Genomic DNA, 62,949 nt, shown 5'->3' on the forward strand with positions numbered 1-62,949 from the left:
AAAAAAAAAAAAAAAACTCTACACCAAAATAGATTTGAAAAACTTTCAGTTATGTTTGCAAGTATTTAATTATGATACATTTAAGCTTAGATATCTTACCAATTATTTATATCATATATATATTTTATTTAAATACTTTTTTGGTGCACTATCACATTCTATTATTCTCTTATAACGCCTAACTATAGACATGTCACATGATCGTAAACACTCAACATTATTTTTATTTAAAACCCATAATTATATTCTCAAAGTTTATGACGTGTCACGTTGGCGTCTGAGAAGCCTCCCCACCGAAAGCACTTTGAAATAAAAAAGGGTGGAGAACGCACTGCGTTAGGGAAGTTCAACGAGTCATATGATTTCAACGACATACAGATAAAGTTGTTAAAAAATATCTTATTTGTTTCTGTGGCGTCTATGACAAAAGAAAATCAACGGATATGATAGAAGTTCTCAACCTTTTTCGAAAAGTGTATGCCGTATTCACTTATTAAAAGTTAGAAAGTTAAAATTTTTTATTTAGGAAATAGTGTTGAAGTTGGAATGAGTTAAGTTGTACCGAGTATTTTCATTTTAAATGTTGTTTATTTTAACTTTTAATGGAGTTAGGCCAGGCTAAAATTTTAGAATATTATTGAAGCTGGTTAAAATAAATCAAAGTGGCAATCTTTATCAATGCCACATGGTCAATGCTCGTTATGCATCACTTTCATTTAGGGTTGTCAATATTTGACATGACGTGAAAACCCGACTCAAATCTGACCCAAAATTTTGGGTTAGGATCAACCCGTTTCGTAAATGGGTTGGGTTCGAGTTCTAGGATTCGACCCGTTTGAAAAACAGGTTAGCTCTTGGTCAACCCGCTAACATGAAATTTACTCGGGCTGACCAGAAAACCAGCCTTAAATAAAATATATATATGAGATTTTGGACAATCTTTCCTAGCATGGCCGAGCGCTTTACAATGATCACTAAAGGATGGAAAATCATCCATCAAAACTGATTGAAAATAGCCTAATTTCTTAGGACCCACCCATATCTTATCAGGATATCGCTTAGTGATATCAAGCTCCACCAGGATTCGGGTAATCGACGGCCGAGACCTACAACCATGGCATTATCAACACAAAGTGGACGACCAAAAATATAACCCAAGCCATGGAGGATACGAGAAGAAAAAAATGAGGCGTAAGGTTAGGAAAAGAGGCCCAGACAAGGACAATAGGAGATTCCTCAGAGATATCCACAAAAGGAGACCATTTGGTAAGTTTCATAAAGCAATTTCTATTAAAGTAGGAACCATGAGGAAAAACACGATGGTAATCAAAATCACTACGTAATTTGATGAACACATGATGGGAATCCAACAAAGTGATGGAAAACTCACCAGTCAGTTTTAAGTTAAAGAAAAATTGCCTAATGCAATCTAACGATGGCCCCAGATTAGGGAAATAGCCAACCAAAGAAAAAGAAAAAGGAGCCGCAAGAGCCAAAACCTCTTTCTCGGAAATCAATAGAGAGGGAAAACCTCGAAAAGATGATTGCTTAAGATCTAAAAAAGACTTTAAAGAAGAAACCTTAAGGGCATCAATGAACGAAGGAGAGTTGGATTTGCGATCGACAAAACCCGGATCATCGAGCTTAACCGCCATTAGGGCAATGAAACGAAAAGGAAAGACAAAACTAGAAAAGAGAAGAGAAAACAACACACATAAAGAAGAAAGGAACACTTCCCTGATCGAAGCGGGGTGACAGCAAGCAGCGAAAGCGCCCCTAAGCGAGGGGAGCGCTAAGGGGAAAAAAACCCTAGCGAACGGGAGAGCTAAACAGGCGAGTAGTGACGTTATATATATATATAATACTTAGATATTATTATTTACATAATATTACATTTCATTGAGAAGATGATGAAACCCTCAACAACGAGGAGGAAATCATGATGAGATCTACAATGCACTACTTTCGTTGACTCCTTTGATTCATATAGCTCCAATTATAATGGCATCACCTTGCCTTCAGCTTTCCCTAACACCCTCATTGTCTCATTCTATGCCAGTAAATTTAGCAACCCCTCGTTCCCTTGATGACACCCCACCTTCCCTTATCATCACCCTCTCTTTGGAAACCCTTATCTATCTCTAGTGCAAGGAAAAGAAGTCGCAACGGGATCTCACTTGTCAAACCCATTTTAACCCCCCTCCCCTACAATCAATCTGAAGCATAACAAAGAAGCAGAATATAAATAAACAAATCTCTCATTAACTCCCATCCTGAAATACATCTATCATGATCAAGTGAGTAGAGAATAGCCTATCTAGACTGTGCCAGCCCATCAATTTTTCAAGTTTTAAGATCCTATCTAAATATTTCAATCTTGGAAGCATATTTAAACATATGGAATGAAATACAAAGCTTACTAAACATCAAATAATATTTACATACAAAAAAAAGGTTGTGAAAATCGAATTGGACAATGAACCGTAAGGAGAATTTCACAGTTCGACTGGTCAAATTGGATGATGTAATAAATAATAATATTATTAAAAATTAATAAAATTAATATAATAATATGACAATCTAACATTGAGTTTAACAAATATTAAAATTAATTTCACCACATTTGATTGATTTTAACAAAACATAAATGCAATTTCAGCACATACAAAACCTAAATTCAGTAAATCTAAATATCAATTTCAGCTATTAGAAATATAGTTTTAGCAAAATAAAACATGATTTTAGCAAACATGAAAATTGATTTTAGCAAAACACAAATGCAATTTCAGCAATAAACAATATTTTCCAAATATTCTCTAAGCAAGCATGAAAGATAGATTGAAGAAATTAAAAATAAATTTACTTGCACAAATTAACTTAAACACACGATTTAAAATAACCAAATTGATGCTTAGAGTAAACTTAACTAAACTGAGCCGAACCATCTCGACCCATACATCATTATATTGATATGAAAAAACAACAGATTTGTTATTTGTAAAATATAATATTTGAAAAAAAAAATGAAACACTTGAACTTCATCAAATATGTAAAATGAAAGACCCAGCAGCGACAAATAGCAAGGTGCAGTCTTTCTCAGGCATATTGAGGTCAAGCAGAGGCATAGATGAGGCAAATGCGACGGATAAATTAACAAGTGCACACATGGGAGGATTGATGTGGCTCTTTTTTTGGGTAGAAGAGGTGCAGATGATAGGAGGAGGAAGATAAGATGAAGCAATGAGAGCACGCATACCTATTCGGCTATTCAGCAAAAGAATGGGCGGAAGAAACAACAGAAGAATTCATAAACATTGTTGGGAGGAGCTTTATCAGTCTGAGGCTTTTAGCCGCTCGTACAAGCTCGCCAACAAAGTAGGAATTCCACGCGGAGAGGAAGGAATGGGAGCGGGCCGCAGGAGCTTCGTTCAGAATTTGAATGAAACGAGGGATTACAGGATTGCAAAGGAATTTAGTTTTTTTTTTTAAGGAATCTGGACCTCATGATCATAATTTAATGGATTAGATTTACTTGTTTAAACTAGATGGTTTTAGAAAATTAACGCTAGTTCTTTGGTTTGCCTATTCGGTTAGAGCGATTTTTGGATAGATTAGTGCAAATCTGATTTTACACCAAAAAAAAAGGCTAATCGGTTCACAGTTCAACCGGTTGAGCCAGCCGGTCCGGTATGATTTTAATAACCTTACCTAAAAGGCTAAAAGTTTATTTGTACATCTTCCTACTTTGACCTCTATGTAAACTACACAAAATTGCAATCAATCTCATGTCTAGAATCCTATTGGCTCATTCCCCTTACCCTAAATACAACTACCGTTAATGAGTTAAAGCTTAATGAAATACACAGACATACTATAAAAAATAAGAAATATAACATCTACACTCAATTTGCAAAAATCTTAGAATTTTTATAAGAATTATGTATTGTGATGAATTAATGCATAATAATGGTGCACTATCACATTCTATTACTCTCTTATAATATCTAACTATAGACATGTGACACATGTCACATGATCATAATTAACACTCAACATTATTTTTATTTAAAACCCATAATTATATTCTCAAAGTTTATGACGACGTGGGCGTCTGAGAAGCCTCCCCACCGAAAGCACTTCGAAATAAAAAAAAGGGTGGAGAACGCACTGCGTTAGGGAAGTTCAACGAGTCATATGATTTCAACGAGATACAGATAAAGCTGTTCAAAAATATCTTATTTGTTTCTGTGGCGTCTATGACAGAAGAAAATCAACGGATATGATTGAAGTTCTCAACCTTTTTCGAAAAGTTTATGCCGTACGTATTCACTTATTAAAAGTTAGAAAGTTAGAAAATTTTTATTTAGGAAATAGAGTTGAAGTTGGAATGAGTTAAGCTGTACTGAGTATTTTCATATTTATTTTTATTTATTTTATTTTTTTTAATCGAGTTAAACTTCAGCGTAAGAATTAGAATCTTAGAAATCATTATTTAATCAAGAATAATATTCAACGTGGAGTACTTCAGCAAATACATATATCAAATTGGAGTCAAAGTCAACTCAATTGGACTTATCTAGTGTTTAGTTGAGCCTAATGACTTCATTAGCTTTACAACATATTTTGAGTTTCAAATCGAAGTATATTAAGAGAGAGAAAGAGAGAGACACTTCAGGAAAACCATTGCCTACAGTCAGAGTTTCCGGCGGAAAAATATACACCGGAAATTGTGGCGTGCGAACCGACGGTCTTTTTGACGACGGTGGTATTTTTTGCGTATATTACGCCGGTAAATATCCGACGCATTATCCACCGTAAAAGACGTCGTAATCTATGAAAATCTTATGATCGATAATGCGGCGTATTTTCCGTCGGTAATTTTCGGCGTACTCATCGACAAATATTACGTCTGTATATTTTATGTATTGATTTCCAGCGCATTTGTAGGCCAGAATTTTTGGCGTACAATATGTCAGTTATCTTCATCATATGCTTTTTCGGCGTACATAGCGACGGTTTATCCGCTGGCACTACCGGTGTAAATTTACGTCGGAAATTCCGACGAATATAACGCCAGAATAAGACAGAAGGAAACGACGCAACCACAATCTTTTTTTCGCCGGTTTTGCATACGAAAGGTCGCCGGAAAAGTAATATTTACATCGGAAGTGTTTCTCCGACGCTCGAATTACTGTCAAATGGAAATTCGACGGAAATTCAAAGGAAACATCCTTTTTCCTTATCAGCTGCCAACGACTGTCACATGGTCATTGCTTGTTATGCATCACTTCCATTTAGGAGTGTCAATATTTGAAATGACCCAGAAACCCGACTCGAACCCGACCCAAAAATTTCATGTTAGGGTCAACCCGTTTCACAAACATGTCAGATTTGGGTTCTAGGATTCGACCCGTTTTATTTTTCAAACAGGTCAGGCCCAGTTCAACTTGCTAACCCAAAATTGACCTAGATTGACCTTGAAACCAGCCTCACATCAAGTCTGCGAGCGATCCACATCAACTCGCATCAAGTCCGGCGTCTGCTCTCCCATACTCAACTCCCACATCGCTTCAACTCCGCCATCCACGTGTCGTCCACCATCCGCGAAATGAGCCGTAGGTGATGATTCTAGCATTCTTCATTTAAGGAATGTTGATATTGATCAGCAATTGGTTTCAATTATGGACATTGATGGACAATAAATAGTAGTGATGATAATAGTGTCTATAGCAATGACCTAGGTTGATTTGAGATATTTAAAACTGTAGAATTTTTAAGTTAAAAAAAAAAAAACAATACTAGATTTTTTAATTGGCCCTATTGTTCATCTAATATTTTTGTTGAACATTTTAGTAACTTGATGGAATTAAAGTTGAGCATATGTACTCATTTAGATTATAAGCATGAAAATTATATGAAATATTTGTCCCTCCAAATAGATTTGAAAAACTTTCAGTTATGTTTGCAAGTATTTAATTATGATTTATTTAAGCTTAGATATCTTACCAATTATTTATATCATAGATATTTATTTAAATAATTTTTTGGTGCACTATCACATTTTATTATTCTCTCATAATACCTAACTAATAGGGGTGTCAATTCGGGTCAATGGGTCAGGTTCGGGTCGAATCCCGAACTGACTCGGCACTATTGGGGTCAACTCAAACCCGACTCGGTTTTAAAAACGGGTCAGCTTTTCGGACCCGAACCCGAACCGATTCAGGTCTAGGTCAACCCGACCTGACACGAATGACCCGGGGTTGACCCAAAATTACTAGTTTTCGGGTAAAAAATTGGGCCAATCTTAAATTTTCGGGTCAAAACGGGTTAACCTCGGGTTTTCAAGTCAAATACGAGCTTTCGTGTCAATTTCGGGTCAATCAACCCGAACCCGACCCGATTTTTAAAATGGATTAATTTGTTGAACATGAACCCGACCCATTCGGGTCCGGATTGATCCGAACCCGGATTTTTCCAGATCAGATTCGGATTGAGTTTCGGGCCGTGTCAAAAATTGACACCCCTACTAACTATAGACATGTCACATGATCATAAGCACTACGTTAAGAAGTTCAACGAGTCATATGATTTCAAAGGCATATACATACGATAAAGTAATTCAAAAATATCTTATTTGTTTCTGTGGCGTCGATGACAAAATAAAATCAACGGGCAGAAGTTCTCACCTTTTTTCGAAAAGTGGGGCCATGTAACTTTAAAAGAAAAATATGCCGTATTCATTCATTAAAAAATAGAAATTTGATAAATTAATATGAAATATAAATGTCTTAAATAAATAAATATTTGTTAAATAAAATGAAAATTACATTAAAACACATAAAATGAAAATTACATTAGAACACAATATTAATGTTGTATCTTACAAAAATTAATTATGTAAAAAATATTTTAAATTCTAAAATATAATGGGTTTATACATTATTAATTATGAATTATTAATAATAAGAATGTACACTTAAATAATATTTAATCAATAATAATATTCAACGTGGAGTACTTCAGCAAATACATATATCAAATTGGAGTCAAAGTCAACTCAATAGGACTATAGCTAGTGTTTAGTTGAGCCTAATGACTTCATTAGCTTTACAACATATTTTGAGTTTTAAATCCAAGTCTATTAAGTGAGAGAGAGAGAGAGAGAGAGAGAGAGAGAGAGATAGAGAGAGATTAAAGTGGCAATCTTTATCAGCCGCCATCCACTACCACATGGTGAAAAAACCTATCTTCTCGCGGAGAGAGAAGACGAAGGAACGGCGATGGATGCCAAGATAATGAGTTTTTTCGATTATGTTAGTTCTTTTTTCAGCGGTGGCGATAACATCCCATGGTGAGATCGTGATATTATTGCGAGAATGTGACGAGGACATCAACAGATGCTACCGACATGTTTATCGACGAAGTAATCGCATATCTAAGGTCACGATTCAGCGACTCTACTTTTGATTCATTTTTCATGATATGTTATTTAGTTATTTGTCATTTTTCGTTTTTACCCCTTTGAGGAGTTGTCTTGTTATTGTAACCCATAGGACAATTTCGTACTTTTTCTTTTCATGAGTGGAGACCTATATATAGTGGTCTCATATGTTGTAATTGCTTTGATGGATGATTAATGAAATTTTCTTCATGTTAAAAAAAAAAAACCACTACCACATGGTCATTGCTCGTTATGCATTACTTCCATTGTATTACTCCACCTTGTTGTTAATACAACGTTGCCACCGGCCCACCACTGTCTCATTAAACCACCACAACCAATATCATACTCGTAAGCAACCATCGCTCATTGATATCGTCCTACCACTATCATCGACTCACCAGCACCACCTAGACTTAGTCACAATTGCAAAAATCAATTTATGCAATATTTAATAAAAAGAAAAATATATTTAAGATCATAATATGACTTTATTTTATTTTGAAATAAAAAAAATAAAAATAGAAAGTGATCCTAATTAGCCTTTGAATTAAAATTACAATGCAACAGGTCAAAAATTTTGATACTCTATTTGGCATAGCTAAGATAACACAAATTAACTGCAATTAAACGAATTATAAATTTCTTAATGAGAGGGCTGTCACTATACTCAATTATAGATACATAGATGAAAAGCAACTGAAAAAAATAAAAAAATTATATGAGAATCCAAAACAAGTACTAAAAGAGCAAATGCAACTTAACCTACCATTGTTTGCAAGCAAAGACAACTCATACGGGTGGGCCTATCTATGGTTGATGGAGTCACATTATATAATCAAGAAATTGGGCCCCATTCACATTTGGTGAGAATTCGTCACTCGATAGTGCTCCACCCTCCACTTTGATGATCTTCCCTAACATAAAAATCAAATGGTATCATAATCCACGAGTATCACGAGTCTCTCACTGTGGAATTATATGAATCTAAATCAATGATTAAACCCTTACTTTCAGAATAAAAATCTTCGACCAGCCTTCGCCGAACATCCTGGAAAAGTAATAATTTGAGTAAAATATTTTTCGAAGATTATCACTCCGTAGACATCAACTTTGTTATCTCCATGAGCCTTTTGTATAAATAGGATTTTTAGGTCAAATTCTTCAACACCAGGATCAATAATTTTGATATGTATGTACTATTTTCATTGAAGGGGGTTTCTTTGATTTATTTATAGATAGTAAAAGGGAGAAGTTGTCCGACAAAATTTTTTATGAATGTTCGTTTATGATTGTATTTAGTTTGCCCCGAATTTTAACTTGCTACACATATAACTAATTTATCAATCTATGACAAAAGAAATATATTACCTAATAACAACTACACTCAAGATGTTTACATGAATTTACTTTCAAAGTTATAACAAAGAGTAAAATCTTTTATAGATAGCACCAATCAATTGCATGCTCAAAAAATTATGATGATTGGGGCATTTTCTTTTATCTTTAAATAGAATGAAAATCATACACACTAAAAAAAAGAGTTAAGAGTAGCTTATAATATAAAGATTATTTTTTATATAGAAATTTTATGAAATAGAAAAATCTTTAAGCATAATATAATTAAGATAGTTTTATTAATGTAAATAAATAATTATAAATAATGCTTTTCCCTACTACTTGAGAAGGCATTATGATAGCATGGTAGATTTATAGTACGAATGATTTATTTTATGATGGTCATTGAAAGAGTCATAAAATGTATGAGATATCTCCTATGATGGTGGGCATTTATTTTAGTTTTTCTCAGAATACTAAGAGGATTGAGTGATCTGTATGATGTACAATGAACATCAGTCCTTTTTATGCCTTATTAGATCATTAATGAGGAATGTCAAAGCATGGGCGACATAAATTGATCATCTTAGTCAATACCCTTATTTGAGTAGCGAATCAGTGGCAATGATTATTAATGTCAAATATTAAAACAGAACATTAGTCGTCGGCATCCAGGGATGGAACCACATTGAACTAAGGGTGAGAAATCATCTATCCTCATAATTGAGTTTTGTTTATAATGAATGTTAATTTTGAAATCCACCCCCTTATTAAAAAAAATGTTGCCCTCACTTAATGTTTTTGCCCTCATCCAGACCCGATCCAATTCATGCAGGCCCAACCACTTTTTGTTTATCATGTATACTATTTCTCCTATCTCATCCATGCTTGTTGGATTGTTGCTTGGACTCGGCCTCCCCTCCGACCTACTAAAATCCCCCATCACTTGCGCTTCTCTAGACATCTGCAAAGTAAAGCTGATTCCGCCCCTATGGGCATCAACTAATTATTGATGAACTTTAAAGACTAGGTCATGTAGAGCAATTGATTCTAGCATTCTTCTTTCAAGGAATGTTAATATTGATCAACAATTGGTGTCTTCTATGTACATTGTGGACAATAAATAGTGGTGATGATAATAGTATCTATAGTTAATGATCTAAGTTGAGTTGAGAGGTTTAAAAATGTGGAATTTTTAAGTTAAAAAAATAAAAAAAATCAACACACCAAAATAGATTTGAAAAACTTTCAGTTATGTTTGCAAGTATTTAATTATGATACATTTAAGCTTAGATATCTTACCAATTATTTATATCATATATATATTTTATTTAAATACTTTTTTGGTGCACTATCACATTCTATTATTCTCTTATAACGCCTAACTATAGACATGTCACATGATCGTAAACACTCAACATTATTTTTATTTAAAACCCATAATTACATTCTCAAAGTTTATGACGACGTGGGCGTCTGAGAAGCCTCCCCACCGAAAGCACTTTGAAATAAAAAAAGGTGGAGAACGCACTGCGTTAAGAAGTTCAACGAGTCATATGATTTCAACGAGATACAGATAAAGTTGTTAAAAAATATCTTATTTGTTTCTGTGGCGTCTATGACAAAAGAAAATCAACGGATATGATGGAAGTTCTCACCTTTTTTCGAAAAGTGTATGCCGTATTCACTTATTAAAAGTTAGAAAGTTAGAAATTTTTTATTTAGGAAATAGTGTTGAAGTTGGAATGAGTTATGTTGTACCGAGTATTTTCATTTTAAATGTTGTTTATTTTAACTTTTAATGGAGTTAGACAAGGCAAAATTTTAGAATATTATTGAAGTTGGTTAAAATAAATCAAAGTGGCAATCTTTATCAATGCCACATGGTCAATGCTCGTTATGCATCACTTTCATTTAGGGGTGTCAATATTTGACATGACGTGAAAACCCGACTCAAATCTGACCCAAAATTTTTGGGTTAGGATCAACCCGTTTCGTAAATGGATTGGGTTCGAGTTCTAGGATTCGACCTGTTTGAAAAACAGGTTGGCTCTTGGTCAACCTGCTAACCTGAAATTGACCCGGGCTGACCAAGAAACCCGCCTTGCATCAAGTCTGTGAGCCGTCCACGTCAACTCGCATCAAGTTGGTGGCAACACTTGCATCAACTCTCGTGTTGCATCATGTCTCATGTTGCGTCAGCTCGATCGTCCGTGAGCTGTCCACCGTCAGTGAGTCGTCCGCTGTCCACGAAATGAGCCGTAGGTTGACGCAACTTGCAGATATCCAAAGGTTGACCTGCCATCCGCCGCCATCTCTACCTAGCCGTTTGCCGAACCGACATTCGGTATCCAGAGGTTTCCACAACCGAGCCGTTTTCCATCCACCGTCTCTGCCACTGCCTCCGCCATCGTCGTCGTTTATATATAGCCTCTACCATCACTGCCGTCGCCATCCGCTCCAGCCCACCGCCACCTCCGCCATCTGCTCTGGCCCATCGTCGGCAGAGGTTGAAGACAAGCCCCCGTGAGCCGGGTTGGCAAGTTGTGTCGGGCTAACCTGGGTCAGAAGTGGGTTGGGTTCGGGTCAGAAAAAAGTAACCCATTTACAAAACTGGATAGGGTTCAGAATGGGTCATTTTGTATCGGGTCAGTTCCAGATTTGATCCAAACCTGATCCGTGACCTAATTTTGACAGCCCTACTTCCATTGTATCACTCCATTGTATCATTAATACAAGATTGCCATCACTGCCTTCTTAAACCACCACAACCAATGCCATGCTCGTAAACAACCATCGCTCATTGTTATCGTCCTACCACTACCATCGACTCTCTAGCACCACTTAGACTTAGCCACAATTACAAAAATAAAGTTATGCAATATTTAATAAAAAATAATATATATTTAAGATCAAATATAACTTTATTTTATTAAAAAAGAAAGTGATTCTAATTAGCCTTTAAATTAAAATTATAATGCAATAGGCCAAAAATTTTAATCCTCCATTTGGGTTAGCTAAGATAACACTAATTAACTCCAATAAAATGAATTATAAATTTCTTAATGAGAGGCAAGTCTCTATACTCAATTTTTTAAAATTCCTCCAAAAAGAATGTGTTGGGGAAAATTTATATACAAAATATACTAATATAAAACACATTGCATTCAAAATTATTAGATTTAAATTGATATTAGTGGATTTATAATATCACCTATAATATTAATCCATAAATCTAAAAAATTATTAGAAGATCCTAACAATTTTTTTTTCTAAAGTAATAACTCTAAACTTATAGCCACTCAGCCACGATGTCAAAGTTTTAGATACATAGCTGAAAAGCAACCCAAAAAATAAAATAAAAAATATATATATGAGAATCCTAAACAAGTACTAAAAGAACAAACGCAACTTAACCTACCGTTGTTTGCAGGCAAAGTGGGCCCCTTCGTGTTTGGTGCAAATTCCGCACTCGACAGTGCTCCGACCTCCACCTTGATTATCTTCCCCAACATAAAATTCAAATGGTATCCAAATCCATCAGTATCGTGAGTCTCTCACTATGGGATTAGTCAAATCTAAAGCAATGATGAGACCCTTACTTTTGACCACTCGGCCCGCAGAATAAATATCTTCGATCAATCTTCACCGAACACATAACACCGACGGTCCCACGCTTTGATGTACTTGGTCATTTTACATAACTGATAGATAAAAAAATTTCCACGTTGGAATTTTTTTTATGTGGAAAAGTTATAGGCAAAGCCCTTTGATTGTTCTATAGAAAAGAATATTACAAATAAAAGAGAAGTTACATGTAAAAAACAAAAGCTAAAAACTCCAACAAAAAAGGAGAGCCAAAAAAATTATTTCTTAAAGGAAAATAGAAGAACAAAAATAACTAGAGAAGCAAGAGCATTACCATGACACTTAATCAAAAGAGCAAAAAGTAGTAGCTAAAATAAAGTCAGGACTAAGATTAAAGTTAGAATTCAATCAGATTTTATGTTGCTTGCCCTTGAATTCCCCTAGTTGCCCGAAGACCTTCCAAGGGGACTGGCCTGTGAATAGGGAAAACCATCATCGTCCTGGAGATGTCAATATTCCCACCAGATCATAACAAAGATGCTCTAAAAATCATCAGATAATAATGCATCAAGCAAAGCACAAGATAACATCCAACTAACTTCCGCATTGTAACAGTTACATAAGTTTTTCACCTTTCTTCCACTTGGATACATTGAGAAATACTGCATTTTTAATTTTATGACTAATAGAATTAGGACTAACATCAACATTTTCAAACTTCCTATCATCCATTTCCCTTCATAAAGAATAGGCAGAGCATCATATAATAAGATGTATAGATATTTGATATTTGAGACAAAATTCCATAGTATTAATTAGCTCAAAAGTCTGAAGCACATTAGGTCTTAACAGTATATCAATCACTCCAGACACCAGTTCAGCAAGAACAATAAAAAGAAGTTGCTTTAAAAAAAAGGTGAGAAGTGCATGCTTTGTAAAGAAGTGGGACATAGACTGTATGTAGATAAATATTGATGCCCCTTTTAAGAAGAGCATCAGCTATTTTTAAAACTCTCACCAAAGACATCCAGTAGTAAGCAGAAAAATTGAAGGCGTAATGTTTATGCAAAAAAAATTATTTCAAGAACAAGGTAGCCTTATTTTATAAAATTCAGCCACATATATCTTAAAAAAACCCTCCTTATAATTATCACAATACATACAAGATGTGCATGATTCCTTAATTAGAATTTAAGAAATATCATCAGCAAGTAAACCACGAACATGAGCAAGAAAAGACCAGCCCTGTTCATTTAATAAAGCATCAATTCTAGTATTAGGTGAGATAAAATTAGCATGAGTGTGAGTACGAAAGTTTAAAGATAGTAAGCCCATTGCACCAGTGATCCTATAAGAGAGAAATGCATTTATTTGGGACAACCTTAAAGTGAACCTTCCCTTTAACAATGGATGCAATATCACAAATGTTTTTCCAAAAGGGGGAGGAGGTGGAGGGTGAGGAACGTCAATGAGAGATATATTTGAAAAAGTCATTTTGAGAGAGGAGATGAGTTGTTATATATTCTGCTGTTAAGAGAGCAATTGAAACCAAACTAGATTTCTTGAATAGATGGAATGCCCAAACCACCCTGACTTTAAGATTACATGATTTTTCCCAAGAATAAGGTACAATTTCCTAGCCTCAATGCCTCCAATATACAAGAAGTTTGCACTGAGTTTGGAAATATATTTGATAGTAGATTTTGGAAGGATAGAGCTGCTAATCCATTCAGAAATTGAATTCCAAATAATAATTCTTAAATACTGAATTCTACTTGCGAAAGAGAGAGAGATTTAGCTTTCCAACTATAAAGCTTATTAGAGATAGATTCTAGCAAAGGGAAGAAATTAATAAGATTTGCTCTTTGAGAAGTTATAGGAATAGAGGAGAATGTGAGGACAGTTTGGAGGAAGAAAGAGAGATCTTTTATGGAAATTCATTTGTATGCCAGATGAATTAGCAAAGGAGGAAGCAAGGTGATTCAATTTCGTGTAGTTAGCTCAGCTGCCTTTCCAAAAACAAGGTGATCATCAGCAAACAATAAGTGAGACAGCCTATACCCATCCAAATCCAAGGCATCAAAGTGGTCAATAGAGTCAGGACAGTCTATAAGACATGATAATTGATCAATCACAAAAAATAATAAGTAGGGTCATAATGGGTAATTTTTCTTAAGGCCAGCAGAAGTAGAAAAATAGCCCTCAAGAGTACCCTCAAAGTAGATAGAGAACCAAACATCTGTAGCGCTAGCTTTGATCCATCGAATAAAAGTTGAAGGAATGCCTTTCTAAGCCAACCTAGAAAACAAAAATTCTCTTGAAATAGTATCAAATTCCCTTTTGATGTCAAATTTAGCTCACATAAATTTGCGGTTGCCAAATTTTCTAAAATAATAGAGGAGCTGCTTAGTTAGGATAACATTATTAGTGGATATCCTTTGTTGCTAAACTTGCATTGTGGTGCAACTTAACCTTCTTGTTAATTCACAAATTATCTCACCAATATATTGGTTCAACCATCTCCTACTTTCTTTCGAAGCGATGGTGGTGCATTTTGCATTCTATGGTGCCCAATCTAACATTGTGGCACTCCTTGAGTAGCACCTCGATGCGAAACACTCTAGCACTCATATGGGACATTGACTGAAGTGATGCTTGACTAGTGGTATTATGACACTGGTAAAAATTGTAGCACTATGATGCTGGCTATGTGGCACTACAGAATTGGTTCAAGTTTGATAATTTTTCCTTAATTTTCTTCACAATAAGATAAAAATGTAGAGCATAATAATCAAATTAGATACAATTTTGGAATATATACTTTTTTCTTATCAGAGACACTCCATATCGTGGTCATGATTCTTATGGAAGGCATAATAACTCGAGGTGACCTTAATGAGCTCATAACCTTCAAGAGTGTTGTAGTCTTAAAGAACTCTTTATTTTAGATAGCCTCAAGTAGCACTGCCATGGTCACTCTTATTAGAGAATAGGTAAAATAGGTTATACAATGGTGTGTAGCTTCTTTATAACACGAGCGAGCGATATGAGTGGGCTCCTCCACTATTAGAGTAGGTGTTCCTATGATCCTCAATGGCCTTTATTACAGAGGTGCCCTTGGATCCTCAGACTAATGATGATCTCAAAATAGATGGCATCTTTTGTCCCTCCTCTCGTTTGGATAGATTCTTTCACTTTCTTGCCCTTACTATTGCTCTTTTGTATGTATTTTCAAATAAGCAATATGTTGGGGAGGATTTAGCCACCTTGTAACAAGCTTAGATCCACAAAAAATAAAGTGTACAAATTATATTTTCAAAGGTTCATAACACATGATTAAGAAGGATGATGTTTGCACATGACATTGAGTAAGGTGGGCATGAACTAGGAAAACAACACATATGGCAGGGGGGTACAATTTTACGAGGTAGATTGGTAACATAAAGGTTTGCTTATGCATGATGTGGGTGCAAGCATGACGTGGGTGATGGTGGGGTGAGGCAAATGTGACAAGGTAAGAGTGAGCACAAGGTGTTTATGGGTGACTTTATTTTGGTAATACAAAACTCTCTTTTGCTAAAGTTATGTCTTGTCTTGTAATGCATAATATCCAAAAGAATAAAAAAAATTAATTTAAATTAGGTCATGTTAACAAATAGTTTAGCTCATTTGATTAGAATCATTATAGGTATGTACTATAATTAAAATCATCAAAAGACTTTGAATTTGTATTTTTGACTTAAAGCCATTGAAATACTTTTTTCTTCATTTTAGACATTTCTAGTCATTTTATATTTTTTGGTTTTTAAAAGTAAAATAGGTATGTTAGTATAATTTTTAATAGATTAATATTTTTAATAAAAAATTACTTATCCATAAAATAAGTCTTAAATTAAGGGAAAAATATTATTAGATCATTACTACCTTTCAAGATCACAATTTTGATTACACATGAGTAAGAATCTAGATGTAGATTATCAATGGAGTTAAGATTTCTCGTGAAAGTTTCATGTGGGTTTCCTTAGACATACATGAAGCCCTAGAAAAGTAGTAATTTGTTTAAAATCCTTTTCAAAGATTATCAGTCCGTAGACATCAACTTTGTGATCTCCATGAGCCTTTTGTGTAAATAAGATTTTTAAGTCAACTTTTTCAACACCAGGATCAATAATTTTGATATTTATGCACTATTTCCAATGAAGGGATTTCTTTGATGCATTTATAGATGGTAAAAAGGAGAAGTTGTCTGGCAACAATCTTTTATGAATGTTTGTCTATAATTGTAGTTAGTTTGCCCCCAACCTTAACTTGCTACCCATATAACTAATTTATCAACCTATGACAAAAGAAATATATTACCTAAGAAAAACTGCACTCAAGATGTTTACATGAATGTACTTTCAAAGCTATAACAAAGGTTAAAAGCCTCCGATAATGTCAAAATCTTTTATAAATAGCACCAACCAATTGCATGTTCAAAAAATTATGATGATAGGTGAATTTTCTTTCATCTTGGAATCAAATGAAAATCTTATACACTCATAAAAAAAGTTAAGAGTAGCTTATAAGAAAAAGATTATTTCTTATATAGAAAATCTATAAAATAGAAAAATCTTTAAGCATAATATAATTTAGATATTTTTATTAATGTAAGGAAATAATTATAAATTATGATTTTTCCTATTACTTGAGAAGGCATTATCATAGCATGATAGATTTGTAGTACAAATGATATCTTCTATGATGGTCATTGAAAGAGTCATAAAATGTATGAGATATCTCCTATGATGGTGGGCATTCATTTTAGTTTTTCTTAGAATACTAATAGGATTGAGTGATTAATAGGATGGGCTCGGATTGAGTCGAATTTGGTGTCGATGGGTTTGTCTTTCTGAGACGTTCAGTTTGACTATAAGTTTGTTGAAATCGGAACTCATATGGTCTTTGATTTAATTTTGGAAGCTTTCAATTCAATTTTGCTTTGAGATTCGTGCCTGATCAAGATAATTTTTTACTGACATATCAATTACGATAATTAATTCTATAAAAAATAACAAAACTAGATGTTTTGAATTGGCCCTATTGTTCATCAAATATTTTTCTTGAACATTTTAGTAACTTGATGAGATTAAAGTTGAGCAATCTCCGGCTCACTAAGTTAATTTTGCCGAAATACTCACTTAGATTATAAGCATGAAAATTATATAGAATATTTGCCCCTTCAAATAGTTTTCAAAAACTTTCATTTATGTTTGCAAGTATTTAATTATGATACATTAAGCTTAGATATATTACCAATTATTTATATCATAAATATTTTATTTAAATATTTTTTGTGCACTATCCCATTCTATTATTCTCTTATAATACCTAATTATAGACATGTCACATGATCATAAACACTCAACATTATTTTTATTTAAAACCTATAATTATATTCTCAAAGCTTATGACGTGGGCGTCTGAGAAGCCTCCCCACCGAAAGCACTTAAAAAAAAATGAAAAAACAAAAAGGGTTGGAGAACGCACTACGTTAAAGCGGACTGCAGCACATTATAACGGGTATCAAACAACTTAACCGGCCGGCATGGGCCCGGCCCGCCCCGCCCGTTATGGACGCTATTAGTTGCGTGTATAATATCTTCACCATGTGCATTCATATTATTGTTCAATTGGTATCAAATCGCTGAAGCTCTCCGCAGCAGCACAAGGCAAAAGTCGATCGATCTTATACATGCACTAAAAATAGAAGCAAAAATACACAGACAACGACACGTGTTCATGAAAGAGAAATGGTAGGTTGTTCCACTGACAATTTTTTAAATAATAATAATTTGATGGCACTTAAAATATAAAAATAATTTAATAATCTCATGTTATTATGTATTATTAATCAACCTACCATTGTTTGCAAGCAAATGTAACTCATACGGGTGGGGCTATGGCAGATGGAATCGTGTTAGGTAATAAAGAAATCGGGTACCTTCGCTTTTGGAGTGAGTTCCGCACGCGGCGGTGCTCCGACCTCTGCCTTGATGATCTTTCCCACCATAAAAATCAAATGGTCTCCAAATCTGGGGGTATAGCGAGTCTTTCACTATGGAATTAGATGAATCTAAAGCAACGGTGAGACCCTTACTTTTGGCTACTCGGCCTGTGGAATAAATAGAGTCGATCAGTCTTCGACGAACACAGAACACCAACGGTTATATTTGGTAATGTTATATCATTGATAGATAAAAAAATTTTCACGCATGATTTTTTTTTTTTGAAAGAGCTATGGGCAAAGAACTTTCATTGCTCTATAGAAAAGAATTTTACAGGTAAAAGAAAAGTTACATGTAAAAAAAGAAGCTAAAAACTCCAGCATAAAAGGAGCAAGTTCATGAAGAGCCAATAAAAATGCATTCTAAAGGAAAACAGAAGACACAAAAATGCCTAACAAAGTCAGACCATTATAATGAAAGTTAATCAAAAGAGCAACTAGCTTCCGCTTTACAACAGTTCCAAAAAAAATTTCATCATTCTTCCATTTAGATACTCTGAGATATACTACTTTTTAATTTTATGACCAATAAAAGTAGAATTAGCATCAGTATTTTCAAACTTAAAGATTGAGAGGACCCTAACATAAATTAGAGAATTCAAAAAGACTGTAGTGATTCAATTGGGAACTTGATTTCAAAGTCAAATTGCTTCGATTAAGAACTTCAGAAACCAACTATGATTGCTTGCAATCTCTTTTAGTAGTAGACCACATGGAATATTGCTCAGTAATACTGAAGTAAATTTAAAGGAGAAAGAGAAGGATTTTAGTGTGGACCACTTGTGGAGTGGTAATGATGCAACTCAGCCAAAATGATATATCTAGATAAGTCTGACCGAAAATTATAAACTTAGTACTCATGGGAGACAACCAAATTGTGTTATGCGATGTTGGGTATATACTTAGTTTATTTGCAATATTTATTTATGTCCTTGATAATTGTATATGTTATTTTAGTATTGTTAGTGATTTTTGTAGTTCAATTTACATTTAAGTAAAAATTCCTACACTGCTTAACTGTTCGAAATATTTTCTATGGAGCACTTGCACTTTGTGGAGTGGTAGTGATGCAATATATCTTAGAAGAGTCTTCTTAAAAAATTATTGCATCATTCATCATCATAAGTTCAAAAAAATTTTCTTTAATTAAGTTATAATTTTTGCAATTGCAATAATTCTATTAAAATTCAATTTCCATATGATTTAGTTAAAGAAACTTTACTATTTGATATAGACGACATCAGGGGAGTTCGTAGCTCTGATGTATGTAAATTCATGTTTTTTTTAATTCATAATGATATTAAATTAAAATAACATTAATTTATGAAAATCGCAAGTACCCCCTTGCCACTAGGTTTTGGAAGTATGTTTGTAATACTGCGGCCAAAGAAGGAGCTCATTTAAATTCTTGATACATCCCTCCTGCCCCGTTTCACTTTATTGGGATCACTGGTGCAATGATTTAAACATTCATGAAATCCCCTCTCTTCAATCTCTTAACTTATCTTCCATAAACATCATGTGCTCAGGTATTCGGTTTTCTGTTGGTTAAAGCCGCCGGAACAAAGTTCACTTAACACCGGCGGTTCTAGCCGTCGGTAAAGGGCCGGTAGCATTTAACTCCGGCCGTTTAGCTGGCGGTTTCTAAACCGGCGACATCAACTTACATAACAGCCGTTTAGACCGCCGGTAAAAACCGGCGGCCAAACCGCCGTTCTTACCGGCGGGGTGATAATTGCCGGTTCAGACCGCCGGTAATCATTGAATTTTCTGTAGTGGTTGAGGATAGAAGCTGTTGTTTCTGTCATAATAACTTAGAAAGTTCTTCCCACTTATTTTTTGAGTGCGATTATTCTTTATCTGTTATCTCTGGCATCATCCCGTTAATACCATTTATTTTAGACCTACTTTACAACAATTGCTGGAATGGATTCATGATAATTCTGCTTTTAACTCTGACTCTAGAAACTTATTTATTCCTCTCGTGCTGTTTGGTTTACACTTTGTGGCGTGAAAGAAATGAAATGAGGTTTGGTGGACATGCAAATAGCAGTTATACTCTTTGTCACACCATTAAGAAATCAATTTTTTCTAAAATATGCAAATGGAAGAACATGGAAAAAATATTACATCTTCTTTGATGTTTTTGGTGGATCACTCTTCTTGGATTTCTTCTGTGCTGTATTTTTTCAGCCTATCTGTGAATTGCTGTCTCCGCTTTGTGTGAGGCTCTAGCTGTTTGGTTTTTTTGTCATTTGGGGCGAATTATTGCGTCCGGTCACCGGATGTCCGGACATCCAATCCGGTGATGCCATGTCACCCAAATACATTGGATCCCGGTGCATTTTGGTAACGTGACGACACCGGATTGGTGTCCGGACGAATCCGGACACCAGACGCAATAATTTGCCCATCCGGAGGCTGTATTTCTTTTTGTTGGGTTGGTGATTGTTTTCAGTAGAGATGGTTACCGTGAATTATTATTATTATACAATAAGAGTGAGTGAGAAATTTGATAACTTTGCTTCAATTTAAGAAAAAAAATAATAATAATTTCTCTTGAAGTAATAATCATTTTTTCTAAAGTTAAAAAATGCTCTCATTAATTTAAAAATGAGCAGATGACGAAATCTGCAAACCTAGGGGTGTAGGTGGGCGGAGCAACCGAGCTCAACTCGTTTATAGGCTTGTGAGCCGAGCTTATCAATCTCACGAGTCGAGCTCGAGCTCAAACTCGAGCTCGTTTAGTAAACGAGTTCGAGTTCGAGCTTGATGAAGCTTGGCTCATGAGTTTGCGAGACGGCTTAAATAATTATTAATATTTTTATTTTGCAGATTATAGCTTCATTTGAAATAATTTTTTTAGTGCTTTTAAAAATAACTTTTTAATAAAATTTTAATTTTCTTTTATTAAATAAATACTTTAAAAAATAATAAAAAAAACCGTTTCGAACAAAACCTACTTAAACTGCAAACACCAATGCCTTGTTGGCTAGTTTCAATTTTTTCACATTAGCCGCACAAAATATTCAAAAGAGGCCCAAATATTATTTTTTAACTTTATTAAAACGGTCCTAATAACTTCAACTTTTCCAAGTCTGCCACTTTCGGCTGAATCCCATCCCGAAAACAGATAAGATAAAGAAGGAAGAAACTTATTAAAATCCAAATAAAATTGAAGAGAATCTTTACAGGAGCACTTTATGAGAGTGCCGCGTTACCGCTGCTGTTTCGGCCCTTTCCGGTTCCGTTTAGGCCAAAATCGGCACTAACGAGTCGGATCAGCTGCCGTTGTCATCGGCGGCGATGGCGATTCCCCATCGCCGCGCTCTAGATCCAGCTCCGATCCTGAACCACCTCCCCAATAGAGCCGCGGATCGCGCATCAGAAGCCACCGGATTAGCACCATCCGGCTGCCCGCCGATTTCAATGGCTGCACATCCGGCGATTCGAGCCCTGAACTTATCTGCTGCTCTTCTTGACCGCTCGAACTTTCAGCTCCACTCGCTGGAATCTCAATCCTAACATCTCGGAAGCCGGAATCCGATGAGGAAGAACCCATCTCCTCCACCCGCTCGCAGGACGAGCACAGCTCGTTCCCGTTCGAATCCACCGCTGCATCAATGGCATCAACCGCCGGCCCGGCACCGGAAGAAGTGATCGTCGCGGCATCCTTCACCACCTCGACAGCTGCGCGGCAAAGCGGGCAGGTGGAGTGTGAGGAGAACCACATATCGATACAGTCGACATGGAAGAGGTGAGCACACCGGGGAAGGCATCGGATCTTCTCTCCATCTTTGAACTCGTTCAAGCACACAGCACATTCCGCCAATTCATCATCCCGGCCTTCCCCCGCGTAGTCCGAAAACAGCAGAACGGGGAAGGATGCGAGAATCGAGGGGTCGAGGCCTCGATTAACCGCGCAAGGAGGCGGGATCCGCCCCTCTCCAGCAAAGACGAGTGCCCGGCGGCGACGAGCCCGACGTGAGGCTCTGCGTATGACATGCCAGCGGACGTAGAGGTGTAGAAAGAGGATGAGGAGCACGACGGTGAAGAGCACCACAATAGCACAGAGCATGATCTTGCCGCTGAGCGCGTAGCTCCGAAGCGATTTTCCGTCATTAGAGGGAGGATCCATTTCTCCGTAAGTTTCTCAATTTCTTCTCCGCTCTGTTCTATCAGCCTCTGGTAACACTGCACTTTATAAGCTAACGAGATGGTCATGGATACGGGTCGGTGCGTTACTTAACCGGTTGACCGGGTGGTGGACTGAAGTGGGCCATGGCAGCATTGGGTTATCCTTAATCAATGTGAAGAGACGTTAATACGCTTTATTTAACCGCTTTACTTAATAACGACACGAGGGTAGTATGGGAATTGCGTACGCCGTGTAGGACACGCGTCAGTGAACGGCCACGCGTGCCGTGTTTTTATTTATTTTTTAATTAATGAGCATATTCGCCGCGTGGAATTTCCCGTAGACGGACCAAAGGGAAGACTTCTTCGAAGCTCCCGTTGGGGTGTTGTGATTAGGACTCCAATGAGAAGTTATAAATTTAGGGTTTTATGGTTTCGAATGTAAATATGAATTTCATTTAAATGATAAAAAAAGTTAAGAAGTGGGCAAGAATTGTAATAAATGAAAGTTATTCTTATAGTGTATAATCATAAAGATCTTCACATATATTTCATATGTAGTAATCAGGTCATAAAAAAGATACTCGTCCGGGAAATTTTTTAAACTAAGTGTCGTATTAATTATAATTAAATGATTAATCAATGTTTTAAAAAAATTTAAAACTCGTCAAAGTCGACTGTTAAACGGGCGACTTACCCTGTTGAGAACTACCCGTTATGTGTATGAATAATTGGATAATGTAGTACTAGTAAGTGGCACGTTAAACGGGCGACTTACTTTTGTGAATTTAAAAAAAAATGCAACTAAAAAGGATTATGATTAATTATTATATAATATGTTTTAGGAAGAAAAGATGCATTTGCTATATATATATATATATATATATTTATAATATGAGGCTTAATCAATTTTTCATGTTTTTGATATATTTAGAATCCATGTTTACAAATATTAAATCTCAGATCCTTGAATGGTATAATGTTGTTTTTGATACCCTCATTCTTAATTTAATATGCAAAAAGACCTTACACAAAGTTAAAACCTTGTGTGATACAAGTCCTCGACAAAGGGATAGTGGAATCAAATAGGGGGGTTAGAATGGAGTTCTATTAAGCATATATATAATGGATAAAACTCTGGGAATATTATGGAGATAAAATAATTATAGTAAAGTGTATATTTGCTAATTACTCTAATAAGCTTCTCATAGATGAGAAGTTATATATCCTCTAATTCATAATAATAAATTAGAATATGTATATATATGTATATCAAATATTACCAATTTTTTAAAAAATCAAATGTTCTTGGATCATCCAACATTATGCTTTTTAGATCAAACTTCATGTAAGAGTAAATGCAAGAGCATAATAAATTTAATTCCATGATACAAAACAGTAGTTCCATAGTAGCATAATAAGAAATATAAACATCAAAATCTAACTAAAGCAACTAAAAGATACATGATACAAAAAACTAATGCCTTCTTTTATGTCGATGTGGAATCTCATCAGTGTCTGGAGTAAAATGCTGAGGTGCTCGTAGTGGCCTGGTACGTAGATGGCGCTGCTCCTGATCACTAACATCTTGTTAAGTAACTGGGGGTTCTCCCAAGGAGAAAGGTACGAACTGAGGTGTGGAGGTGACGTCAAACTCAGTTGTGAAGTGGCTCTGAGAGGGACCAAGATCAGGATAGGAGGACGGCCCAGCATCATATGGATCTGCAGTTGGAACGGGTGGACTAAACACCTGAGTATCTGCCTCGTCAAAATAATGAGCATCGTCAATGTATATCTGTTGTCGTAATCTTTGGCACATATCTCCAACAATATTCACATCCACCTGTAAAGGTGTCCCCTCAGTACCTCTGAAGTATGGTTGCAATCTCCTCTCCATGCTCACAAAGAAATCTCACTGCAAGGATAAGTAATTCAGTTGAAGTTTATCATATAATTAAATTTAAATAACTTAAACTTACCAATGTGACGTTCAGCTGGTGATCTTGGATAGTATGTACTCGGATGATCCATTGGGGGCTTTAGCATGTATAGTGTAGCCCAAGAATGAAACCATGCTAAGTACTGCTTCACCTTATAATCATAGTCCAACTCAGGAATCTCTCCAGTAATAATGTATGCTCTCCTGCTTTCCCATAGTGCAATACTTTCCTGGTGATACAATGCCCAATCAGTATCTGCCTTACCACGTCCATCAACTATGACTTAACCCTTTCAAGTAAGTCGTCTGTTAAACGGGCGACTTTGGCGAGTTTTAAATTTTTTTTAAAGCGTTGGTTAATCGCTTAATTATAATTAATACGATACTTGGTTTAAAAAATTGCCCTACTCGTCCTCAAGTGGGTTTCCTTTGAAGCACTCATTTAGAATTGTCAAAGGAACTCATATAAGGAGATAACAAACTCTACTCGCTTGAGCCTACTAAGGAGTTTGCCATGCACGAGGAAAATTAGAGATACCACGTCAAAACTCTACTCGCTTGAGCCTACTAAGAAGTGCCATGCACTCATTTAGAATTGTCTCAGGAAAAAGAGCAAAAATTGCAAAGTTGAGAACCAGAGCCTAGTGCCAGAACTATCAACACCGTAGCGTCTTCAATGCCCCGACGTCAAAATAGGATATTGCAGTGACGGAGACTGGATGTGATGCCCCAAGATCAAACTTGGAAAAATCATCCTGGACGATCCTGAGAGGAAAATCCAAATCAGAGAGGAACAGTAAGGGAACGAGGTCTCACACTGGAGAAGTTTTCATTTAATTCAGTACCCCGGCGAAACAAAGAACAGTGTTGCAATGCTACTCAGTGCCACAGTGTTGCAAATGAGCATTGCAATACGAGAGCCTTGGAAAAAATTGCAAATAATTCAACTGTGGAGTGCCAACCTCAAAAACGCCGCAATGAAGATGACATAAGCAAAGCACCACAACAATCATCATTTTTAACGTCGCGACAAAGTATTTAGAGAAAAGAAGAGTCATGCCAGATAAGTCAACAATCACGTCAAATCTGCCGAATGCCATAGTATAGCATATTTATCAGCACTAAGACGCTAGTTTATATTGTAATGCTACAGTGCCACCCTGTCGAGCGCTGCGGCTTCTGAGTATGTTTATGTTAAGTATAAATATTTTTTTTTTCTTTTATGAGAGAGGAACCAAAGGATAGTGAGTTAAATGCAGTGGAGTGACTGTTTATCCTTATAGAGAGCAAACTATACATATGAGTGAAAAGGATTGTGGAGAGTGAAGGCATAAGTGGATGGATAATCACTGTGGGAAGCGTCCATTTGCATAATCTATTTAGGATTCTTTATATGGGTACTATTTTCTTCGTCTTTTCTATTTATACTCTTTTCTTGAGCAAGTAATGGAAAATATTATGTTCAATTTTATTTTTATAATAGCTAAACTCTAGTTTTGGATTGATGTTATGATAATCAATGTATATCCTAATGCAAACTCTTAAAGATGAATGTGAATTATTTTTTACAATATCTCACGTGCTTAATTTAATTTATGCCCATGTATAAATTAAAAATTTAGTGTGATACATTGCTTCGATGGAGGAATATTGTAACAATTAGGAGTATTGAAATAGAACGATTTCATACTTAGATATATGACGAGTAAGATTCTATGATCTATGAAAATATAATAATTGTAGAGATGTCATAAATTTTTCTTTACACCTTTATAAGTTTGACAGAGATCTTAGGGAGCATAAGCTTTAATTCTCAACTATTATAGATGAATCTGCTTAGGAGAACATAGATTCATTCACCATCATTAATCTAAATTATCTTTATTATTTGTTATCTTCACTATTTTATGCATTTTTAAGTAGTTCTAGCAATTAACCCTTGGTTCATAAGGTAGGATAAATTTCGTAGTTTAAGTAGGTAGTACTAGAGAAAATTGTGATTTCTCATGGGTTCGACACATGCACTTACATTAGTTCAGAGCATTTAGCCTAAGAACTTGTAGTGGCAAGCAGTTTTATTATCATATATAATTTATCCACATGTAAGGTATTAAGTCTCTCATATATAAAGTAGAGTCCCTACCAAGCAACATCTCACTCGTATTTTCCTTAAGGCAGCTTTAGATCTTCTACACAAGTCATTAGTATTGCCATGCCACTTGCCAGGGCTAACTAGTAGAATCATTTGAAGCCTACTCTCCACAATTGAGGCTAAACAAAAGAGAGCTCACACATTGATTTTATCATCCTCAAGCCTATTAGGAGGCAACACTGTTGTTCTCATTTTTTTTAATGAGGTCTAAACTCTCTTTATCAACATCTTTTAGTTCTTAGATGTTTTAACTTTGGTGTAAACCTAACCTATACAGACTTTAGAAAGAGGTATAGAGTTTTCAACCTAGACTAAACCAAAGGGGCTTAGGAACCTCTTTAACCATTTTCATGATATGAGATAAGAGAAAAATTGCTAAGTCCATATTGTATATTTTATAATATTTATCCTTTTGATACTTTTACTTTTGTGTAGGAAATATGTTAAAAAATCATAAAAATTGAACCAACATCGCAACACTATAGAATCAGTGTTTTCAACACCATAGCTTACCCTAGCATCATAGTGTTGCAGCGAAGAGCCCGCAAAAAAATCTTTTGGAGAGCTTAACACCAAGCGTTATCTATGAAGAGCTGTAGCACCATATGGAGCATCGTAGTGCCAAATCATCCAATTTCATGATGGGAGATAGTTAGACTGATGAATGAATGGTATCAATGGTGATCCAAGACATCAGTCTAGCACCGCCACAGCGCCACCAATCTTGAATCATGGCACACGTTCAATTATTTTTAAAAATGTATATATTAGCCTCAATTTTCATGTAAAGGGCTAGCCCGTTATGGAGTCGTGAGTGTGTATGCGAGTGTTTGTGAGAGACTATTCTTAAGAGGGAGTGACTCTTGTATGTTTGTTTTATATCTTGTATTAGTGTAGATTAAAGTGGAGAAGTACAAAGTCTGTACCTTAGATCCGGTTCACTTCTAACCTTTTTTTTTATTATTTACCTTTTACTTTATAGTTTGTATTATGTTGTTTTATTAGTGAAATAAAAGTATTTGTGTCATGTAAATTTATCTCTGTGTAGATAATTTTTTATTCCTAATCTATGATTATATTAGTCATGTACTGCATAAAGTAGGTTTGATCTTTTTAATGTATTTAAGCTATTTTTAAATCCTCTAAGCTTTATTTAGTTTATGTATAGGACTACTATAAACTTAAAATCTAGTGTGATCTAGAACCTCAACGGAGGAGTAGAGAAATAATTAAAGGTTTTAAAATATATTCCTTCCATAACATAAATATAAGATGGTTAGTTATGGGATCTTAAGGAGATAGTAAAATTGTAGTTAGGATGAAACCTAGCTAATGCTGCAATGTGATTGACAGATATGAGGAGTACTTATGCTCTGATTCACAACAATAATAGGAAGAAAATCACTCTTATGCAATCATATTTTTATAAATATCAAAGGTCTAGAACTTTTATAAACAATGAACTAACCTTCTATAATCATAACTTTTTATTTTAATTTGCACAACCTATTTAAATTATTGTGCTAGATAAATATAGTAGTTAATTAGGCAGTATTAAAGTGAATATTGGAAATTTCATGGTTCCTCTTAGGAATGATACTCTTCTCATCACTTTATTACTTGACACAACATGTGCACTTGCATAAAATAAAACTTACACCTTAGCAAATTAAACAATCTTCTAAAGCAAATACAAATATGTTCCTATCAAATTTTTGGCTCCATTGCTTGGGATCATCATTTGAAATTAATTATCATGTTTTTCATTTTATATTTCTGAATAAATTGCTAGTTTAATCTAGTTTTATTTTTTAATTTTACCCACTTCATGTTGCCTTATTGTTAATTGTTATTGTTCAATATTTTATATATTTTTTATTATGTTGCTTACTATTGTATGCATAGTAATGAACAACAAATAGAACACTTTTGGATATTGAACTTAAAAAGACCAATAGAAAAATTAAAAACATGAAAAAATACTTAAAAATGGCATAACAAATTCTAAAAAAGTAAAGACAGCAAGTTTAACACAAGAAATATTAATCATTTAATCACCCTATGATGGGCATGGTTATTGCATATTTTAATCGGAGGTTTCACTGGCAAGATCATGCCACAACCTCAAATATAAAATATTTAAATATCTCACCCTATGAGGTGCATTACAATTACAATTGGTTTACTGCCATGATCAAGTCTCCACTTCAAATATAAGTAATTCAAATATCTCACCCTTGTGATGGACATAGCTAGCACACATCATAATTGGAGGAATTTACAGCTTAAATCAAGTTTCAACTTCAAATAAAAAAGATTCAAACATCTCATCCCATGATGGGTGTGTCTATCATATATCATAATTAGATAGATTCATTACATAAAATCAAGCAATAAAATATATCAATCATGATGTTTGTTGTGTGCCATGTGCCAGAAAATTCGTGGTTGTAGATAAGAGTTTAGCGTCCAAGCTCTGTACGAAGATCTAGCACACAGACAGATAAAAGAGATGAGTGCAAGAGTCATTAGAGACGTTATAATTTTTACGTGAAAACCCCTTAAATAAGAAAAAATCATGGATCTTGCCCAGTTGAAATGAATCCATTATTATTTATTGTTGATTACAAATGATGCTCTTTCTCAGGAGAAGCGGTTGGCTCAATATACATCATATGGAGCACATTACATAGTCATACATAGGTTGTAAGGACCATAGTTGCGCTTGACTTGTTTGGAGTTGGAGGAATTTGATGGCATGAGAGTCATTCTTAAGAGGATGTTGGCTTATTCATTTTATCAATAGGACTATAATCGGGCAATGGTAGTTAGAGAAATCATAATAGGTAGGCAACGATGGCCAAAGGGGTTGTAGTCAGATGATGAAGGTTGAAGGGTCCTTAGTCGAGCGACTGAGATCGAAGGGGCTGTTGTCTATTACAGAGGTCAGAGGGATCGTAGTCGAGCAACGGAGGTTGGAGGGACCGTAGTCGATATGTGACATAGGTCAAAGGGACCATAATCAACAGGCGACGATGATCGAAAAGGACCAAAGTTGGCGGGTGATGGAGGTCGGAGCGACTGTAGTCAGCGGGCTACATTGGTTCTAGGGATCCTAGTCGATAGGAGACAGAGGTTTGCAGGAAGATAGTTAGCAAAAGACGGTGCTCAGAAGGATCCTAATCGGCAGATGACGGTGATCAGAGGGACCATAATCGGCAGGAGACTATGGTATGAGAGATTGTAATCATCATGCAATGGATTTCAGAGGGACCGTAGTCGGCGAGCAACTAGGGTTGGAGGGACTATAGTCGACGGACGACGGTGGTTGGTGGAACCGTAATCGACAGGTGACTGAGATCGGATGGACCATAGTTGATCGATAACAGAAGTCGGACGGAGGTCCAACTATGGCTTCCAAAAAGAAGCCCGACGACGATGGTCAGACAAAGATTCAGCAATTACTGCTTGGTTGCACGACTTCACTGGCGATAGGTCCGAGGTGGAGCTCCGAGATTCTCCAAGTCATAGAGTTCTCTTGAGTATCTAGCTTAAGATCTAAGCCTCCAACGATCTATATTTATACCTTTCAATCAATAAGAAACATGTATAAATTTTTCGGATAAACATGATGAAAGTTTCTTTTTAACAACATAACTCAATCTCAACTATATGTTGACTCTTTAAGGATTAAGAAAACAGGAGTTTCACCTTATACAATAAAGAAAAAAAAGTTGTGTTCGTTGAAAGGAGAGACGGTTGGCATCTCCCCAGGAGAGACGGTTGGCATCTCCCCAGACAGGGACGAGAACGGCTTTTGGGCTTTTTTTGTTACCAATCACATGCGGTTAAGGCAACCCGCTTCGGCGGATCTTACCCAAAATTTAAAAAAAAAAAAAAAAAAAAGTCATAGAAAACCCTAATTGTGTCTTCCTCACCCCTCAATTCAAGACTTGGAAGCGTCAAACCCCTTGCTATTGCATGAGCTCGACTCACCTGCACAATAACCCCTTGCACTCATCCCATACACTGTACTGGCTAGATTGGTTCTGTTTATCCATGTCCTCTAAGGTCTCGTACAATTGGTTTTAATTTAAAATAAAGATCTACAGAGCCATAACATTCACTAGATTATACCCTTTAACTAGAAGAAACCATAAATCAATAGATATAAATAAATTCAAGAATCACTCACTCAGGATTTTATTTCACAGGTTGACAAACATTATCAATCTTGAAAGATGCTCTTCCCATGTTTTTAACTGCAACACAAAGATATCCCCAGTAGCAAAATCTTGAAGAGGTCCCTCATTTACTAATATTTTTACTTGATGAAAGGTCTCTCACTTGTATAACAAGGCATTCTTAGCAAAGTCAATTCAAATCTTCCATTCTCAATGTCCTTCTCCTTGTCAACAATAACTTCAAACTGAAATGGGCTCTCTTGCTGCTTCAGTAAAACTTCTAATAAAACAAACCAGATATGATAGAAATTTGGTTTATTTCTGCCACCATTCCCAGCTTTTGAATTGCTTCCAGATCTTCGGCTTTCATCACCGGCGAAACCGGTTAAGGCCGAAGTATTAGAGGTATGATTCATGCTTTTCTGATTGTAGCATTTGTACACCATTTCTGCTGTAATATTTCCAAATAAGATTGTTGCAGCTCTGTTCTTAACTAGCAGAGGTATGAAGCCAGTATAGTCCCATACATGCAACTGCAAAATGACATAGCATTAGGTCCAAATCATAAGATGAAATTGTTGGTCACAAAATGTTTGAAATCAATGAACTGAAGGAGCAACTATTAAAGAGAAGTGTAGTTTGCTAGGTATTGTTTTGTACTGAACATTTATAAATGTTCTGCACCGGCCACTATTTACGTTTAGCTCACCTGATAATTTTTCATATTTAAGGGATTACCTAAATATTATGGAATCTGCTCATAACTAAAGAAGCAATAAGAAGCTGTAAAGATAGAAGTGCAAGAAATAGAAGGTGAAACTTTTTTGGTATGAGAATTAAAGAAATTGTTACTAGCTGACATGCAGTAATGAATGTTAAAATAGAAGTAATCAACTCTACGGAGCAGGCTTCAGAAATATCCAACACAAGTTTGAAATGACGCACTGCAAACCTTGAAGCATGAAGGTCGCATCCAATTACATTTCATCACAAGTTTTAAATACTGAATGGCTGTGTTCCAATTAAAATAGCAAAAGAATTATAATAGATCTGGGATTTCTATCATAAAAACAGGAAATAGTAGCAAAAATGAGAAAAAAAACCATACATTTTGTAATATATTCATATTCAGATCAATAAAATCCATTTTAACCAACGAATTTATGCGAATTTATGTAACTGTGAATCACTTCCACTGTAGTGTATTTCTCATAAAAAAATTACAAAATAATTGCTAGTATCAACATCTTTAAAAATTAAAATAAATAAATAATGTGCATTTATAAATTTTTATTCTTAACTTAATAATACTTTTTTATCTTCAGGAGTCTAACTAAGTTCGACAAAAAGGCTAGATGCTTTTACGCATCACTTAGTATAATATCACATAATTACTTTTGTATAGCCTTTTACAAACATTGCAAGAATTGAATGTGCTTGGTATGTTTTTTTCTTTCGAAGGCTATAAAGGCAAGGATGCCAATATGCCTCTTATCTCGTTTGAAAGCATAAATAAGAAGTTGAATTGTTAAAAGACAATTTCTTCACGACATGCTAATGACTTTAAAGTAAGAGATGAAGCTGAATAAAATTTTGCCTCAGCATCCATCGCTAATGCTCATCCTAGAAGCAACATATGCTACCATCTATAACAAACATGTTCACTTCCACAGCTCTCCAAATCATAGAACTGAAAATTCATGATGACATCAGGTCGGTATTTTGAATCATCTTCCATGCTACACATTGGAATCTCAAAGCGATAGAAGAGTGTGAAATAGGTTGCTAATTGCAGACATGTAGATTAATATTCAATATTAGCATGCTTTATCAATCACATACTAGATATTAATTCATCAACCAAATTCAAATTTAATCCAGTATTGATGTAATTACTCATAATGAGGATCATTCTCGATGAATATCTAACATAACATTTGGGCATCATTATCATTGTGTACGAACCTAGAGCAGCCGTTAAATTGCCTTATTGTACTTAGAATATCGCTGGTTTAATCATAGAAGCAACCTCTCTGTAAACGGGGGTAGGATGTGTATGTCAACCCTTCCCCATACACTGAGCTGACAGGCTTAAGAAAATACACTCATACATACCTACTCCTATTTACGTTTAGCTCACCTGATAATTTTTTATATCTAAGGGATTACCTAAATATTATGGAATCTGCTCATAATTAAAGAAGAAATAAGATGCTGTAAAGATAGAAGAGTGTGAAATAGGTTGCTAATTGCAGACATAGATTAATATTCAATATTAGCATGCTTTATCAATCACATACTAGATATTAATTCATCAACCAAATTCAAATTTAATCCAGTATTGATGTAATTACTCATAATGAGGATCATTCTCGATGAATATCTAACATAACATTTGGGCATCATTATCATTGTGTACGAACCTAGAGCAGCCGTTAAATTGCCTTATTGTACTTAGAATATCGCTGGTTTAATCATAGAAGCAACCTCTCTGTAAACGGGGGTAGGATGTGTATGTCAACCCTTCCCCATACACTGAGCTGACAGGAGCTCCAAGCATTGGGTACATTATTTTTAACATTGTGTATCTTATTCTTATTTTTTTAGTGGTTCAATTTATTATTTCAATTTACAATTATCAAGGCAAATAACTGTCATTTTAGAATAACCTAGATTATTTTTGTCTAATGTTCTAGGATCTTTGATTATAAATAAAGATTCAAGAGCATTACAATAGTTATCAGAATGATTTAGAATGAAGATATATTTTTCATGGCTTCACTTTCCTCCTAAGTTGTGAGCCAAATTCCTCTTCTTTCCTCATCTCTTCGTGCTTCCTCCTTCCCCAACCTCAAAGCTAACATGAGTCGTCCGTTGCAGCGATACCCTACCAATTTTCATCATTAACCTTATACTCTATAATTATTTTTTATTGGCGAATATAAAATGATCAAATTAAGAATTTGAAAACATGATAAATATATTATGTCTAAGTATTAAACAGGGTTAATAGGTTTTGGATATAAACATTATGTTTTAAAATCATCTTGTTACTATAATTTGCTTCACTATAAATCTCACCTGAGAAATAAAAGATGAAAAAATTTACAATTCACCAAAAATATTGCATTAAATTTTATATATATCTTTGGATATTAAAGAGCATTAGAATCATTCTAATTGGACTACCACACTTGTAACCGATATTCTAAAGAAAAAATGACATCTCCTCACAAGTCTGCTACATACACACCAACCCAAGAATTATACATGATAGAAGATTCAATTGATAACATAATAGTTTATGATTCTTTTGAGGATATTTTAGATGCAAAAGATAATTTGCAATATAAATATGAATTTTATACCTGATGATGTTAAATCGAAACATGCGCCTATAATAGATAATATTAACTATACTTGAGCAAGAGTCAAAATTTTGAAACTAAAATTAAATTGGGCTTAGGATCAAATTTAAATATGAAATGTAAATATAAACCAATCACACCTAATGTAGTTGATGAAATAAATGGACAATGTGAAAAATGCATCTTTTGATGACTTGTCTATTGATATTGTTCCTAAGATGGATGATCATACAAATTCATAAAAAAAATTATGATGGAGATATTTAGGAAACACCAATCATTCAGATAATTTTTTAAGACCAATACTTTAAAAGAAACATCAATATGCTAATAATCACAACTTATATTTACATTATTTACATTATTTTGGTTCAAGAAGTTATTTGTCCATACATGCCTATCAAAAAATTATATAAAAACTTAGCAGGAAAAAAATGATAATGCAGAAAATCCATAGCACTTAAGCAATGGAAGGAACGAATGAGAAATTTACTCCCACCAGTAACTGAATCATGCACCAATTATATTTTAGGTTTCAAAGTTGCTCACCAGGAATGGTCTGTATATCTGACCAATATCATGAACATAATTGGAATTATTGCTGCAATAAAGTGGAAACCTGTTTTTTTTTCGAAGAGAAGATTAATCAAACAAGAGAAAATTTTTCTTAATAAAATAAGAAGCTAAAAATTTAAATTCTACAACACACCTAGAATCCAGCGGAAAGCCACATTTCGTACAACCCACACAGATAAGATTTTCCGTGATCCTGGTCTTATCCATCTCGAGTAAAGACTTTCTCAAAGATAAATGTTCTTTAGCCTCATCGTATCTCCAACATGATGACAAAAAAATTTCACCGATGAAGGCATGGAAAACTACTTTACATGTGTTCCCAAGGGATAGCACTTCTCTGATGGATAAAAAGTTTGGCGTTTGACCCTCAGCTGACTTCCAATTTTTAAGCACTTGTAAGGTATTCCGCTTCCTCCATCAATTTGATAGAAATAAAATCAATAAACAATTGATCATCTACCAATAAATATGTAATATCCAGTGTAAAAAAATGAAGTTCATCAAAAACTGACTAAGGCTTCGTTTGGGACGGTTTTCTTTCTGCTTCTTAAAGCAATTTTATACTAAAAAAACTGCTTTAAGAAGCAGAAAGAAGCCGTCAAGCCTAAGAAGTAAAAAAACTTCTGTAGGGGAATTTCAATTTTCAATTTTAAGTACTTCGCAATTCTACATCTAACATGAATTGTATATAAATAAAAAAATTTAACATTGATGTATCAGGGAATGCATCAAGTCATCAAAAGTTTATTTCTAACTTGGGAAATGAAGATCATCCATATCATATTAAGGATTAACAGTAGTTTTGTCCATCTATAATCGATGGTGCCTGTATATAAATGCTGGATCCTTTCAACCGCAGGATGTTAATGCATATATACATGTATAAAACAACGCACGAAGTTACACATGTTGAACTCCCACTTCTCACGAATAACAATTTCTATGTAAAGTCCTTGTAATCCAGTTGTGAAGTTTAAGGAACTGAATCCACCTGAACAATTCAGTTCTTTCCGTTCTTTGTTTTGTCCATCACCCTCCTGTTCATTTTTCATGTGCTTAGTCTTGTACTTTGATCTCAGTTAGATCACAAGAATGGATAATGAAAAACCAACGCTAAATTAGATTTGATTTATTTTTCATTTTGCTTATATTTTTCTCACTTAAAATTATAATTTAACAGCCTAGTTACGTCTATTTAATCTATAGTAAGTCCATCCAAGCACTAATATTTCTAATAAAATAAAAACCTTTTTAATCCATAATAAATCTAAATTGTCATCATAATCACTAATTAATGAATAGTAAAACTGCTGCTACAGGCTTGACTAAATCTTATGTACGCTCCTTTTTAAAAATTAGCCTAAAATATATGATTAATAAGTAAAAAATCAATTTAAATAATAAAGTAACATACAAAAAATTTTAAAGCAATACAAAAAATAACTTATAAAAGCTTATAATTTGTTTCTAATATAAAAAAAGTTTATATAATTTTTCTATTAATTTTTTATTTTTAAAATTTATAATTTTTAGTTATATTAGAAAAAATTAAATGTTTCATAAGTTTTAATAAATCAAATAATATCAATAATTATATATATATATATATATATATATCATTTAAATTTATTTTCGTAAAATAATTTAAATTTTATTATGCTTTAAATGTAAATTAATTAAAACTTAAGTAAATTTTAAAATATAAATTTGTTAAATTTAATATATTTTAGTATTTAATATCGAACATAGTCATCTGTAACAGATGACCCACTTTTGCACGCTAAGCCAGCCTTTATTTATGACAGGGTTCGACAAATATTGCGATTCTAAAAAGTAATCTAATGTCGCTAGTTGTTGTTAACTAAAATTTTCAAGAGAGTACATCTTATTTTTTACTTAAATTATTATATATTTTTTGTTTTAACAATACAATTAGATTCCTCTCATCACGGCATCCCTAAAAGTATGTCATTATTGTGCATAAATTTAGCTTGACAACCAAACTGACCCAGCCCGTCACCTTTCTCTTGATCTCACATGAACATGCCAACCCTATCGAACCAGTTGTCCGATCCGACACCCACAACTAGTTGATCGACCTCCTTTAGCTCCCCAATCTGATCCCACACACAACCGTAGCTATCCCCTGTGTTGATACCAGACGCCAAATAGGGTTTGTTTCACCCTACCTGCTGCCTCTAATCCACACAAGCTCATCCCGTATGAAAGTCGCAAATCCTTCTCCTGCTTCTTCCACCTCATAGCCAGACAACCCTCATCCACTTAATTCTCCTCGCCAAAGTCCTCACGAACCTACAACAGCCACATCTACCCAGATCAACCCATTTTCCCCTTCCCTTTGTCATCATTATCATTAATTATTATTTTTAATTATTGTTATTAATCGTATTGTTATTATTATTATTATCATCACCATCATCATCTAAGAAAAAGAGAAAAAAAAAGAAAGGAAAAGAAAAAAGAAAAGAGAAATTTATGTGCCTCGATCCTCATTCTGCTATCGTCGTCGCCTCGACACTGCCATCTTCGTTCATCACTAAGGTATAAAGTCCGCCAAACACAAAATTCCCCAAATCCTGTTTTCCAACGCAATGAGCGGACCACCTATACACGCTTTTCTTAGCGTGGTGGGAGGGAGCTCGGTGTGAGGCTTGTGACGAAGCGGGTAGTCCTTGTACATGTTTTTCTTAGCGTGTTGAGGACACTCCTAAGTACCAGAGTACATGCTTCTATGCCTACTGGGAAACTCGCAAGCTTCAACACATGTACATCGAAGACCAATACACGCTTTTTGTAGTGCGGTGGGATTGAAAAACAACAGCCACAGTGTTATCCGACACATATCATACACGCTTTTCGTATTGTGGTGGGAAGACCTAGCTCCACAAAAATTTTCTAAATGAGAGATGCTGGGAAGTTGTTGAAATGCGGACTGAAAAACAAACAGGACTTGAACAATGAATAGGGAACATAACCTGAATGAACCACATGGAACAGAACTTAATTAAACGAGCAAAATGAAATTTGGCGAATTGAACAAAAATGGGAAATCTATAACAATGATAGCAGGCTACCTACAAGTAATTGCAAGGACTTATAATAAACACGCCAATCTGCTCACGATGCAAAGGAATGTGAAATGTGTATGACAAATTGCCTATGAAGAAGCAATGAACGTGACAATTCGCCTACAGGAATGTATAAGAAGACTGTAATGAATATCGCCCCCGACATCGCCGTCGTTGCCACCGTTGCCTCGACACAACCACAAGCATCTCTCGTGAAGGTATAATGACTTCAAAAACTCAAAATCCCCAAAATCTCATTTTCTGCGCTTGTGGCATAACGAGTGACCACATATATATGCTTTTGTTAGCGTGGGAGAGGGAGCTCGTTGCGTTTCTTGCGGCGAGATGGGTAAATCCTATACCAGCTTTTTATAGCATGGCGGGGATACTCCTATGTACCCATGCACGTGCTTCTATACCTATGAGCAAAAGTTGCAAACATCAACACAAGTACCTCGAAGAACCATACATGCTTTTCGTAGCGTGGTGGGGTTGAAAATCATGGTCGCAGTGTCACCTGACACCAACCATACAAATCTTTCTTGATGTGATGGGCAGGCCTACACTCCCAAAATTTTTTTAAACAGGGGAGACATTTGGAGATACCAAAATTCAAACCACATGGAATAGAACTTTAACAGCTCATAGGGAACAAAACTTGCAAATTGAACCACATGGAACTAGACTTAACGAAATTTGCAATTTACAAAATAATGAAAAGTTAAATAAAAAAGAACGAGTAATGATTTGTGGTGGACAAAAAAATTCCTACATCTCACCCACAAACAACAGTCAATATGAACATACAATTTAATTGCAAGTATTGCTGCAAAACCCTTAACTTACACATGAACAATATGAAACCTGCAACGTTCATATCAATCAGCCCGCAAGCTTGTGCAAAGAAGCTTGAAAGCACTAACGAATGAAGCCCCTAATGAATGTGACAGCTCAGTGGAAAACTCCTGATGAATATACTGACCCGCTAAAAGAATAACACAAGCAACAAACTTGTAACGAGGCAGTCCCCCTATGATCGATGTCTACTAGCCTGCAAATACATACAACAGCTCCCACGAACACTGAAAGACAAGGAAACGAATGCACAAAACTCTTAATAATCATAAAAAAATTACCTATGAATGATATTACTTGATGTATAACACTCATGCTTGCGGAAGGGGCGTGATACTTGTAATGAACACAGTAATGTGTTCATGAAGAGTGACATTCCTACAAGTGATGCTAATCAACATGCAAGCAAACATACCAATTTCCTATGAACACAAAAAAGCCAGTATGCAAGTGAATACAACAATATGCCAATCAATGTGTATAAGGAAATCAACGATGAATGCAACTCACCCGACAGCCTACATCAACAAACAAATGAACACATTAGCTTGCTTGCAAACAATGAAGCTTCTTGCAAACATACATAATGCAACACACGATGAATGCAAACACCTGCTGGCAATAATGAAAGATTTGTCACATGCATAATACTATGCCGACGGGTGATAATCAGCAACAGACAATGGATAATACGACACCCTTGCAGTAAACAACCATTCGATGTTAGGTAAATGCATTGAAACCCTACAAGCAAAGACGATCAATATGCAACAAATGCAAGCACATACAAAGAAGTGTAAATGCAAACCTCTACGAGTAGCACAAGAAGATTTGCATCGCACAACAATCTGCCTGTAGGAAGCGACAAACGATCTGTAGCAACACAACAAGCAACATTAGTTCGCCAACATGCAATAGCTAGTGATTTATGAATGCCCTCTAATGACCCACACACAAATTTAACAAAGCTTGCATGACACGACAGCCTACCTGCAAAGAGCCACAAGCAACCTGTAGCACAATGCTACAACTCTTATAGGCAATGCTGGAGAATTTATGCTGAACGCAATCCATCTACATGTGACAGCTACTGGCTTTTGAATGACTACTTGCTAGCAAGAGTTTAACATTGTATGACAACTCACCAGCAAGAAGCAACAAGCAACCCATAACGCATCGCTACGACCCATCTACATGCAATAGCTAGTGGCTCCTGAATGCCTAGTGCTGGATAATGAATAAGTTCAACAAAATTTGCATTGAGCGACATCTTACATGCATAAAGTAGCAAATGACCTGTAGCGCAACACTATGATTCACTTGCAAGCAAAAGCATAAAATTTGTAGTAAAAACTATGGATCATTGGTGGAGGGCTCCTGATGTACCGTACAGTTTATTTGCCAGTAGTACCCTCCTGTATGCTGAATATTGAAGAAAATGACACAATGCAAAAGATGAAATGAGTTAAACTTCACTGTCGATGCACGACAAGTGAAACTTAACGCACTGCTAAACAACGCCAATGGATCCGCAATATTCGTACAATCACAAGCCCCCTCAAGAAAACTCATGCATTTTCTAAATAACTAATTTTAAAAAGAAGCATGTTTAATGTGTAATTAAGCAAAAGAAGCGTCAATATTAAATAATTTAAGGAGCAGAAACGTCAAATAATTTGGCATTTTTATAGAAAATGCTAAATAATTAAGAAAACATCAAATTATTTGGCGTTTTCTATAGAAATGCCAATTAATTTCGTGTTTTCCATAAAAATACTAATTAATGAAGAAAAACCCAAATCATTTGACGTTTTCTTCATTGGAGAGAGAGAGAGGCGTGGGATAGAGAGTTGACTAGGGAAAGAGAGGATAGAGATAAAGACACGAGAGAGAGAAAAAGAGTAGTTAAAATAATTATTAATTAAACATTTAAAATAATAGATTGAAGTATTATAATTGATTGTTAAGTAATAATAATTTAACTGTTTAATTAAAATGATTATTATTTAAATAGATAAAAATTTTATTAATCAAATATTTAAAATATATTTTTACAAATTCCCATCTTTCTCTCTCTCAGCTCTCCAATGAAAAAAAAACCAAAATAAAGAAAACGTCAAATGATTTGAATTTTCTTCATTAATTAGCATTTTCTATAAAAAAATACCAAATTAATTGGTGTTTTCTATGAAAAACACCAAATAATATGACGTTTTCTTAATTATTTAGCATTTTCTATAGAAAATGCAAAATTATTTGACATTTTTGCTCATTTTTAAAATTTTTAATGGTCACACTTCTTTTGTTTAATTATGCATTAAATATGCTCCTTTTTAAAATTCGCCCTTTTCTAAATGAAAATCATTTGCACAATTATTCATATTTAAATATTACAAAAATACTCATCATGCATTAAAATACACACTAACATATTCATTACATGCATACATTTGCAATATATAGGGTGCAGGGTGCATCATGCAAATACATCACTCAAAATTCAAAGTAAGCCATGTTGTGGCGCCACATTACATTAATATGTCATTACATCATGCATATATGCATTGCGAAAATACACCATAAAACATGTAGAATATGTTGTGTACCGGTACCGTGCTATGCCGACATGCAAATACATCATGCAAAATGGATTCAAAAGTATATACCTGCATGGGCCCCGGCGCGTGTGATGTATACACACACGTGACGCCTGAGGATACTACGCGGATCAAGAAATAAACTTAAGTTCAAGTCTGATCCGTCTTCGTGAATGGGTAGGAGTCGACACAACTTAAACCGTTGAACAAATATACAGTCATAGTGCCAACCGGAGTTTGATTTTATACGTTCATATTAGGCCTTCAAGGTCTATTACAATAAAGGCTCATTGCTAAAAACATAAAATTCTTGATTCTCAATATCCATATGATAACTCACAACATCAATAATTGAACCCAATCCTCTATTAGTGGGTAGTCAAAGTTGACACAGTACAAATGATATATACACGACCTATTTAAATATTCTCGATGATAGCTGTGTTGACAAAAAATCACAACCAGAGAGGACCCTAAACTTTTAAGATGCCTCTTACGCTAATAAAATATAAACATTTAAAGTGATGATAAAGTCACCCCGATGATGACTGTGTTGAAAGCTAATATCAACCGAAGGGGTTAACCTTTAAATTCTACCAAAAGCTTAAAAACTCTATATATATTCAAAAAATCTGAAATTAATGTATGGAATGAATAAAATGAATCATAATATATAAATGAAGGTATAAAAAGAAGGAAAAGGTACATGCATGCAAATATAGTTCATCTCATCATGATACTGGCTGGGGACGTAACGTACTCATGCACATTAAATTGAAATAATTATATATTTATTTGTAAAAAATTTTGACGGTGCTCCTATAATAAATGAAAAAGGGAAAGAAATATAATTAGAATCTACATTTAAATTAAATATTTATGTATATATTAAATGAAAAGTTTGGTTAAGGAACATGAATGCTTTTATATATGTTTAATTGTTATATTATAAACTGTAACTATCAACTGAATTTATTATAAAAAACTTAAAATGTTAAATTAAAAATTTTACGTAAATTCCCTAAAAATAAATAGTAAAAAGAGAATAATTTGTCTACAAAAGAAAGAGACCAAAATGAAAATGAATAAGAACTTGTTTATTATATGTTCAAATTGAAAAAAATATTTTAGTAGCTCCTCAGTTATATGTTAGATATAGCTTATTAAATATTTTATATTATTGAATGAACTGTACTAACTGTCCGACCATCTATTCTCGCTTCATTAATTCGAATCTCCAAGTCGGATTAGGTGTCACGACTGAGCATGGAGACTCGAATGAACGAGATGAGAACAAATGGTCGAACGGTTAATACATTTCTTTCAATAATATAAAATACTTAACAGACTAACATTCAACATATAATTGAAGAGCCACTAAAACTAATTTTTTAATTTAAACATATAATAAACCGATTCTTACTTATTTTCATTTGATCTCTTTCTATAGACAAATTTTTTCTCTCAGCCATTTATTTCTCGAAGGAATTACTCAAAATGTCAATTTCACATTTTGAGTTTTTATAATAAACTCATTGAATAATTATAGCTTATAATATAATAGTTAAACAAACATAAAAACAATTGCATTTTTTGTCAAACTTTTCATTTAACATATGTGTAAACATTTAAGATAAATATAAATTCCAATTCAAATAACTTATTCCCTTTTTCTATTTTATTTATTCATTTATTCATTTTCATTTAATACAGAAGTATCGTCAAAATTATGTACCAATGAAGGTACAAGCAATTCCATTTCCATTTAACATGCATTGGTACGTTGCATCCCTAGCCATGTATCACAAGGAGGTAAACTCCTATATTTTCGTGCATGCATCTTTTCTTTCTTTTTATACTTTTATTTATATTTTATGATTCATTTTATTCATTTCATTTTTCATTACATATATATTAATCAGTAATATGCACTTTTCATACATCGATATCTATATATATCATTTTGTAACTTTAATTGTATACTATTCTTCTGTTTGGTGCATAATAAACACATTAACCATAACCGATAAACATGTCATATAATGTTCAATAATTGTAATGAAATAGAAGAAAACTAACATTGCTATAAAATAAATGTAATCACTCATTAGCTACTTTCTTGTTAAAATCGTTTCGAAACTTCCACGGTTTCTAAATTTCTTTTTTTACAACACCTAAGATCACATACAAAGTACATGAATCCGCACTGAAATTTCATAATCATACCTTCATTAATTTATCCAAGAGGTATGAATGAAATGATGCTTGGAATGCTTCTTTCTACCTTATAGAATGTGTGAATGATTCTCTCTCTCTTCTTATATATTCCTCTCAAGTTATCCAATAATTCAAGGCTTCCAAAACTCTTCCTATGCACCACTCTAAATAGCAAATCATTATGTCTATTTACATTCCCACCAGAAGGAATCCTAGATAATGTGTAATAGTAAGTAACCTTAGTATAATGTAAATGCCATCGTGAATAATAGTTAATAATAACTGATATAGAAAGTTAAAACTGATAAACTGGTTGATCGAAATAGGAAATGAACTAGTAAATGCAATATTAATAATCGACTTATTGGAATCATCAAACCATACAAAGCATAAATCAGTGGTCCATACTCAATAAACTAGATAGAACTACAGATTTCTGGACCTTCTAAAGGGAGAACTCTTTTTTTTTATTATTTATTTTTTATTTTAAAATATTTCTGAAGGGAGAACTCAATTTCTAAGAAACTGTAAAAATTTTGTTACTGAAAACTTATTATCAAAATCACATTCTAGAGGTATATAACATACTTGAAATATGGTATCAGAAAGAAAGTATGATTTTTATACTCATAACATGATTGCACATTCTAAACCAGAAACCCAAGTTCTTTCCACAGATGACAATTTGTTATCATATTATGAAAATTAAATTCTCTATAAATACCACGAAGCATATGTATAAATGGTAGAATTTCAGAGGTCAACTAAAGCTTCGTAGATAGCCGTATTAAAAAATAAAAACTAACATGCAGAGAAAATTCATGACAGTAAAATTGCAAATTAGTTAAAGGTACCTGCCCTCCATCTGTTTTTCGAATAAGGAGCAATGCAGATTCTGTATGTTGTATCCAGTACATGACCCTACTATATTTTTCTCTGACCATACTTCCCAATCGCAAATGTGCAATTAACTGATCACTGTCTATGCAAAAGAAATTTTTTTATCAAGCCACTACAATGGTTAAATGTAGCATCGTGAAATATCAATAACTGGCTAGAAAAAGAAGTGAGAGATTTTAATGACAAATCAAATCCGAAGTATATTGGTGATTTCAACTGATGGAAAATATTTTTTCTTCAATATGTGGCCATATTCCAAACATTATACATAGAACTATGAAGTCGCTGGCCATTAATTACTAATGGTGACCATTTAAAGACCAACATAAAAAGACGCAAATTCAAAGTGAGCGGCAAGGAAGTGATGAAATTTTTTTTTCCTTCATATATTTGCAATCTCAGAAACTTGAGCTTTAGAAAGATATGTTTAAGGAACATGTTTCTAGTAAAGGCCCTTGTCATCAGTTTTTTGTTCTGAAATTAAAAAGTAGCAACGATTGATAAGGATTTTCTATAGAAAATAACGATACAAAAAATTTTCTAGTTAAGAACCCATCAATGCATATGAACCTAAACGGGATTGAAACTGAAAGACACGCCACGACTTAGACCAAAAATAAGGAATTTGGAATAAAAGGGTGATGTCAGCTGAGACTCAATGCATAAGACCCTCTTTTTTTTTAGCACTAGTACCAACCCAAAGTTGACCTCTATTTAAGGTTTGTGATCGATTCGAGTGAGTGTAACAAGAACGATGATTGATCGATGCGATGTCCCACATAGCGACTTCGAAAAACCTCGTTCGCGATCAAAACCACTTGAACATTTCTTGTTTGTGAAACACATCACGCAGACGCATTCAGGATAGCGAATTTACTCAAGAAGAAACACGCCTGCTCAACTAGATCGAGAAATCACAAAAATGATGATCTATAAACGCAATGTTGTGCAAACTAAATAGTTCTTAAAACGGGTTGTGCCAACGCGTCCGAAACGTCGATATTACCTAAAAATGACACTGATATTGCCTATGTTGTCGCATTAGTCAAAATGTGAGAGACCACTCATTCAAGAAGTACGAGGAATGAAAAATCACGCGAGGGGTTGAGTCACCTTCTTTTTGTTCTTTTTTATTTAAATTTATAAGAAAATAAAAATGAAAATAAGAAAATTGAAGAAATAATGTAATCCTTCATAGTATTCTACCTCAAGATATGAAGTAGTGTTTCAAGTAGGGGTGTAAATGAGTCGAACCGAGATGAACTCATACCTAACTCGAGCTCGGCTCACCGGCCAAATCACAAGCTCAAACTTGAGCTCGAGCTCGGCTCTTGGTTAGAAAGGTGGGCTAACGAGCTAGCTCGTGAGGTCATAGAAAACCGTAGGGGCTTGACAATCACCATAGAGGAAGAAGGCATGAGATGTTGCAGTGAGAGAAGAAAAATATGCGTGAGTTGCTGCAAACATGAGTCTTGCGCTCATATTCATAGAGAAGAAGAATAAGATAAGACAATTTTTTGGGTATTAAAAGAGATGTGAATTGCTAGTCTTTTTGTTGAAATGTGTGATGCTATTTTTTTATCTTTTTTTAAAGAAAATTTTGAAGTTTTCATTCCTTCACAGCTTTATAGGTGAAGTTAATTAATACCTAATGTTTAAAAAAAAATATTAATAAGAAAAAAATGAACAAATATATAATAAGAGCTGGCTCGCAAGCCCGTGAGCCAAGCCTCGTCAAGCTCAAACTAGAGCATGTTTAATACACGAGCTCAAGGCTCGATAAGGTTTGGCTAGCAAGCACGTTGTCGAGCCGACTCGACTCGCTTACACCCCTAGTTTCAGGTCTCCTTTCTATTCAACTTTTTTTTCTTCATTCAATCGCCATTAGTCTTAGGACCCTATTTGCGGTGAGTCTTCCAACAAAAATTGCACCTAGTGATAGTTATCACTGAACTATTGGACCCGCGCATAAAGTTACATATGTTATTCACACTTGATAATTTCTCATCTTCTATGAGGAAGAGAGGAATTTAGGAGCGAAGTTACACTATGTGGATAAGATGTGCTTGGTTGCTACGGAAGAATATGTGGCCACATAGGCATTCGAAGATGTGGAATTGTTGGAAGAAATATGTGTTCCTAAACTCAACAACACATAATAAGATTGGCACATGCGTGAAGCTTGTTGTTCATATGAGAAATAATCAACGCATAATAAGATTTGTGTAGGTTTCAACTTTAAGGATGAAAATCTTGTCTTACAGAATGGGATCATGATGTGATAGGCAAGTGGAATGGGAACATGATGTGACAGATGAGAAAAAAAATGTATAAGGATATTTTAACCGAGTATAATTTAGGATAGATCTTAAAATCATTTGATTTGCATTGAGATGAGAACAATATATGAGTAATGAATTAAAATTTGTATTGCACTCATCTTAAAACAAATCTAACAAATTCAAAACCTAACCTGATTGAAAATGAGGTCAAGTAAACCATAAATAATAGTGAAATGTTAATTGATAAATAAAGAGAAATAAATGATACGAGGGATAATTGATAAAGAAAAATAGAAAAAAATAAATAGTTCTTTCGTTTAGCTTTTTTTAATTTAAATAATATATTTCCAATATTATATATTTTCTTTATCTTGTAGCTAACTAAATAAAGCCCAGCTTATGCATTTAATCAGCTAACTATCAGATTTTAACTAATTAACTAGCTAATTGATAAATCAATTTGCAAATTAATTATACCTTACAATAAGATAGTCAAGACATACCTCTAAATCACAAAAAAGAATACAGTAAAGAAAAGAACAACTAACCGGAAATGCAAGTCGATTTGAAAGAAGAGAAGAAAAAGGCGGCATAATAGTTAACCGAGTGATAAAGACAAGAAAGTAAAAGAAGTGGTTATACCCAAACAACTCCAGCTAAAAGCATTAGTAAAAAAAATGGAGGTACCTTTAGATGCAATTAAATCACTACCACGAGCCAAAACTGTCATCAAAGAAATCTGAAGAGTTGTAGCCTCCAAAACTTCTCTAAATTTCATGATCTTGACATCTGAAGAAATAAAGAAGCCACAACCCCATGATATATAGTTCAAAAAAGGGAAAAACAAGCTAATTTGGAAGGATCATAACTCGCTCCCACCTCCTCCCTCTCCCTCTCCCTCTTGAACCCGCCGGCGACCTAGGCTTCCCCCATTAATGCCACATTAACTCCCCCTCTCTCTCTAATTAATTTGATTTTCAAATTCAAATTAATTTCCCCCCAAAACTCCCCAAATCCTGAAATTAATTTCAGGATTAGCATTAATCCCTCCTCCCTCTCTCTTGAAACCGCCGGCCACCCCTTTAATGGGCCCCCATTCAATGCTCATTAATCTAATTAATTGAGATCAATTTCAAATTAATTCCCTCCAAAGTATTCAAAATCTGAAATCAATTTCAGTTTTGAATTTAATCCCCTCTTCTAGCCTTTAGAATTAATGTGAATCCCAAGGTCATTCCTCCTGCATTAATTCTTGGACTTCCCCTTGCTGCCATGTAATTCCAGCAAAGGAAATTTCACCGTGGTTATGTCAGAATTTTCCCGTTGCTGCCAACGTCTGCAGTTCAAGTTTTCTGAACCATACAACTTGCTTTCCAACCTCTTAAAAGGATCCCAAGCTGCTGCCAGAGTTTTTCCTGCACCAGTCCGTAGTATTCCGGCAACTCAAGGGCTCACAAACTGCTGTCCAGGAAAGACAGCTAGTTGCCCCTTGTTTCCCGCCAGCCCCTATTACTGCAGCACCTTCAGGACAGCTTTACCTTGCTGTCCAACTGATCGGATAAGTCCCCGTTCACTGCCTGAGACTTTTCTGGGCATGAGAGTGTGCTGTCCTGAGAAAACCTGCACCTGTTTCTTGCTGTCCAGCCGAGTGGAAGGTCTTCAAACGCTGTCAGGACGCGTCAGATTGCTGATCACACCTTCAAGAAGGTTCGTGGATGCCACCTACCTCCTTCGAAGCCTTCCTATGACCACCGGAGCCTCGTATACGTCATACTTCGGGTAAACTCGACCTCCGACTCTTTTAGCCTCTTAGTTTATTTCTTCCACATGGTTATATTTTGATTCACAAAGATGTTGTTGGTCCCTCCGCTAAAGCCTAGTAATAGGAAGAGTTGAGTGAAGGATTCCTTGTAGTAGCTAGTTGTAATGTTAACGAAGGGATTTATTGTTGAGACCATTCACGAATGCAAAAGTGGATTAAATTAATTGATTTTTATGCTCTTAACTTCTATGCATGTAATTTAACCAATGCTATTTACCACTTTAATGTTTTATTTTATCGTTCAAATCAACATGAGATCTTGCTTATTATTGTTCTCTAATACTAAATATGCAAATGTCTTTAAGCATCTCATCTTCCCATGATTGTTTCACATCATTTTAGCTATAACAAGTTATGCTAATGTATCATCAGATAATTTGAACTTAGTTTGTAAGTTAATTTTCATTTTAAAACCTGGTCATGCTGCATGATTTGTATGGATAGGAAGGCGTGATACAATACTTTATCCGGGCAGGTCATTTACAGATTTCTTATGCGTACTTTGAAAGGGGATTTTAGCTATATAACAACCCAAGTTATTGGCCTAGATTTTCTTCTATTTAGTATGATTGCTGACTCAATTTGCATTAAACCAATCAAATTGTTGGTTAGCTGTTTTAGATCGGATAGAGATAAGCAAATTGTTGGCTAATGACAGGTTGTTTGGAGCATAACTGGCTTGATTAGGCCAACTAGCTAGCTTTGCTGATTTGATAGAGCTTAGGCTAACTAGGAGATGGCCAAATGAATTGAGATCCATTAGAATGAGACCTAGGTCAAGTCGATGGTAATCCATTTGAATGGCGTCATATTCAAGGGTAATGACAATCAACTAAGTTTCCAAGATAGAGCGGGTAGGAGCAGACGTGCAAATAGATATGTCCCAAACCCATATATAAGTATAGTTACAAATAGGAGCAGAGGTACCTAAATCATATACGATTGTGTACCAAACCCATATCATTTGTCTCTTGTGAATAGTTACATGCAAACATGCATAGTTTCGTACCTATAAACCTGAATTCCCCCTCTCTCAATTATATGAGAATTACACATCTTTACATGACTTGTGCACCTCATAGCTTAGTAAATAATCAAACTGCCATGATGTGACTGGTGAAAAATAGATCAATCGGAATGACATATAGTAGTCAAACTAACATGAGCAGTTGACTAGGTACACTGGTAGTGAGACTTCGTACCACACAAGAAAGCTAACTAAAAACTTTTAACAAGACATGTTGAATGTTGAGACTGCTGTCATGCATGATCTAATCAAAGTTCATGTACATGGTCTTACACCTGCTTCGCAAAGTGCTTGTTCCCATGATTCAACCAATGGCCTAAATGCCACAATGGAGAAACCCTTTAAACTATGCAAAATATTTGGCATTAAAAATACATGAAAAAATTATAAAAGACACAATGATGTTATATGATCTACATCAACTAGAAGAAAGGTTAATAATTGAACCAATCAAAAAAACTTCTTAGCAAATCTAAAAGAGAAACACAACCCAATCACAAACTGATACGCCAGAGGGGCCCACCTCATGGAGCCTAGGGAAAGATATTTAGAAGGTTCCTAAATCATATTTATTTGTTTAAAAACATTTCCTAAATTATGTTTATATTATTTAGGAAGTATTTAATTGTTTAGGAAGATTTCCTAAATTATATTTAATTATCTGAAATGATTCATGTCAAAACAAGAAACAAGTTTTGTGACAATTGGACAAAGGGTTATGGCTGCCCCACTAAAGGACTGCTTCCAATACAAGAATCCATGTGTGTTTGACAGAATTTTTCACATCATTAGAGGTGACATAAGCAAGACATCTCATGGAATCATCCTAAGTGAGGATATCTTTGCAAGATTCAACTCAACATTAAGACAAGGAAATATCGCCCACCATGAGTATGTTCCAATTGGGAAGGGTCGTGATGTTGGAATCAACCAAATCTCCCCTATTTGAAGTAAAGGTTGCTTGTAGCAATGAAGAACAAATACTTAGCAGAGATATCTATCACTTGGACCATCGATTTGACTTCTTCCACATTTTCCTCTATGGCTAGCCTTACATGTCATTAAGTGGGCTTGAGTTTGCCATTATGAAGCAGGTACTGATGACAGGAAATAAACCTCTAAAAGCTACTATGGCATCTCAATCAACGGTCCAACTTGGTCTATTTGTGGCCTTACACATGGTTATTGAGATTAGGCTGAAAAGGGGATTCAGAACTGCATTGGGCGACATAATCATCATGCAACTTTAATTGTACTTAGTATTCTTTACATTCTTGCTTGGAACAAAATCCCATTACTTTGGACAGACAATCCTACATGGCGGAGCAAAATATAGAGCCACTTGATGAGGATTCGTTGGGCGACATGTAAAGTTTACAAAGAACTACATGATGTACTCTAGAAGTCATTTTACAACGGGTGGAACTTATGATGCCGCTAAATGTCTATCAAATCTATTGAACTGCAACTACAACAACCTTTATACTTCTCACTGCATCCATGTGGTTCCTTATTGTCACCTGATTTTTTATATCATTTCTTTTCAACCTTCTGGCTTTGAGTAGAAAAAAAATAGTTGATGACTGGGATAGCTAGAGCAAGTGAGATAAAAGTGAAGGCATTGACAAAAATGTTAAATTGTTGAAAGATGGTATATTCTCTAGAGTGAAGCATGAGCAAATAATGAAGTATATAGATCTGGATCATGTGCTAAATGGTTCTCGACAGGAAGTAGATTTTGTTGATAAAACAGATGATTAAGAGGCAGTTTCCTTCCTTACATCTTAAAGACAAGGTGGCTCTTTGGAATGGGAGTATTGATATGCCAAGGAGCACACCTTGTGGGGCCTAGGGGAAGATATTTAGAAGGTTCCTAAATCATATTTAATTGTTTAAGAATGTTTCCTAAATTATGTTTATATTATTTAGGAAGTATTTAATTATTTAGGAAGGTTTCCTAAATTATGTTTATATCATTTAGGAAGTATTTAATTATCTAGGAAGATTTTCTAAATTATGTTTAATTGTTTAGGAAAATTTTCTAAATTTTGTTTAATTGTTTAGAAAAGTTTCCTAAATTATGTTTATACTAATTATGAAGTATTTAATTGTTTATAAAGATTTTCTAAATTATGTTTAGTTGTTTAGGAAGGTTTCCTAAATTATGTTTAATTGTGTATGAATATTCTATTTGTGTTATTGTGTTCTAGGGTTATTTAAGGAAGAATTTTCTAGGGTTTTAGGTTCATGCTATGATGAATTTTGTGAGTGTTTGTTCTAATTCTTTTCTTTGAGGGCTTTCTAGTGACGTCTAGGTTGATTGGTAGAGCTTATCTATCTCTCAAATTGTAGATCATATGTATATTGTTTTCTCTTATTTAAGTTTTAATAAAAAAATCAGCCACCGTTCTGCAGTTTTTATATTATTGTTTGATGTTTTTGCTTCCATGACATAACACAGGCTTAAGATGCATTTTGTTGGCTGGCTTGATATGAAATGTAATCAAATCAAACACTTGAAGGAAAGAAAGCACAGAAAAACATGCAATGGAACAACATCACATGTTTCCACGGGTTAATATCAAGGATCTAAAAACATGACAAAACACAATATGATTTAGCTATCATGAAAGAATGTGTACAATGTAAGTTTCCAATGTGCCTCAACATGCAAAACTCTTGCAAAGGAAACCTGATGAAAACAAATACAAATAATCAAGAAAGCTTGTGCAAATAAAGGGTTCTTACTTTGTAATAAGATGACATCTCCAGGAACAATCATAGTTCCTATATATTTATGCCAAACATACACCAAAAAATATGGTCTCGTATCATCACCAACCTGAATGTTTGTCATCAAGATGGATCTTCTACTAGAAGCAATAACTTTCTACAAGTTCATGAATAGACAAGAAGAATCTAAGAGACTTTCATAATAAAACAATACAGAAACACCAGAGTGAAACTATAAAGATGTAAAAATTGTTAAATTATATTGCAAACAAGAATATTCAAAGAATTAGGGTGAACCGGTGATGCAACCAAAATTTTAAGATTGCAAAAACTAAATGTCTTCCTTATAACATAAATATAACAAACTTACAATCATATAACTTATATTAATTTAGAAAAGAAGGATACAAGTGAGGCGGGAACCGTGCATAAAAAGAAGAGGTGAGAAGATCAAGACGAAGTTTTAAAAGGGATGGGGAAGGAGGCTAGCCCGCAAGCTAGTGAAAACCTATAGGTTTACTTTCCAAAAATCATCAAATCACTCACTCTAAAATAGCCACAAAACACTTCCTTAAATAGGAAAGAAAAGGAGGCCAACAACAAGACACAACCGCCCCTCAAAGAGTCACAGCCAACCAAAAAAGGGGAAGAAAAGCCAGCAATTAAGGCTCGGCTGAAGCCCACCCGAACAACCAGAGAATCAGGAAAGCCAATGGACAACAATAGGACCCGAACAACCAGGAGAAATCGGGAAAGCCAAGGGACAACAATAGGACCCGAACAGTCAAGCTAGGAAAGCCATGGAAACCGAACAGCCGCCAAGAAGACAGCACCCCAATCAGCCCCCATCCTCCAAACACCAAGCATCCATAGACAAATGGGCCAAGCCCAATAGAAGAAAAAACAACCCACTATTAAATGCCCATTTTGCCTACATCAACCGGTAAATTTAGATTAACGATCAATATCACATTCCTACCTTCCTCATGCAGAAGCATGGTACTCCTGCAACCCACATGCCAAGTAATCCATACCAAATAAATAGTGGCTCATGGTCCATGCTATAGAATGCCACAGCAGTAGGGATCTACCTGTCATGCCAAACTCACCCTTAGTTGAGTGATAAAAGCATTATCATCACACTAATCACACAACCTCATATTTATTTCAAAAAGAATTCCTTGTAATCAAGTTTGTAAATTTGCACCTTACATTTTCAACCAAATCATAAGAATAACATTTTTTAAATCTTTTCTTGAAATATTATCAATTTAATGGAAAAAGAAAGGGGGAGGTTAAGAATTTTGGTCTTAAAAAGTCAACGTGTATGTAACATCTATCATTTGTATTGGATGCTGGATCTTGGAGAGTCCACAGATCTTCTTGCTTTCCATCGAATGTTGTTCATCTATGTGCACCTATCCAATAAGTTTTGAAGATTGTTTTGTCCACCTCATTGATCCGGGCCATTACACATTTATTCTTTATGTATCATAAATATAATAATGATATGAACTCAAAGATTCAAATCATGTCTTACTATTTTTATTTTCTCGTTATTTCTATTTAGAAAAGAATTTTGTGATCATGAATAATGTCACACCCTATTTTGACCCCCTCTACAATCAACTTGGTGTGTAACAGAGAAGGTGAATCTGAATATACCTATCTCTTACTAACATTCATCCTGAAATACTTCTATCAAGATTAAGTGAGTAGGAAATAATCAATCCAAACTATCCTAACATCTTTTTTTTTTTAACTTAGAACTAAAATCAATATTTCATAACTGGAAGCATATTTAAACACATCAAATAAAATACAAAGCATATTAAACTTCAAATAACATTTACATACCCAAAAGTGTCTGTACATGCCTATTAACTGAAATGAATATAGAAATATATTATTAAGCTCATAATTTAAATATGGATATGCTTTCATTTTGAAGAAAATTCATTCTTATATTCGTTTTGAAAATTTTAGGTATAATAAAGAATCTCATTTTATACCTAATATGTGCTCTAGAATCCTTGAAGAATTGAATTCACTAAGTCTTCCACATATTTCTAGCTCATTACTCCACCTAATTATCCCATCCATCTCGTAAAATCCCTCCTGGCTAGCACCAAAGGTAGCACTTACTTACTCTGCAGTAACATCCAATCTTAATCAGCCTATCATAATCAACATAACCACCTCATCTCAGTTTTTTGTCCCCAAACCCACCCCCCCCCCCCCTCTTACTAGCTACAAACTTAATGGGAAAAACTTCATTCAATTGTCTCAATCATTGATGATGCATGCCTATGGGAAGGCAACAAAGACAATCTAACATAAGTGACTCATGCAAAAAATGAAAAAGATCACAAGTTTCAAACATAGGTGGTGGAAAATATTATGGCAATGTCATGGCTCATAAATTATATGAAAAGTGATATTATAAAAAAAATTATGTATTCCAAAATTGCCAAAAAATTTTAGAATGCACAAAAAAAACCCTACCCCAATGCTGACAATAGCATGGCTAAATTCAAGATGGAGAGCATTTTTCATGACCTTAGATAAGATGACAACTCCATCTCAACATATTTCAACTAGTTAACTCATTAATGTCAACAATTTGGCATCATTGATGAAATAAAATGAAGGTTCACAAAAAATAGTAGCCAATGTAGGATGATAATGGAATAGGAATGAATGTACACTACCAAAATAAAATTTTGAGGATATTTGTGGGAAAATCTTAAGCATGAAGCATCTTCTCAGCATTCATAAAATATTCTCTGAGATTCGAAGGAGAAAAAAAAAGCAATAGAAATATAATATTCAGCATGCCCAACTAAGGGTGTAAGTGAGTCGACTTGACTCGCGAGCCCGCTCAAACTCGACTCATTAATAATATCATAAATCATACTTATTAAGTGACGAGCTTGGGCTCAAATTATAGCTTGTACAATATGGAGCTCGAGCTTGACCTGGCTCGACTCATTGCCTTACGAGCCATCACAATTCTCAAGACTCAAAAAACTCTGCCCTTGCAGCACTTGGCACTCAATTAAATAATGGGGGTGCTATACACAAGAAGACAAACAAATCATAGAGTGATTATTGTCATAAGGCAAGGCACACTCGTCATAATTGTTGGAAGATACATTGAAAACATATTGACTACAAATCAAGGACGACATAAAGCTGAAATTCAATGCAACACTGCCACCACCGAGACTCCAACATCATTTGACTCAGGTCCATTCAACTAAGAGCAAATTAAATTCCTACAAAAATTATTTCAATAGCCACCAAAATCTCAACAAACCCTTCAGACCACTGGATGTGTTGTGAGCTTAGCTTTTGCTGCTGAAGGTCTCTAGGTTACAACTGGAAAAGCAAATCGACTTGCTAGGCTTACAAAAATTGTACCCGCAAAGATTGAATGTCAAACGTCCACAAAGTCGTATTTTGGGATGAGATCAATCAAGAACACATGTCCAATTAATGAAGGTAGAGGTGCTTCCTTGATTCATCAATGACCACCACAATCTTCTACAAGCAACTAATAACGCACCTGAGCTAGTCCTTTGCCACCATACCACACAACAGAAGAGGTGCTTCAGGACTAATAACATCAACTAGTCTACAATTTTGTATGCTATTTCATGACCGAAAATGCAATATTTTTCGTGCATAGAGCTTCCCATCAAAGAATGAAGTTGAAAATTCCAAGACAACGAGTTGAATTTTGTTAGTTCTTCAAATGCAGTACAGTTGCTCCGACTTTTCTATTTTAAACGAAGAAAACCATTTTAAAATCATGAAACTCAAAACTTTGAACCATGATAAACAACCGTCCACACTTTCGAACGATTTAAGTCCCTCTGAGAATCGGTGAAATGGTAAGGAAAATGTGTCTGGTGTGTACAATGAGACGAAGGAAACTAATTCATAACCTCGGTCGGTTGCGAGCGGTGGACGAAGACGAGAAGCTGAACCAAGTCGCCAACGTGAGAAGACGCCCTAGAAAGATCGATTAGAGGACCATACCACCCAATCGCCGCTGCCATTGGGGGGTAAGCAGAAACCCTAAAGTTCAGCGAGTGATTGGAGGTTCCGCAGCAATTGCCACGGCGCTTGCATGAGATTTGAAGAAGCAAGAGCATCCATTTCAAAGAAAAATAAAAGGTGGTGGGATTTGGTGGCGAGAAGATTTTACTGGACGGATGGGCCGATCATGGGCCTGTAATGACCCGTTTAAGAGGACCTTTTGCTGAGGCTGATCCATAAAGCAATTGATTGAAATGCCAAAGAAATGGATGTCTTTGAAAGCTTCAAGTCAATTTTTTAAATGTTAGTTTTCAAAAATCATCAATCTTTACCAAATTTTGTTATAAAATTTATTTTTCGTCATATAAATTAAAAAAATTATAGTGAAATATAATTGTGATAGCTTTTTGAAAAAAATAAATAAGTAAAAATTTACACAAATACATTTGGCCATAATTTTTTATAGAATTTTCGAAATTTTTATAGTCGGGGTAATGTTCTACAATCAAATTAATTAGAGTAGTAATTTTCATGGAGTGCTTGGTTGAATTACTACTATTTATAAACAAATTTGTATAAATTTTGTGATAAAAATAGATTATTTAGAAGTTTATAAGGATTATGATCATTTAAAAAAGTGGATAATAAATTTTTTATAACTATCATATTCTCATGATCTAATTATAAAAATTTGATTTGAAAAGTAATAAGAAAGATTCGATCAAATAAAAGTGTGGTGGCAACTAAAAAAATAAAGCAATAAAAAAATTATCTCAGAAGAACACAAATAATTTTTTTTTCTTCAGAAGAACACAAATAATTGTTGTTTGACTTTTCAAAAAAAAAAATAATAATATCTACAACAACTTAAAAAAAAAATATTTTTCTCACAATTATTTTAAAGCTTTTTTCACATGCAATTGCACCCACCTCAAATAAATCCTTTAGAACAACTAGTAATTTTCTTAGAGCTACCATACTCTAGTAATTTTCAAAAAAAAAAATAATTTCCTAACTTAAAAAATTTCTTAAAATAATTAATAAGAAAATTATAGTCAAATACAATAATAACACCCACCTAGAAAGCAAATTATAAAAAAAACTGCCTCAAATAAACTCTAATTAGTTGTGCTAAGATTTATTTTAATTATAAATAAATAAATAATCATAATTATTTCTTATAATAATATCACAATTAATAAAATGAACTAAATTATAATGAAATTATTTATTATGGTAATAATAACAAAATTAATAAAATGAACTAAATTAGAATGAAAGCATATATTATGATTTAGTATCCATTTGAAGTAATTATAGTTCTTTGTGAAAACATATCATAAAATTACAATGAGAAAATTAAAATTTTCTAAGACCATTGTAAATATTGTAGATTTTTCCCTTTTGAAAATTTTGAATACTAATTTTTTATAACTATCACACTTTAATAGATATGATTTATTACAACATTTATACAATTTTCTAATTTAATAGATATGATTAATAATAAAGTGACTAATTACAACAATAGCAACAACAACAACAAAACTTTGAAGGTTATTTTCTACATTTCAAAAATCATACATTAAGGTTGCTCAAATACATAAACCAATCAAAGAATTTTTATATTTTTACATATCTAATAAAAAAAACTAGTTGATCATAATTAGTGAAAGAAGTGTCAAGCTCAAATGCAAAATAATAAATTGCTTGCACCACAAATAGCCAAACTAGAACTTTAAACTAAAGAATTGGACATCATAAAAAAGAGAATGGTGCACAGAAGCTTGAGGCTTCGTTTAAGATATAGCTTTCTTATTGTTTTCTAAAGCAGATTTTTAGTATAAGAATTTTTTGAACTAAAAATTTCTTATACTAAAAAGCTGCTTTAGAAAGCAGTAAGAAAGCTAAGCCTGAACCCCTAACAAAGTGTGCTATTCCATTTTATGATGAAGAAAAAAAGGATTGGTTGCGCCACAAGCATGCAGTGCTCCTCTATTGATCTGTGAAAGAGCCATAGAGACTTCAACTCTGAGAAGATTTGATAAGATGGGCAGTCCCAGGATTAAAAGAATTGAATCTTTGGAAATGAAGCTGAATATAAACTAAAGTTTCATTTGGGGCAGCTTTCGAATTATTTCTTAAAATAGCTTTCTAGTTTAAAAATTAAAATTGTTATACTAGAAAGATCTTTTAAAAAGCAATAAGAAAGCTGTTCCAAACGAAGCCTAAGCATACTTCTATGTTGTGTTCCAAGATGGTTAGAAGGCTCGAACCATCATAAGACCAATAATTTAAGATAAACTCAGAACTTATAACCTCTTCATGTTGTGAAGGGAAGCATCCATGAACAAAAGAGAAATCTGTCAGCTCACAGCTTCTAAAATCTGGCATGACACTATCTTCCTTAATTGATCCAGTTTTACATGTTTTATTTTTGATCTGCACATTCGATTCATACAATTACTATCCGATGGATAACAAATGTCAGAGAGATCTAACAGTATCTTACCTTATTAATTTCAATCAACCATAGAGAAGAAAATACAAAAAAAAAAATTCTCACCTTTCATAAAATTGCAGAACTTGTCATCATCTGAATTGTCATGAAATCTATATTTCTTGACTCATATCAACGTCAACTTGTGGTTTAGGAAATGATGGCATCTTGATCCTGTGTAGCGGTGCACAACGATCCCGCTTAGGAGACAGTAGCTTCCCACAAAATAAGCTATTTATGATCCAGCTGGCTGGCTGTAGAAAGGAAGCATTCAGAAATGAAAATTTAATTAGATTAATGAATGAAAAGATGGCCTCCCAAAGTGGAGAATATTTACTTTTCAATAAATGAGCTGCGGCATTTTATGTTTTCGTTTGCTTTAGGCCGCTATTTTTTTGCTGCTTTCAACAAATTTTTGAACTAAAAAACTGCTTTAGAAAGCAGTAAGAAAACTATCTCAACCGAAGCATAAGTCTATGAATTTTAAGATAGCTCAAAATTAGAATGACTTTTGATTAGGATAGAGTCAATGAGCCAACGCATGTGATAGGCTTGGCACAAACTAAACTTGAATTGAGCAAATACGAGATAAAAGCATTGTTTAAGACAGTTTTTTTATTGTTTCTTAACACAGCTTTCTAGTACAAAAATTAAAATTTTATACTAAAAACTGCTTTAAGAAGCAGTACAAAAGCTGTCCCAAATGAAACCAAAATCAAACGAGCTCAAGATTGGATTGAAATGCATATGCACATATATATGAATGGATATACACATGCATCTATGCATGTGTGTATCTTGGACTAAAAATTTAATTGAAAATCAATCAAAATCAGATTGATTTTTTACTAAAATCAAAATTAGATCAAACCAACCAATAACAAAACTTCAATTCAAGATTGAATGGAAGTACTTCAAGCTGAACTTGAGCCAAAGATCAAATCGGCTTCAAATCAAATCAATAAAAAAAAACCCTAAACTTATGGCCCTCAAGGGGTTATGACTACACATGACAAATTTTGTATAGGTGGTAGCAACACTAACCATTGTTGGTATATCTTGTTCCAATGCACAATGCTTCAAGTGACGTGAAACACTGCTTTCATTCTTAACAAGAATAACCCCTAATGTATTCGTTCCATATTTCAAGCTCTGCACTAATCGCTGCAAGGACTTGAACACCTGGCCACCGCCATGCTGCAAATTCAAAGTAAAACTAGTTAAAAACAGGAAAAAATAACAGCAAACATTTTGTATTAAGGCTTCGTTTGAGATAGCTTTTTTCCTGCTTCTTGAAGTAACTTTTTAGCATAAAAATTAAATTTTTATTACTAGAAAGCTGCTTCAAGAAGCACTAAAAAAACAGTCCCAAATGAAACCTAAGTCTTAAAACATAAGATAACCAATTAGAAAAGCATTCAATAAGACTGGCCAAGACTACTGAACAGGCTTACACATATTAGTTGAAATGGAAAAAATATTCTAAGAGAGGAATATGATATAGTTGTTACCATGTTAAATGTTCACACAGAGGGTTACTAAATAACTCGAAAAAAATATAAAGTTTTTTCAATAGAATAATTTGCATGACACTACAGATCGAAGGATCAAATGTTCTTGCCACTTTAATGCTGAATTACCTTTACAATTTTCATGAATTTGGCACAAAATTTCACTTTTCCATGAATTATCATCCCTACTTTATGAAATATGGGCATGCCACTATTGCGCCAAAATGATTCCCCAATGATCAACTTATTTCCCTCTGAGCCGTGAATAGGTTGCATCATATACCTGTCCAAAGAAAATCAGTTAATTTCCAATATCATTGCAGAAGTAATAAATCAAATGATGACAATATGATAAATGAACACATACAGAAAGATGCACATGATAAGAATACAGGAAACAAAAATTTCTGAAAAATATGGTTTTAAAAAAACACAAGTTGAAAACATAATGCCTGAATATGTACAAAGAAATTTTAATTAAAAATCACTTTCCTTAAAGCATTGGATGTTGGGTTTAAGTAGCGAGTGCAGGGCCGTTATGTGGGATCAAGCGATTCGATATGTTATTAGACATGCGCATGGGTTTGATTACAGGATATGAGCACATAGAGTAACGAATGAACAACACGGTAAACTAGGTCTTCTAATGAGAAGCTAGGCTTGAATTCTTAAAATAATACAGAATGCTCGATTGGCCACAAGTGGTTGGCATTCATTAAATAATCAATCAAAAACAATGTTTAATTACATATCATGGATCCACATTTATAGAATTAGAGTTATATATTCAAACATTTAAATGACAATCTAATCCTATACAATCATGAAAAACATTCATATTTAAACCTAATCTTATCCAAGAGAAGATAAACCTAAAATACTACATGATAGTTTAGGGTTTAGTGAGGGTCCATATTAAGCTTGCACCATGTACAGGTAAGTTCGTTGATTTGGATCTATCTGTTATATATGCTCCTGACTATCCTGCTATTGAGATAGTGGTGATTAGCTCGCAATTTGATCATTCTAATGCTAGCACTTCTATTATAGAAGAGCAATTGGACAAAAGGTTCAAAATTCTCTTTCTAAACATTGAAGAAACAGAAAAAAGATGTATCGCCACTCTTAACTTCAAGCAAGACATTTTAAAAGTCTTCTGTGATTCTACTATTCATCGAATGATCTTTTGTTTTGCTGTTACCTTATGACTTATTTTGTTTTTTTTTTTTTCATTTCCGTCTAGCAATTCTTAGAAATTGCTTTGATGCTGTACTCTTTTTATTGATTGGTTATAAAATTTTATTTTTTTAAATAAAACCTACTTCAAATTAAAAAAAGAAGAAATTCAGGCATAAATAAAAAGAAGAAATTCCGGCATAAATAAAAAGGGTCTGAAAGACTTCAAAATGGACCCAATTCTTATTTGTAGTATTGACTTCTACTAATTGGTGTATGCCCAAATGAGCCTTTGTGAACTAAATTGGCTATATCATAAATACTCTGGATGAGGCTAATGATGATGTTGAAAATAATTGAAAGTATTTTTCTTAATAATAGTAATAGAATAGTAATTCAAATATGAAAAACTATAAGAACAAAATAATTGTCTTCATAACGTAAGAACCTATAAATTATTAAAAAGAAATCCATCAATTACAAAATTTAAAAAGAAACTCAAAAAATGAAATACTAATAATATTAAAAAAAGCCACAATTAATAATAACATTGGTGATATTGCCCTTTAATTTCAAAGAAATTCAAATTCACTAACAAAACAAGCACCCGAGATATTTGCTAAAATTGACAATCGTGACTCGATATCCCTTGATGTGTTGACATATCAGAATGGCATACCTTCACAGTTTTGGATCGCACATGCATCCTAGGCATGAAATATAACTTAGAATTGCTTCTTTCAAAGGTTCAATGATGTGTTACTACTGTATAACATCAAAATAAAAAGAACGTATCCTTTTAGTAGTAAAAACCATAAATTTTAGGTACGGCTAATTTGAAGCAACATAACTATTTGAATCGGACCTGACCAGTTCAACAGAACCAGACTGCTATAGTAGCTGAGTGGATACGGAAGGGAACCGCGAGCAGGCAAAGCCACACACATGCGTAAGCATGCCTGGACGGTCAAATCACGTGAACGAATGAAAAAACGTGTACAAGAGCGAAAAATAGCGACTCCTCACACGAGATATCTTCATTTTGCTTCATCCAGTTAAACCAAACAAACGAAAGGAACTAAAAGAATCGGCCGAAAGGAAGAAGAAGAGGGAAGGAAATATAGAAGGAAGGGAGCAGGAGAAAAAGGAGACACCTGCGACAAAGCTAACAGGCGATCACCGGCGTTACCATCGCTGGAAATTACAGGCCGTCACTGTAACGCCCCAAGATCTAACTTGGAAAGAATTTCAGTCAATCTATTAAAACCATCAATAATTTACCAGAGCTATCTATAGTCTTCAATCAATAACAAACAATCTAACAAAATCTATAAGTTAAAATATCAATGTACAATTCTATTCATATTCCAAAAGTTCATATACAAAACTCAGGATCTACACATTAAACACAAGAAATCTATCA

At 34.3% G+C, this 62,949-nt stretch overlaps 3 protein-coding genes and 1 pseudogene across 3 annotated transcripts in view; 1 reads left to right on the forward strand and 3 right to left on the reverse strand.

Moving 5' to 3' along the window:
• Window positions 1-21,445: 21,445 nt before the first annotated feature.
• Window positions 21,446-23,039, reverse strand: LOC110092185 (RING-H2 finger protein ATL2-like). Its single transcript, XM_020816609.2, has one exon. The coding sequence runs from the start codon at window positions 22,553-22,555 to the stop codon at window positions 21,686-21,688; it is 870 nt and encodes a 289-aa protein (XP_020672268.1). The 5' UTR covers window positions 22,556-23,039; the 3' UTR covers window positions 21,446-21,685.
• A 7,378-nt stretch (window positions 23,040-30,417) lies between these two features.
• On the forward strand, window positions 30,418-30,533 carry LOC114579762 (annotated as a pseudogene).
• Window positions 30,534-30,790: 257 nt separating this feature from the next.
• On the reverse strand, window positions 30,791-56,515 carry LOC110092183. Its single transcript, XM_020816606.2, has 7 exons — window positions 56,246-56,515; window positions 52,311-52,452; window positions 47,401-47,502; window positions 44,386-44,513; window positions 34,907-35,181; window positions 34,747-34,816; window positions 30,791-31,362 (listed from the first exon to the last, which is right to left on the reverse strand). The coding sequence occupies exons 1-7, from the start codon at window positions 56,453-56,455 to the stop codon at window positions 30,970-30,972; spliced, it is 1,320 nt and encodes a 439-aa protein (XP_020672265.1). The 5' UTR covers window positions 56,456-56,515; the 3' UTR covers window positions 30,791-30,969.
• Window positions 56,516-57,894: 1,379 nt separating this feature from the next.
• LOC114579736 overlaps window positions 57,895-62,949 on the reverse strand; it is an 18,056-nt gene continuing 13,001 nt past the window's right edge. The window contains exons 2-5 of the mRNA XM_028695345.1: window positions 60,480-60,633; window positions 59,884-60,036; window positions 58,906-59,093; window positions 57,895-58,781 (exon numbers count right to left, since the gene is read on the reverse strand). Coding sequence (XP_028551178.1) covers window positions 58,953-59,093; window positions 59,884-60,036; window positions 60,480-60,633 — 448 coding nt within the window. The 3' untranslated portion in view covers window positions 57,895-58,781; window positions 58,906-58,952. The remainder of the gene's footprint in view (window positions 58,782-58,905; window positions 59,094-59,883; window positions 60,037-60,479; window positions 60,634-62,949) is intronic.

Source organism: Dendrobium catenatum, unplaced genomic scaffold, assembly GCF_001605985.2.
Source record: "Dendrobium catenatum unplaced genomic scaffold, ASM160598v2 fragScaff_scaffold_621, whole genome shotgun sequence".
In the NCBI taxonomy this organism is placed as follows: Eukaryota; Viridiplantae; Streptophyta; class Magnoliopsida; order Asparagales; family Orchidaceae; genus Dendrobium; species Dendrobium catenatum.

Excerpts from the sequence above, each read along its gene's own strand:
- LOC110092185 (XM_020816609.2), bottom strand. The coding sequence starts at position 22,555 with ATGGATCCTCCCTCTAATGACGGAAAATCGCTTCGGAGCTACGCGCTC.
- LOC110092183 (XM_020816606.2), bottom strand. The coding sequence starts at position 56,455 with ATGCTCTTGCTTCTTCAAATCTCATGCAAGCGCCGTGGCAATTGCTGC. Across the intron at positions 52,453-56,245 it reads ACCGCTCGCAACCGACCGAG|AAAGTTATTGCTTCTAGTAG; the intron begins GTTATGAATTAG and ends ATGAACTTGTAG. Across the intron at positions 44,514-47,400 it reads TGATTTAATTGCATCTAAAG|ACAGTGATCAGTTAATTGCA; the intron begins GTACCTCCATTT and ends TCTTTTGCATAG.